This window comes from Nerophis ophidion, linkage group LG15 (genome assembly GCF_033978795.1).
Source record: "Nerophis ophidion isolate RoL-2023_Sa linkage group LG15, RoL_Noph_v1.0, whole genome shotgun sequence".
In the NCBI taxonomy this organism is placed as follows: Eukaryota; Metazoa; Chordata; class Actinopteri; order Syngnathiformes; family Syngnathidae; genus Nerophis; species Nerophis ophidion.
This window is the reverse complement of record NC_084625.1, coordinates 26368835-26440352: the sequence shown is the minus strand read 5'-3', so window position 1 is coordinate 26440352 and position 71518 is coordinate 26368835. Positions and strand designations below refer to the sequence as shown.

General features: G+C 39.7%; 4 protein-coding genes across 18 annotated transcripts; 2 read left to right on the top strand and 2 right to left on the bottom strand.

The window, feature by feature from the left end:
- Positions 1-8086: 8086 nt before the first annotated feature.
- On the bottom strand, positions 8087-18631 carry plcxd2 (phosphatidylinositol-specific phospholipase C, X domain containing 2). 2 transcript variants are annotated; one of them, XM_061921931.1, is made up of 8 exons: positions 18351-18631; positions 18135-18271; positions 17953-18072; positions 15441-15494; positions 15175-15330; positions 12611-12721; positions 9578-9708; positions 8087-9046 (listed from the first exon to the last, which is right to left on the bottom strand). In XM_061921931.1, exons 1-8 carry the CDS (start codon positions 18451-18453, stop codon positions 8884-8886), a joined length of 975 nt encoding a protein of 324 aa, XP_061777915.1. In that variant the 5' UTR covers positions 18454-18631; the 3' UTR covers positions 8087-8883. The 2 variants fall into 2 exon arrangements, with proteins under 2 accessions (XP_061777915.1, XP_061777916.1); XM_061921932.1 differs by having other exon boundaries at positions 8087-9043.
- Positions 18632-23589: 4958 nt separating this feature from the next.
- Positions 23590-57271, top strand: mak (male germ cell-associated kinase). 11 transcript variants are annotated; one of them, XM_061921917.1, is made up of 17 exons: positions 23590-23723; positions 31118-31400; positions 34232-34286; positions 34362-34483; positions 35332-35414; positions 36436-36568; positions 36641-36812; positions 38020-38187; positions 38252-38491; positions 38555-38754; positions 42282-42421; positions 42502-42636; positions 43162-43239; positions 45578-45697; positions 45833-45922; positions 46037-46224; positions 57038-57271. In XM_061921917.1, exons 2-16 carry the CDS (start codon positions 31300-31302, stop codon positions 46201-46203), a joined length of 2004 nt encoding a protein of 667 aa, XP_061777901.1. In that variant the 5' UTR covers positions 23590-23723; positions 31118-31299; the 3' UTR covers positions 46204-46224; positions 57038-57271. The 11 variants fall into 11 exon arrangements, with proteins under 11 accessions (XP_061777901.1, XP_061777903.1, XP_061777899.1 ...); XM_061921919.1 differs by lacking the exon at positions 57038-57271 and having other exon boundaries at positions 38558-38754; positions 46037-51463; XM_061921915.1 differs by lacking the exon at positions 57038-57271 and having other exon boundaries at positions 46037-51463.
- Positions 51467-55242, bottom strand: tmem14ca (transmembrane protein 14Ca). The gene is made up of 5 exons (XM_061921930.1): positions 55134-55242; positions 54707-54790; positions 54398-54499; positions 51719-51806; positions 51467-51646 (listed from the first exon to the last, which is right to left on the bottom strand). The coding sequence occupies exons 2-5, from the start codon at positions 54780-54782 to the stop codon at positions 51586-51588; spliced, it is 327 nt and encodes a 108-aa protein (XP_061777914.1). The 5' UTR covers positions 54783-54790; positions 55134-55242; the 3' UTR covers positions 51467-51585.
- A 588-nt stretch (positions 57272-57859) lies between the features above and the next one.
- tfap2a (transcription factor AP-2 alpha) lies at positions 57860-66683 on the top strand. 4 transcript variants are annotated; one of them, XM_061921927.1, is made up of 8 exons: positions 57860-58104; positions 59282-59308; positions 59492-59911; positions 60295-60346; positions 61016-61238; positions 61542-61660; positions 62558-62699; positions 65201-66683. In XM_061921927.1, the coding sequence occupies exons 1-8, from the start codon at positions 58054-58056 to the stop codon at positions 65484-65486; spliced, it is 1320 nt and encodes a 439-aa protein (XP_061777911.1). In that variant the 5' UTR covers positions 57860-58053; the 3' UTR covers positions 65487-66683. The 4 variants fall into 4 exon arrangements, with proteins under 4 accessions (XP_061777911.1, XP_061777913.1, XP_061777912.1 ...); XM_061921926.1 differs by lacking the exon at positions 57860-58104 and adding an exon at positions 58210-58594; XM_061921929.1 differs by lacking the exon at positions 59282-59308.
- Positions 66684-71518: the final 4835 nt, after the last annotated feature.

The following is a 71518-nucleotide window of genomic DNA, read 5'->3' as shown; positions in this document are numbered from 1 at the left end:
GGTCCGCTGGGCTGTCGGGCGGCTTGCCCACCATCAGCTCAGCCGGGGTCCTGATCTCCCTGCCGAGCATGAGAAGGGCCGGGGAGCAGGAGGTGGAGTCTTGGGCGGCGGACCGGTACGCCATCAACACCAGGGGGACATGAGTGTCCCAGTCACGTTGGTGTTTGGCTGTCACTATGGCCAGCTGCTGCGCCAACGTGCGGTTGAATCTTTCGACCAGTCCGTCGCTCTGCGGGTGGAGGGGTGTAGTGCGTGTCTTGTGGGAGCCCAGTTGTTCACACATGGCCGTAAATACGCGGGACTCGAAGTTCCTTCCCTGGTCTGTGTGGATGACTTCGGGGACCCCAAGTCTGCTAAACATCCCCTCCACCAGCGGATCCACTATGGTTCCTGCCTCTTGGTCCGGCAGGCAGTATGCTTCTGGCCACTTAGTGAAGTAATCCATGGCCGTGAGGATATAACGGTTACCTCTCCCCGAGCGGGGAAACGGTCCGAGAACGTCGATCCCCACTCTCTCCATGGGGCAGCCCGCTGGGAACTGTTGAAGCTGGGCGTGCGATCTGTCGGTGGGGCCTTTACGCGCCGTGCAGCTGTCACAGCGGCGGCAATAGTCCTTCACGTCCCGCCCATGCTGCCCCCAGTAAAACCCCTGACGTAGGCGGCGGAGTGTTTTGCCAACCCCGAAGTGACCAGAGCCGGGAGTTCCGTGCACTGCCTGTAACACTGTTTCGCGTAGGGCCCTGGGTACGACCACCTGCCACAGTGTCTCTCCTGTAGCAGCCTCCCTCCACCCCCTCTGAAGCACCCCGTCACACACACGCAGGTTTGAGAACATATTCCAAAGCCCCTTCGTGGCCCTGGAGTAAAGCCCAACTTCTCCCCATGGGGGTCGACGTTGAGCTGTCGTCCACGTGAGCACCGGTCTGTTGTCATTGTCCTCTTCCTGTTTGAGCCTCCACTCTGCTGTGTCCACAGCTGTTAGTCCCACCGACGCACATTTCACCTCGTCTTGCTGCTGCTCGCTTTCTCGTGTCTCCCTTTTCTCACAGTAGCGGCAGTTGTCGGCGGCGCAGGGTCGGCGGGAAAGTGCGTCCGCATTCCCATGTTGTTTCCCCGGCCTGTAGACCATGGTGAAGTCGCACGACTGTAACAGTTCGATCCAGCGTGCCAGCTGGCCCTCCGGCTCCCTGAAGGACATGAGCCACTGTAAGGCTGCGTGGTCGGTCCTAATTGTGAAGTGGAGGCCCCCGAGTTAATATTTGAAATGTTTGATAGCACTGACCACGGCAAGGAGTTCCCGCCTGGTGACGCAGTAACGACGTTCGTGCTTATTGAATGTCCCACTATAGTACGCAACCACTCTTTCCCCTTCGGGGGTCACCTGGGACAGCACGGCCCCCGTGCCGACGTTGCTGGCGTCCGTGTCAAGCACGAAGGGCAGGGTGGGGTCAGGGGGGACAAGAATCGGGGCCTCCAGGAGGGCCTTCTTAAGTGAGGTGAACGCTGTCTGGCACTCCTCTGTCCAGACAAACTTTTCTTTCGGCCGCTGTAGCCGGAACAGGGGCGCAGCTATGCTGGAGAAACCCCTCACGAACCTCCTGTAGTAGGAGGTCAGCCCTGTGAAGCTCTTCAGTTCGGAGATAGAGCTGGGGGTGGGCCAGTCCTGCACAGTCTGCACTTTCTCTTCCATGGTGCTGACGCCGCCAGCCCCCAGCCTGTGACCCAGGAACCTGACCTCCCGTCTCATAAAGCAGCACTTCTGGGGGTGCAGCCTCAATCCTGCTGCTGCCACTCTCTCCAGCACGCGCCTGAGGCTCCTAAGGCCTGACTCAAACGATACCCCGTGGACCAGGATGTCGTCTAGATAAACGACACACTCCTGGCGGGGGATCCCAGCCAGCACCCTGTCCATTAGTCTCTCGAATGTAGCGGGTGCGTTACAGAGGCCAAATGGAAGGACCTTGAACTGCCACAAGCCCCCGTTGGTGATGAAGGCGGTCTTGGGCCTGGCCGCGGGGGTGAGGGGAACCTGCCAGTATCCGCTGCGCAGATCTAGTGAGGTGAACCAGGAAGACCCAGCCACTGTATCCAGGGCCTCGTCGATTCGTGGGAGGGGGTAAGAGTCTTTTCTTGTTACGTTGTTGAGTGGTCTGAAGTCCACACAAAACCGCCAGTCTTCTTTGGACTTTTTAGGCACCATGACTACTGGGGCGGCCCAAGGGCTGGTGGAGGGTTCGATGAGTCCTGCTCGCTGCATGTCCTGTAATGCTTTGTCTGCTGCCGCCTGTCGAGCCAGGGGAAGGCGTCGGGGCCTCATTCTAATGGGCGGGGCATCCCCTGTGTCAATGTCGTACCGGATTAGATCAGTTTGGCCCACGTCATCCTTCGATAGTGAGAAACAGTCTTTATACTCCAGCAGGAGCTGCCACAGCAACCCCTGTTCGATGTGAGTCAGTCCGTCACAGTTCTTCTGCCACACCTCTCTCACGGCCGCGACTCTCTCTTCACTGTCAGGCGGTGTGGCAGGTGTTGGGCGACCGTGGGGGTGTGCGGTGGGCGGGGTGGAAGGCAGCTCGGGCGGCCTGTAGGGGGGGTTGCAGTCGAGGGCTGGAATTGTGGTGGGTCGATGTGGTTCTGTGGCGGGTGAGGAGGGGGGCGGTGTGGTCGGCTCACAGAGGAAGACAGGGCCTGCAGCCATGCTTGATGTCACCTGTGTCGTCCGCACCGCGACCGCGTGAGCAGTGTTGTAGTTCGGCCGGGATGGTTGTCTTGACATCTGTACGACATGTCCGTCTGGGAATGTAAGCGTTCCCCTCCTGGTGTTAATAACACAGTCCATCAGTTCAAGAACATCCAACCCTAGTATGCAGTCCTCCAGGTCCGCGACCCACACTGGGCAGCGAACCATCTCTCTCCCCACCCCCACAGTCTCCACCGCCTCCCCCACCATGGGGGCCCGGTCCCCGGTGACCGTCTGGAGCTTCACTAAGGTGGGCCAGACTGTGGTTCCTCTTCCCAGCACATCAGGTCTTACCAGGGTGGCTGACGAACCCGTGTCCACCAGTGCAGAGCAGCATGTCTCCCCGAATGTCACTGGGGCGTACCAACAGTTCCCCGTCCCAGTCCGGCCCAGCATCACGACCTGCACCTGTTGGCCCCCTGTATCCTCCAGTGTTGTATCCCCGCCCGTTCGGGGTTGGGACGCTGTCCCGGGGAACCGCACCGTCCCGGCTATGCGTTCCCCGCGTCGTTTCCCTGGTCTTTAGGGGCGTTGGGGCACTGCCGGGCCAGAGGGCCAGGTTTTCCGCACGCCCAGCAGACCCTTGTGCGCCCCCAGGGGCGCTGTTCTCCCCGTAGCGAAGCAGCCCGCACCAGCTGCGTCAGTTCCTCCGCCCAGGCAGGCGCTGTGTCGACCCTTTCAGGTACGCTCGCGGCCCTCACCCTCAGTGCATTGTCCAGCGTGGAGGTGGGGGGGCCAGTACCCAGCATCTCTCTCTCTGAAGCCAGCTCCAAAGCCTCCAGGAGGGACTTGGGGTGAGCCAGCAGCGTTTGAATACGCAGGTCGCCCGGTGACAGCGCCTGCAGGAAATGGTCACGAGCTAATTCGCTCTGTATGGCGGGGGGCATGTGGGCGTAGGTGCGGTGGACCAGCCCTTCAATGTCATTGGCGAGATCTCTTAATGGCTCCCCGGCCCGTCTCTGTCGGCTGCACAGCTCGGAGCGAAGTAAGCTAGCCGCGGAACATTGTCCAAACCTCCTCTTTAATGCTCCCACTAAAGCATCATAGTCACTCCTGTCTTCTGGGCTCAGCAGCAGCAGGCTTGACAGAGCATCCCCGGTGAGGCACATAGCTAGCTGAAGAGCTTTCATTTCTGTGGACCACCTGCCGGCCCGGGCTAACAGTTCGAACTGGGCGTGAAAAGCTTCCCAGTCAGCCTTGCCATTATACCTGGGGGTTTTCACCGAGGGCGGGGCGACATTTTCCGTCCTGACGGCGGCTGGCTCTCCACCTGCGGCACGTCCAGCTCCGAGACGGGCGGAGGAGCTGAACCCGGCATCAGCGGCCATCTGAGCAGTCGTTCTCCTCACCCTCTCTCTCTCAGCCGCATCCCAGCCTCCGACAGCGCCGTATCGCTCCGGCACCCCGGCTCCCTCCTCCCGCTTCACTTTTTTTTTGTACTCCATTTCTCACCGGAGTGTGGACGCTGTGTCCTCCGTCCTTCTGTGTCCACACGTGTGTAACGGTGGTGTGTAGCGTCCCTTTTCTCTTCTCACCGTCTTTTTTTTCTTCTGACACCAGTGTAGCGTTTCCACAGAAACCAGTTGAGAGGCGTAGTACACTTGCTGTCTTTATTGTTAGACACGTAACAGGCTACTGTGGGGCGTAATCACCGCCAAAGGCACATTTATATATCTCTCTAGTATTGCTAAACTTATCTCCCGTGCGTCTATCTCTCCCGCTCTAAAACCTCCGACCTCTTCACTTCCGCATCCCAACATCACAGCACTCTCCCTCCTATTCCCTCACCCAATCACAGGCAACCCCCAGCATGCAACTCTGAACATGTTGCCTTCACTGGCACTCTGTAAACTTCAGTGTCATACAACAGTACATGAAACTAAGTACGTGAAAGTTGACACATTAACATTAACATCTCCCCTTAACTCAACCCGTTACACACTCATTAAACGATTAATCGAAGCAACTGAATACGAATCAAAACTTTTTTATTAATGAAAATGATGCAGCACTAGCTCAACTTCTACAAAGTAGGTGTCACGATCCGCTATTCGGATCGTTTATTGTTTTGCCGTTTATATGTGTTTGTTCATGTTTAGTTCTGGACTCTGCCGATTCGTTGTGTTTGAGCACTTCCCCGTTTAGTCACCATTGCAACGTAGTGTGCTCCTCCTCATGGGCTCCTGTCACACACCTGTTTTTGATTATTATTTGTGTATTTAAGCCCACCTGATTCCTCAGTTCGTCCTCGGCTCATTATTTGCTAACGGCAACAATCACGTATGTATCCTCTGCTTATCTCTGCTTTAGTTGTGCTAAGTTCCGTCTTAGCTTCGTGTGCGTTCGGCACGTCACCGTTTTGGAACCCTTTTTGTATCCTGCTAAGTTTAGTGTTAGCTTCCGTGCGTAGGCACGCGCTTTATTTTTCCACTTTTGTGTCAGTGTTCTTTTGTTTGATTACATTAAAATCAGTTTCTTACCTGCACTCCTGCTGACTGGTCGTTGTGCATCCACGAAGTGGCAACTCCGCGCAACAAGTGCGCGGAATACGTGACAGTAGGTAGGCAATTATTGAAGGCAAACACATCAATACACCATAAATCAGTGCCACACAATAGACCGAATTATTGATATGCATCCAATCCAATCTACTTTATTTATATAGCACATTTAAACAACAATAACGTTTCCAAAGTGCTGCACAGCCATGTTAAAAACAATATAAAAAAATAATAATAAACTATTATGCTCTACCAATGACTGAATAAAAACAAAAAATAAATAAATATAAAACCAATAAAAACAATATAAAAACAAATATGATTAAAAACTATTTTAAAGGATAAAATCAATTAAAACAGTAAAATAGAAATCAAAGTGTATAAAAAACACAGAACAGAGGACCACACAACTCACGTAGTGTTAAAAGCCAAAGAATAAAAGTGGGTCTCAAGACCAGACTTAAAACACTCCACTGTGGAAGCAGTTATAACATGGAGGGGCAGAGTGTTCCAGAGCTTAGGGCCGACCACAGAGAAGGCCCTGTCTCCCCTGGTCTTAAGTCTGGTCTTGGGCACCAGGAGCTGGAACTGGCTCTCGGACCTCAGAGCGCGCGCAGGAGTGTAAATTTGGATGAGGTCCGAGATATATTGAGGTGCCAGTCCATGTAAAGATTTAAAAACAAACAGCGATGTTTTAAAATCAATTCTAAAATGAACAGGGAGCCAGTGCAAACTCTGAAGAATTGGGGTTATATGCTGGCGTTTCCTGGTCCCTGTTACAAGTCGTGCTGCCGCGTTCTGGACTAACTGCAACCGGGAGAGAGCTTTTTGGCTAATGCCAGCATGAAGTGCATTGCAGTAGTCCAGGCGACTTGAAATAAAAGCATGCACAACTTGTTCAAAAAGGTTAAAAGTTAAAAACGGTTTAACCTTTAATAAAAGACAAAGGTGATAAAAACACGATTTTAAACCGGCATTGACTTGTCTAGTTTAAAATCGCTGTCTATAGTGACGCCAATATACATATATTAGTGTTGTCTTGATACCAATATTTTGGTATCAATACCAAAATATATTTAGACACGATTGATACTTTTTTAAATAAAGGGGACCACAAAAAAATTGCATTTTTGGCTTTATTTTTTAACAAAAGTCTTACGGTACATTAAACATATGTTTCTTATTGCAAATTTGTCCTTAAAAAAAATAGTGAACATACAAGACAATTTATCTTTTGTAGTAAGTAAGCAAACAAGGGGCTCCTAAGTTAGCTGCTAATATATGCAGTAACATATTGTTTTTTATCATACCATATTATTTGGTCGAAATTATTAAAGACAAGTGGTAGAAAATGAATTATTAGTCTACCTGTTCATTTACTGTTAATATCTGCTTACTTTCTCTTTTAACATGATATATCTACTCTTCTGTTAAAATGTAATAATCACTTATTCTTCTGGCGTTTGATACATTAGTTTTGGATGATACCACACATTTAGGTATCAAGTTGATACCAAGTTGTTACAGGATCATACATTGGTCATATTCAAAGTCATCATGTGTCTCGGGACATATTACCTGAGATCATAAACATAAAATATATTTTTTTAAAAACGGAAGGAAATTTTGTGATGCTAAAAAAAAACGATGTAATCATAGTAGTATCGATTAGATACGCTCCTGTACTTGGTATCATTACAGTGGATGTTAGGTGTAGATCCACCAAAGGCGTTTGTTTACATTCAGCAACGACGTCATTAGCGGTGATGCCGGTGAGCTACGGTGTGTAGTCAAGCATTCCTTGTCCTGCAGGGATGATACTTGTAAGAAACTTACTTTGTCACCATGGAGACCAGGATTAGTGATTTAGAAGTCGCTACACAACTGCAGACTGCGGTTCATACTTACCAACCCTCCCGGATTTTCCAGGAGACTCCCGAAATTCAGCGCCTCTCCCGAAAACCTCCCAGGACAAATTTTCTCCCGAAATTCAGGCGGAGTTGGAGGCCACGCCCCCTCCAGCTCCATACTGACCCGAGTGACGTGTCGACAGCCTGTTTTCACGTCCGCTTTCCCACAATACAAACAGAGTGCCTGCCCAATGATGTTATAACTGTAAAATGATCGAAGGCGAGATCTTGGTTTCTTATGTGGGTTTATTGTCAGGCAGTCTCATTAACGTCCTCCCAGAGCGCCAACAACACACAACAACAGCAGTCAAGTTTTCCTCTACCGTAAAGCAGTTCGTCTGCCGTAAACAGCAATGTTGTGACACTCTTAAACAGGACAATACTGCCATCTACTGTGGATGCATATGTGACAATAACATCTACGGCTTTTAGAGCAGTGGTTCTCAACCTTTTTTCAGAGATGTACCCCCTGTGAACATTTTTTAATTCAAGCACCTCGTAATCAGAGCAAAGTATTTTTGGTTGAAAAAAAAAAAGATGAAATAAAATACAGCACTATGTCATCAGTTTCTGATTTATTAAATTGTATAACAGTGCAAAATATTGTTCATTTGTGTTGGTCTTTCTTGAACTATTTGGGAAAAAAATAAATAAAAATAACTAAAAACTTGTTGAAAAATAAACAAGTGATTCAATTATAAATAAAGTTTTCTAAACATACTGCGATGAGGTGGCGACTTGTCCAGGGTGTACACCGCCTTCCGCCCGATTGTAGCTGAGATAGGCACCAGCGCCCCCCGTGACCCCAAAGGGAATAAGCGGTAGTAAATGGATGGATGGATAGCTGTAAATATACTCCTCCCCTCTTAACTACGCGCCCAACCCCGCCCACCCCCGCCCCACCCCCAACCCCCGACCACCCCTCTTACCCCCCACCACCCGAAATCGGAGGTCTCAAGGTTGGCAAGTATGCTGCGGGTGGACATTAGCCGCTAGCTAGCTGGCTAGCCATGTCTTATAGCACCTCTTCCTGAGGGCATTTCCGTGTTATAACTTCACCTTTGTTAGTTTTTAAGCCAAAATGCGTCCGTTCTCCCTATTCTGTCTACACACTGTGTCTCCTTGTAAGTAATCTGGGATTGTGCGCTGCCAAACATGCTCGTTTTCTTGTAAACCAGCAATGATATGACGGCAACAGGGGGTCAGTGGGGTGGTTGAACGATTCTTTTTAGAGGCGGTATAGTATCGAATATGATTCGGTTGTATCGCGGTGCTATACTAATGGTGTACTGTATATATATATATATATATATATATATATATATATATATACACACACACGTGTATTTCTGCCCTTGGGAGAGTTTAGTTATCCTGTTCCTTCCTTTTGTAATCGAGCTACTGTGTCTAACACTTCCCTGGTGTATCATTAAAGGTTGTCTAAGTCTACGTTTGGAGCTAAGTCTAAGTCTATTCGGCCCAGCCTATAATGCACTCACTGGCCGCAACATTAGGCACACCTGCACAAAGAAAATGGTGTACAGTGGGGTTTTGGTTACATATATATCTACAGAAGAGTGTAAAAAAAAATGGGAACAGCCACTGAAAACCACCACAAAAATCAATGTCTTTACCACATTTGAAGTCAAAACGTCTCAGGGTAGATACATTCCAATAAAAGTATGGAATGGACACGGTGTGGTTTGCGTCAGCACACCTTGTCCTGTGGTCGTCATCTCGGCTTGGGCTTGTGTTCAGACAACAGCAGGCTGTTGAGTTTGATGACAATGTTGGCAAAGTCCGTGAGTTCCACAAAGTCGGAGGTGATGATGTTGACCCCGCCTGTGCCCGGCTTCTGAGCCTCCACCCAGGACATGATAGCTGGGAGGTTTCTGCTTCGCCCAAAGAAAAAAAAACAGGCTTCACTCCACATTTTGAAATAAAACTTGGAGCTAATCGGTTAACCCATCTTAATAAAATAAGTACACACATATACACAAAAATGTTAAATATTTCTTGTCACTGGCAGAACAAAACCAGGAAGTAAGTGTGTTTATCCAAAGTCGAGAAACAATCCCGCATCCTCAAAGGTGCTGAATTAGTCCACCTCATGTCTCACCAGCATTACTGTCTGCTCCTTTTTAATGTCAACATAAGGCATGTTGTTCCTAAAATGGATTAGGAGCATTGTGAATAATCCCTAATAGAATAAAGTGATCATAGGATATTTTTGAGGTCCTAATCTGTGTATATCTGCTGATAGAGTGCCTTATACCAGTACTGCATGACAAAGACATGATATACAGAATATGGACAAGGATATTATTTTTTACTGACTTACTATGGGCTACAATGGCTAGGTGTCTCTGTCCATGCAAAAGAACTTGCAAACATTTTCTGGTCCACAACAACTCCAAATCTCTTACCTTTCCACCAGGTAATTACGCAGACCCCAAACCAGACCTCTGGCCACAGTGTTGACACGGGGCGTAAGAATGGCCTGGGAGACATGAAAGGATCCCTGCTGAGCTCTTTGCTTCAGTGTGCTTTCCAGGAACTAAACAGAAAAAGTTAGGTGAAAAATCAATTTCTGCAATCCATTATACAAAATCAACTGTTTTCTCAACTTGTATATATTAAGTGTATACATTTCTTATTCCAACAGAAATTCATATGAACTATTAAACCAATTTAATCTAAATTAACTGCTTTGCAAAAAATAGGCAAGTCACTGCACATATTCGTCTGCAGTTTTTAAAGACATACAAAAATGTGAGGCTGACATTTTTTTTAATTGAACTCGCGAGCCACCGGTTGAAAATGATGAAAAAGAGAGGACCTAAAATGGAACCTTGATGAACACCACTAGTATAACTAAACAATTTCAACCATTGAAATGGATGCTAACAGCATCTGAAGTAAACAAGCTTAGTTACAAAAATCCATCCATTTTCTACTGCTTGTCCCCTTTCACACCGAATATCAACCTTAATCAAATAAAGTGAGAGAGAAGTAATTATTAATATCAAACGGCAAGTTTTAGAGTGATTTCCGTCTAAACTTTGCTGCACTGTTTCTAACTGCTTTATGGCACCACTCTTTTTGTGAGGATGGAAACACGTTAGTATAATGTGTTGTTGTTTTTTTTTGAAGATGGTAGCATTTATGATACATAATTACCCCTGGGTATTTGTGTATTCAATGACTAAGTAGCCCAAGGACAACAGAACTGTTAAGCTCTCATGATTGATTTGCTAATCAGTGCGGTACTTCACATAAACAAATTATATTCGATAATGCTATTTTCTTTCAGTGGCATGCCGCACCTCATCCAGGGTTGCACCGATTATACATTTTAATTATACAATTATAATGTGAGTAATAATCATGATCATCAAAATTATTACGCATGGATTCATTTCCACATCAAAAAATGTATACTTTAAAATCATGTATACCTTCATCGGAGATTGAGGTGTGATATTTATTACTGTCAGAAATAACAGTAATCAAATAGTAACATTATAATTACAGTAAAAAAACAATACAAACAAAAAGTACTAATAATAATAATGTATAAATATATTGTTAACACAAGACTAAAAATAACTTCATTAATGCCCCAGTGGAAAATATTACTTAAAGTGTGTAATAAACCCGAGTCTTATTGTCATCAACTGTCAACCACGCCTATTTATTAATGTGGAATAATTTATATGCTGTGTTAATATTCACTCAAATGCACCTAATTAGATCCCATGGTATAGTGTTATTTTACAAGCTTCTGATGTTGTATTATTGTTTTACACTTGCTATAATAATTTACTATGACTATAGTTTTTTCACCACATGCAGGAATATGTGATCTGTAGTTAGATGCTCACTGAGTGAAGCTCTTGACAGGAGTACCTGTTGCTGTTTGTTTACACTGAACTAACCCACTGGTTGGAAGACACTTTTATATTTAACTCTCTACCAACTCAATTCTTCATGAGATTTCTTGCCACTGAGATAATTTAACTTTGGTATTATGTCTTAACTTTACTTTGACAGGTAAAGTTGGGTGGTGATACTGCAAATGCTGCAATGCTGTGACATTTTTAATCAAATCAAATCAAATCAACTCTATCACGGTCAATAGGATACCGTCATTGTTGTGGTTGTCATGCTAATGATTGAGATCTCATATGGAAAAAAGGTGCTACCTCAAAGTCTCAATATACAGTCACTGTTCTCCAAACATATTGCTGGGTATTGTGGTCAAACAGCAAAATTTTTGTTTCATCTTTCCTCCAGAAGGTTTTATCTTTGTCCATGTGATGTCAGATGAAACAAAAATTAAGCTGTTTGGCCACAATACCCAACAATATGTTTGGAGGAGAAAAGGTGAGGCCTTTAATCCCAGGAACACCATGCCAACCGTCAAGCATGGTAGTGATAGGAATATGCTCTGGGTCTGTTTTGCTGCCAATGGACCTGGTGCTTTATAGAGAGTAAATGGGACAATGAAAAAGGAGAATTAAGTTAAAGCTAAAGTATCAATGATTTTCACACACATGAGGTGGGGCAAAAATTTTCTCTGCATTTGACCCATCACCCTTTATCACCCCCTGGCCGGGAATAATTTTTGGTGAATCAACCTCCAATTACAGCCCTTGATGCTGAGTGCCAAGCAGGGAGGTAACGGGTCGCATTTTTATAGTCTTTTGTATAACTCGGCCGGAGTTTGAACTCACAACCTACCGATCTCAGGGCGGACACTCTAACCACTAGGCCACTGAGTACCTCCAAATTCTTCAGGACAACCTAAAATCATCAGCCCGGAGGTTGGGTCTTGGACGCAGTTGGGTGTTCCAACGGGACAATGACCCCAAACACACGTCAAAAGTGGTAAAGAAATGGCTAAATCAGGCTAGAATTAAGGTTTTAGAAAGTCCTGACTTAAACGCGAGGACAATGCTGAAGAAACAAGTCCATGTCAGAAAACCAACAAATTTAGCTGAACTGCACCAATTTTGTCAAGAGGAGTGGTCAAAAATTCAACCAGAAGCAGATGGCTACCAAAAGCGCCTCATTGCAGTGAAACTTGCTGGACATGTAAGCAAATATTAACATTTCTGTATGTATACATTTGACCCAGCAAATTTGGTCACATATTCAGTAGCCCATTAATAAATTCATGAAAGAACCAAACTTCATGAATGTTTTTTGTGACCAACAAGTAAGTGCTCCAATCACTATCACAAAGAAATAAGAGTTGTAGAATCAATTGGAAACTTGAGACAGCCATGACATTATGTTCTTTACAAGCGTATGTCATTTTTTGACCACAACTGTATCAAAAAGAAAGCTAATTTGACCTGTTTGGTTCTTGAAATATGTGTGAATCACTCCCAGTGATTATATCAAACACAAATGTTTGGAATGTGTTTTTGTGTGTACATACAATGCATTATTACCTGAATGAGCTTGTTGGGTTCAGTTGTGTTTGCCCAGGGTGCAGGGATCTTGTTGCCAGGCCACACCACAGGGACGCCCTGAGCTGATGGATGATGGTAGAAAACAATTACCTGCGGGAGGTGAGAGCGTGTTAAAACCTAACTCTGGTTTAAGATATTTCATCAATTCAACTTTGTATTAAATAACATGTCATGTATTTTACTAATCCTTGGACCATTTTAAACTGAACTGTACATGTACAGTATTTGTAGCAAGGCTGCCCTCTGCTGCTGATATTTGTCCAAATCCTTTCTGGCCGAGACCTTGCCAACTAAGTCAGACACAGATTAGGGTCATGAGAATTCAAATCGGAATGACTCACGCACCTGAAATTTGCTTCTAAAAATAGAAATACATGTGAATGATTATTGCCTCTCAGTTTATTAAAATGGACAGAATGAAAAAAATACATACACAATTCTGTATGTGGCAGACATAGCATTTAGCTCTAAGAGAGAAATAAATGATGGTCTTTTACAAATTAAGTAACGAAAAATTATGATGAGGGGATTAATATCCAAGGCAGGTCGGCGGTGCAGTGGTTAGTGCATGTGCCTCACAATATGAAGGTCCTGAGTAGTCCTGGGTTCAATCCCGGCCTTGGGATCTTTCTGTGTGGAGTTTGCATGTTCTTCCCGTGACTGTGTGATGAATGAACACACGTGGAGTTATGTATTTAACAAAAAAAGGTGAAATAACTGACAACATGTTTTATATGGCATTCTCTCGATGAACCAACTCCTTCAAGACTGTTGGAAAACCATTTTAGTTGACTACCTCTTAGAATAGAATAGAAAGTACTTTATTGATCCCTGAGGGAAATTCAGCACCACAGTTCGCCCACAATAAACAATAATAAATAATATGTAACATATATATATATACATACATATACATACATACATACATACATACATACATACATATATATATATACATACATACATACATACATATATATATGTATATATATATATAAGCTCATCGAGAAAATGCCAAGAGTTTGCAAAGCTGTAATCAGAGCAAAGGGTGGCGATTTTGAAAAAACAGGAATACAAAACATCTTTTAAGTTATTTCACCTTTTTTTGTTGAGTACATAACTCCACATTTTAATGCCTCCAGTGACAATCTACAACGTAAATAGTCATAAAATAAAGAAAACGCATTGAATGAGAAGGTGTGTCCAAACTTTTGGCCTGTACTGTATATATATATATATATATATATATATATATATATATAAATATATATATATATATTACCTAGGAGTCTTGTTCACGAGTGAGGGAAGAGTGGATCGTGAGATCGACAGGCGGATCGGTGCGGCGTCTTCAGTAATGCGGACGTTTTACCGATCCGTTGTGGTGAAGAAGGAGCTGAGCCGGAAGGCAAAGCTCTCAATTTACCGGTCGATCTACGTTCCCATCCTCGCCTATGGTCATGAGCTTTGGGTCATGACCGAAAGGATAAGATCACGGGTACAAGCGGCCGAAATGAGTTTCCTCCGCCGTGTGGCGGGGCTCTCCTTTAGAGATAGGGTGAGAAGCTCTGCCATCCGGGAGGAACTCAAAGTAAAGCCGCTGCTCCTCCACATCGAGAGGAGCCAGATGAGGTGGTTCGGGCATCTGGTCAGGATGCCACCCGAACGCCTCCCTAGGGAGGTGTTTAGGGCACGTCCAACCGGTAGGAGGTCACGGGGAAGACCCAGGACACGTTGGGAAGACTATGTCTCCCGGCTGGCCTGGGAACGCCTCGGGATCCCCCGGGAAGAGCTAGACGAAGTGGCTGGGGAAAGGGAAGTCTGGGTTTCCCTGCTTAGGCTGTTGCCCCCGCGACCCGACCTCGGATAAGCGGAAGAAGATGGATGGATGGATAGATAGATATTTATATATATATATATATATATATATATATATATATATATATATATATATATATATATATATATATATATATATATATACATATAGTATGTATATGTATATAAATATCTTCCATGTTACATATGACTGCCAAAGATCATTTTCATTGCATTTCGGCAGTTTAATGGCAGTTTAACACATTTACGCTCATCAAAGCTCTGAGAATTAAGCCCATGTTCTTTTGACGGCATCAAGCCACAATAATTTATTATTTTTATTTTTTTTCAATCTGCACGAATGACATTAATTTGGTTTTCCTGGAAAAAGCATGGTATAATACCAGGAATATAGTCAGTTGAAAAATATGACTTATAATAGGAGACACCGGGGCCAGAAGAGTTCTTATGAGGTGACTATACCTTATGTTCATACCCTATTTTTAAAAAAACTCTGGAATTTTATCAAAAAAATTTAAAAACTTGAAAAAAAAATAACTCCCTGGTGAAATTTTCACTGACAACCTTCAAACTGAACAAGCCCGTTTTGCGCCTCATGCACAGTTGTTATCTTGCCCATGCATGTTGATGCTAAATAATGAGGTTACATAATAAACATTACATTTTTTTCACAGTTTGTAACTCTACTTGTTAAACCGACTGACTTGGTAGTTCCTCTCCCAGAGATAGTCCAGAGTGATGAGCTCCACTTCACAGTTCTTGCAAAGCTTACTGCCAAACACTTCTTGAAGCGTCCTAATCAGATATTCGTGGTGATCCAGACCCATCGCATAGTAATGGTTGAAGTCCAAGAAGATCACCTGTGTTAAAACACCCAACAGTTGACCTATTGAGGTGGCACTGTAATACTATAACTCATCTTTAAAATGTTGCATTGAACGTATATAAAAGTCAAATATCTACCTCTCACCTCTTTCCTGTGCTTGCATAAGAAGGAGTTTATTTCGATGAGGCCATCCCTCACCTAGACATTTAATTCATCATTATGCATCAATAAATAAAGCAATTTCTGGTCACAGCAAAACATATTTACTCTGTAATATCAACTGGAGACTAATGCAATCAAAGTATTACCATTTCATAGTATGTCACAAAAGAGCTCATATTTTAGTCACCATGTTATAACAAGACTAAATTCAGGAAAACAACTTTTGATATACTTTGGAGTAGTCAGTGTACAGCAGGCCTCTCAAACTATATTTTGTGGCCCTCTACTTCCAATGGTGTAATTGGCAGTTAAATATATTATGGCAATCATGAATCCCACTGTGAAGAATAATAACCAAGTAACCGTGCATGCACAAAAATTGCGCAATTTGCGCAATTGGACAGCAAATACGCTATGGGCAACACAAAGACCAACTTCTTATATGCAAGCTACAATGTAAAAAAAAGTCAGAGTTTACCGTAAAAATGTTACAGCCAGAATTTTACAATAAAAATAAAAGTGGTTGCATTTTTATTAACATTAATGTACTGTAAAAACATTGACTGTAGACCTATTACCAGTAATGCATTGCCATGAACGGGTGTAGATTAGTTGCTTAATATTTACGATAAAAAATAAAAGTGGTAAAGCATTTTTCCGATTCCTGTAATACACTGTAAAAACAGTGACTATAAATTTTACCATAAAAAAACGACAACACACATTTGCAGCCCAGTCGCCAGAAATTTACCATACAAGTAGTAGAGTTTTTTCATTTACAGTAAAAGACTATAAAAATAAGGACCAAAGATTTTACTGTAAAAAAAACCCCCCAAAAAACCCTGGTAGTTCAGTCGCCAGAATTGTAAGGTAAAAATACAGGTGGTGACGTTTTTCTATTTGCAGTAATGCACTGTAAAAACACATGGGCAACACTAAGATTAACTTTCTGCACTGCAAAAACTGAAATCTAAGTAAAATTAAATATCTCAAAAGAGGGTGATATTTGCTTATTTTCTGTCTGCTAAGATAAATCTTCTCACTAAGCAGATTTTATGTTAGTGTTCTACTTGTTTTAAGGGTTTGGGTCCTAAATGATCTCAGTAATATATTACAGCTTGTAGCTGAGATTTTATCACCTATATTGAGTAAAACATACCTGAAAAACAGTCATCAACACTCACAAGTATAAAACTACTTTTTTAAAGTAACAATTTATTACTTCAAGCATGAAAAAAAATAAAATCATGATGGCGAACGCATATCAATATGTCAAAATAATGGCACTAGCATTTGTTTTTAATTAAGAATATTTTTCAAGATATTGAGCAAAAAGGTCTCTTTTTTTCTACCAAGAAAAGTGCACTTGTTATTAGTGAGAATATACTTATTATAAGTTATTTTGGGGTTCATTGAGGTTAGCTAATTTTACTTGTTTTGGAAAGTCTTGACAAGCCAAATTTTCTTGTTCTATTGGCAGATAATTTTGCTTAGTTCAAGTAAAATACCCCTCATTTTTGTATTTTTTTTCTTGTTTTTGAACACTGACTTTTTGCATTGTGTAAGGAAGCTACACTGTAAAAAGAGTAATACTTTACTGTAAAAATAAGTGGCACCATTTTTCCAAATACAGTAATGCACTGTAAAATCCACGACTGTATATTTTACAGTACAAAAACAAAACTGGCAGCTCAGTCGCTAGACGTTTATTGTTACAGCAAAGGTCGCACCATTTTTATATTTTAAGTAATGCACTGTAAGAACAGCAACTGTGTATTTTACACGGGCAAAACAAAATCAACTTCCTGTAAGCGAGCTACAGTGTAAAAGAACAATTAAAATCACTGTAAAAAAAATGGCAGGTCAGCCGCCAAAATAAAAGCGGCATTGTTTTTTTCATTTACAGTAAATGATCGTAAAAAGTTTGCCCGTAGATTTTTCCGTAAAAAAAAAAAAACTTGGCAGCTCAGTAGTCACAATTTTACAGTAAAAATAAAAGCAGTACTTTTTTTCCCCCATTATCTACTGTAAAAACAAAATTTGCATATTTTACATGGTTAGTACAGAGAACAACTTCCTGTAAGCAAGCTACTCTGTAATAATAATAATAAAAAAATTTACAATAAAAGTTTTATTTTATTTTATTTTTTTTATGTAAAAGCTACGGATTTAAAAAAAAAAATGTTTTTTACAGTGTGGATTGTTTCTGACCATTACCTGGGGAACTCAACCGTGTTAAAATATCTTTTTTTTTTTTTACATTTAATTTCACATTTAGAGTGACTGGAGGCTTACCATAGGTCAGGGTCACTATGGGTGCCAGTAAAAGTACTTAACACATTTTGTCACATGGTCAAAACCTGGTTTTGTGGTTTTCTTACTTATATTGCCAGATATTTAGTGTGTTGAGTCATTTTTCAGCTGGACACTGACTACATTAAATCATTCAATTGCGATGATGATGTCCCTAAAGGTGGGAATATGATTAGCCCACCTTGTGTCCAAACAGACCATGGATGAAGTAGATGTCATGTCCTGGCTCGCCTGGTTTGGAGGAGACCCTGAGATCGAAATAGCGGATTCCTGCATCCAGTTGCTCCTTAAACGTCAGGTTCTGTGAAAATATTCCATAATTAGTGAAACTGTGAAGGCAGAATAAACAAACGCTCTATGTACCTGCGTCATGGACCACTTCACCATCACCTTCTTGGCTAAAACGCTGAACATGGTGGCCAGGTACTTAACGTAGACCTTCTGATCAGGACCTACAGGTGCGTGCACGTCCACCCAGTAGGTAAACGAGTCATGGGAGCCTGACGGAAAACATAAAAGGGATAAAATGTAAAAGATAATAACATTCTTCTATCCAAGATGCATTGAAAGGGGGCTCACCTGGAACCGCGAGGTGTTTGAGTGGCATGCCGCTGAGCCTGGGGGGCAGTGACCCCATCCAATCGGCGTTGACATTTCCAATCCCAGCTGGTCGAGTCTTCATATCCGCAAAGTCCAAAACCCCTCCAAGACCCTCATGAAACCGCTCTACGGGGCTGATGTGCAAACTTTAACCTGCCCCCTCCTGCCCCAGTGAGTTCTAAACTAACAGAACTCATCTTGGAACGCTATCCAAATTTCTCCCGGTGGAGTTGTGCTTCTGTTGGACCATGCACACCTTCATAGAGAGGCGCATTAACGACATTAGTAATCCTCTTACGGCGAGATTCCACTCATTATCCCCCTGACCCACCCAGCTGCTTCCAATCCCAGTGCATACAAAAGCGAGGTGGACTTTGGGTGCTTTATTTGCAAAGAAAAATGTTGAGCGACGCATTAATGCATAGTGTCATGTAGCATTCTCATACAAACCCCGTTTCCCTATGAGTTGGGGGATTGTGTTAGATGTAAATATAAACGGAATACAATGATTTGCAAATCATTTTCAACCCATATTCAATTGAATGCACTACAAAGACAAGATATTTGATGTTCAAACTCATAAACTTAATTTTTTTTTGCAAATAATAATTAATTTAGAATTTCATGGCTGCAACACGTGCCAAAGTAGTTGGGAAAGGACATGTTCACCACTGCGTTATATCACCTTTTCTTTTAACAACACTCAATAAACGTTTGGGGACTGAGGAAACTAATTGTTGAAGCTTTGAAAGTGGAATTCTTTCCCATTCTTGTTTGATGTAGAGCTTAAGTTGTTCAACAGTCCGGGGTCTCCGCTGTCGTATTTTACGCTTCATAATGCGCCACACGTTTTCGATGGGAGACAGGTCTGGACTGCAGGCGGGCCAGGAAAGTACCCGCACTCTTTTTTCACGAAGCCACGCTGTTGTAACACTTGTCTTGCGGACATAAGCAGGAGCGTCCATGATAACGTTGCTTGGATGACAACATATGTTGCTCCAAAACCTGTATGGACCTTTCAGCATTGATGGTGCCTTCACAGATGTGTAAGTTACCCATGCCTTGGGCACTAATACACCCCCATACCATCACAGATGCTGGCTTTTGAACTTTGAGCCTATAAAAATCCGAATGGTTATTTTCCTCTTTGTTCTGAAGGACACCACGTCCTCTGTTTCCAAATATAATTTGAAATGTGGACTCGTCAGAACACAGAACACCTTTCCACTTTGCATCAGTCCATCTTAGGTGAGCTCGGGCCCAGCCAAGCGGGCGGCGTTTCAGGATATTGTTGATAAATGGGTTTTGCTTTGCATAGTAGAGTTTTAACTTGCACTTACAGATGTAGCGACCAACTGTAGTTACTAACAGTGGTTTTATGAAGGGTTCCTGAGCCCATGTGGTGATATCCTTTACACATTGATGTCTGTTTTTGATGCAGTACCGCCTGAGGGATCAAAAGTCCGTAATATCATCGCTTACGTGTAATGATTTCTCTAGATGCTCTGAACTTTTTGATGATTTTACGGACCGTAGATGGTAAAATCCCTAAATTCCTTGCAATAGCTTGTTGAAAAAATGTTGTTCTAAAACTGTTCGACAATTTGCTTAAAAAGTGGTGACCCTCACCCCATCCTTGTTTGTGAATTACTTAGCATTTCATGGAAGCTGCTTTTATACCCAAGCATGGCACCCAACTGTTCCCAAATAGCCTGCACACCTGTGGGATGTTCCAAATAAGTGTTTGATGAGCATTCCTCAACTTTATCAGTATTTATTGCCACCTTTCCCAACTTCTTTGTCACGTGTTGCTGGCATCAAATTCTAAAGTTAATGATTATTTGCAAAAAAGAAAATATTTATCAGTTTGAACATCAAATATATGTTGTCTTTGTAATATGTTCAACTGAATATGGGTTGAAAATGATTTGCAAATCATTGTATCCCGTTTATATTTACATTTAACACAATTTCCCAACTCATATGAAAATGGGGTTTGTACATTCACTGTGTATTTATGCTCAATGTCAGTAATCAATGCATGGTGGAACAGGGGGTAGGGGTTACTGCATGTGCCCCACAATACAAAGGCCCTGGGTTCGATCCCCGGGCTCGGTGTCTTTCTGTGTGGAGTTTGCATGTTCTCCGTCCGAATGCTTATCTATCTGTGTTGGCCCCGTGATGAGGTGGCGACATGACCAGGGTGTACCCTGAATGCAGCCGGGATAAGCTCCAGCACCCCCTGCGACCTCGAAAGGGACAAGCGGTAGAAAATGGATGGATGGATGAGTGCAAACTCAATTGTTCATTCAGCTAATTTACCTTTAAAGGTACAGTCGTACCTCAATGTATGAGCTTAAGTGGTTCTGGGATGGAGCTCTTAACTCAAAACACTCATATATCAAATCAGTGTCACCCATTGATATGAATTGAATGAATTGCAAATATTCCAAAACAGCATCATGCATGTAACATGCCTTTTAAAAAGAAAAACAAACTCGGATGAGAAGTATTGAAAAAAAAACAATTGAAAGTATGACAAACAACTACAGTCGTTCATGGGGTAATGTAATACTAATGAACAACATTTAACTTGGAGGGTGAAATTCTAATGTATCTACTTCCAGCTGCTTCACTGTCAAACACACCAGCAGCAGCTTTTCCATATTAATCATGGACAAATAATCGACATCGAGTGATTATTTTAACATCCTTGGCTGGCGTTATAGACTAATTTTGCTTCAGTATGGCGGATTCTCTGACTGCTTTGCCAAGTCTGCATGTTATGTTTTTTATTATTTCTTTCTTTAATTCACTGAATATCATCCCCTTCTTTATTTCAGCACTGTCCTTCACTCTCCTCCCTGTGGTTGGAAAAAACAAAAGTATCTCCATCTTTGGCTGTAGTTTAAGCTAATGCTAGCGAGCAAAAACAAATGTTTTGCCCAAAACTTACAGGCTCATTTTGACATTCGCTACGCCAGCTTAAGGCAATTTAAAGCAAAAAGACAGCTCTAAAGTTGGGGCACGCCTAAGTTGGGGCACCACATTGTGAACAGTGTCCTGTCAGATCATTAGTTTAATTTAAAGGCTTCAATTTGATTAGCAAACAAACAAACAAAAAAATCAGATGTTCGTAATATTATTTATTTATATCTTTTTTTACACCTTATTTATACAATTCAAGAAAGATTAATAGCAGCTCCAATGCAATATTGGCATTTGTTGGAAAAAATAAACCCCAATAGTTTTATTAAAATACAATGTACATAAACATTGATAAGCGGTAGAAAATGGATGGATGGATGGATGGATAAACATTGTGTCAAAAAATGAGCAGAAAGAACCCCAACATTTTTTTTATTTATTGAAAATGTTGCATGCAATAGGCTCTAGCACCCACACAACCCCGAGAGGGACAACCGGTAGAAAAAGGATGGATGGATGTTACATGTTAATGAGAAGAATAAGTTTAAAATATTTTTTTTTCTTAAATAATTACATATTTATTTAATATTGACAACCCAATAGTGGTTGTATATCCCTTTACATATGATACAACTCTTCTTTACCTTGAAGGTAAACTTATTTTCCTACCATTTACAAACGTTTGTATATATATATATATATATATATATATATATATATATATATATATATATATATATATATATATATATATATATATATATATATATATATATAAACACTGTATATCTATACTGTGCCCTGTGATGAGGTGGCAACTTATCCAGGGTGTACCCCGCCTACCGCCCGAAGCAGCTGAGATAGGCTGCAGCGACCCCCCGCGACCCCAAAAAGGGACAAGCGGTAGGAAATGGATGGATGGACTTATCTATACTGCTTTTCGTTTATAGCAGTGGTTCTCAAATGTGGGTACGTGTACGCCTGGGGGTACTTGAAGGTATGCCAAGGGGTACGTGAGATTTTTCAAAAAATATTCTAAAAATAGCAACAATTCAAAAATCATTTATAAATATATTTATTGAATAATAGTTCAAGAAAATCTGAATGTAAGTTCATAAACTGTGAAAAGAAATGCAACAATGCAATATTCAGTGTTGGCAGATAAGATTTTTTGTGGACGTGTTCCATAAATATTGATGTTAAAGTTTTCTTTTTTGGTGAAGAAATGTTTAGAATTAAGTTCAGGAATCCAGATGGATCTCTATTACAATCCCCAAAGATGGCACTTTAAGTTGATGATTACTTCTATGTGTAGAAATCTTTATTTATAATTGATTCACTCGTTTATTTTTCAACAAGTTTTTAGTTATTTTTATATCTTTTTTTCCAAATTGTTCAAGAAAGACCACTACAAATGAGCAATATTTTGCACTGTTATACAATTTAACAGATCAGAAACTGATGACATAGTGCTGTATTTTACTTCTTTATCTCTTTTTTTCAACCAAAAATGCTTTGCTCTTGTAGGGGGTACTTGAGATAAAAAAAATGTTGACGGGTGTACATCACTGAAAAAAGGTTGAGAACCACTGGTTTATAGTCAATGTACTGCAATCAGCATTTTGCTTGCTGGACTACACTACCATCTATTGGTATGTTTTAGAAACTGCAGAGGACTTCACAATATGACACCGGATGTTCTGTTTTGACAATGTTTTTTTAAACAATTAATTGTTACTACTACCAATAGTGGGTTATCACTTTTTTCCCTCTCTGCTATAGCAAAATTCTGCTCTACGTTCAAAAAACAAATCCCAATTCAAATTCATAGTTTTGTCTTTCATGGACAATTTTAAATATTGTACTATATTTTGTTTCGATATGTTGTGTATTACATTAATCTGTGTGTAACTTGTCAGTTTATTATATTCTATGGTATTTCCGCTCTTAAATATGCATTTTGTTGAGCCTTCTCAGTTGCCGTCATTTTAAGCAAACGGAAGAAAACAGTACACACGTGTTTTAAAAACGGTTGCAAATTCCGAATACCCCCAGCAAACCAATAATACATTTATAAGCTCAGTATTATGATATAATATGTTTTTTTATTTTTATTTTATTACCAAGATTGTGTATTTCAGCAGCCTGGTAATATGTAGAAATACAAATCCCACAATGCATTGCACGTCACACGGACGGAAGAAAGGAGCGTTGTGTTCGTGTGTTTCCATGGAGAGCACACGCACGCGCACACACGCACGCGCACACACGCACGCGCACACACTACGCGCGCACACAAACACGCGCGCACACACCACGCTCTTATCGTAGGAGCTATAGGTTTAACCCGCTGCATGAATTCTATCTGACGAGTGCCGCTATCAGCAGCTCCAGCAGGACATAAAGACAACAACACCCTTAACGGTAAGTTTGGTGATGTAGATTTGAATATTTGAGTGTGCGAGAGGTGGACTTTTTCTAACGACCACAAGCTGTCACCCACAAATGGTTCATTTATTGTCCTTCAATATGTTTTATATCAGCTTAGAAACGGCATGTATCATACCTTTATTTTGAAATATGTACTTTACCAACGAGGGAACAAGCTGGATAATTTCACCTCAGTTATAATTGACCGCTACCGAATGACGTGGGGACATTTTAATTCCCTTTAAAGCCAGCCTAACAACAGGTTGGAGTGCAGGCCAGCTGTCCTCTGGCAATCCTTCTTACTCATTCAAGTGGCTCGCTGAAGGAGGGGTGGCATTTTTGAAAAATTAACATGTGAAACTCTATAGGGACTTTTTATTATTGAAGCAAATAGGCGTTCCTTTTCTGCTGTGGAGTCAAGGGTCACACTCCATTAGGCTAAACAGCTTGCATTCAAGCTGTTTAGCTGGAATTAGTGAATATAGTGAAGTGAATATATTTATATAGCGCTTTTCTCTATAGCGCTCTACATAGTGAAACTCAATATCTGAGTTACATTTTTAAACCAGTGTGGGTGGCAGTGGGAGCAGGTGGGTAAAGTGTCTTGCCCAAGGACACAACAGCAGTGACTAGGATGACGGAACTCTCAAGTTGCTGGCACAGCCACTCTACCAAACGAGCTATACCGCCCCAAATTAGCATTAGTATTGTTGTATTGTTGATAATAGAGGTAAATTATTGGTATTGTTCATTATCAATAGCGCTATTTCTATTGGTACAAACCCTGTTTCCATATGAGTTGGGAAATTGTGATAGATATAAATATAAACGGAATACAATGATTTGCGAATCATTTTCAACCCATAGTCAGTCGAATATGCTACAAAGACAACATATTTGATGTTCAAAATGATAAACATTTTCTTTTTTGCAAATACTCATTAACTTTAGAATTTGATGCCAGCAACACGTGACAAAGAAGTTGGGAGAGGTGGCAAAAAATACTAATAAAGTTGAGGAATGCTGATGAAGTGAATTATATTTATATAGCGCTTTTCTCAAGTGACTCAAAGCGCTTTACATAGTGAAACCCAATATCTAAGTTACATTTAAACCAGTGTGGGTGGCACTGGGAGCAGGTGGGTAAAGTGTCTTGCCCAAGGACACAACGGCAGTAACTAGGATGGCACAAGCGGGAATCGAACCTACAACCCTCAAGTTGCTGGCACGGCCACTCTACCAACCGAGCTATGCCGCCCCAAACACTTGTTTGGAATATCCCACAGGTGTGCAGGCTAATTGGGAACAGGTGGGTGCCATGATTGGGTATAAAAACAGCTTCCCAAAAAATGCTCAGTCTTTCACAAGAAAGGATGGGGCGAGGTATACATACCCCTTTGTCCACAACTGCGTAAACAAATAGTCCAACAGTTTAAGAACAACGTTTCTCAAAGTTAAATTGCAAGAAATTTAGGGATTTCAACATCTACGGTCCATAATATCATCAAAAGGTTCAGAGAATCTGGAGAAATTACTCCATGTAAGCAGCATTGAATGACTATGACCTTCGATCCCTCAGACAGCACTGTATCAAAAACCGACATCAATCTCTAAAGGATATCACCACATGGGCTCAGGAACACTTCAGAAAAACACTTTCACTAAATACAGTTCGTTGCTACATTTGTAAGTGCAAGTTAAAGCTCTACTATGCAAAGCGAAAGCCATTTATCAACAACATCCAGGAACGCCACCGGCTACTCTGGGCCTGAGATTATCTAAGATGGACTAATGCAAATTGGAAAAGGGTTCTGTGGTCTGACGAGTCCACATTTCAAATTGTTTTTGGAAATATTCGACATAGTGTCATCCGGACCAAAGGGGAAGCGAACCGTCCAGACTATAATCGACGCAAAGTTCAAAAGCCAGTATCTGTGATGGTATGGAGGTGCATTAGTGCTCCAGGCATGGGTAATTTACACATCTGTGAAGGCACCATTAATGCTGAAAGGTACATACAGGTTTTGTAACAACATATGCTGCCATCTATGCGCCGTCTTTTTCATGGACGCCCCTGCTTATTTCAGCAAGACAATGCCAAGCCACATTCAGCACGTGTTACAACAGCGTGGCTTCGTAAAAAAAGAGTGCAGGTACATTCCTGGCCCGCCTGCAGTCCAGACCTGTCTCCCATCGAAAATGTGTGGCGCATTATGAACCGTAAAATACGACAGCGGAGACCCCGGACTGTTGAACGACTGAAGCTCTACATCAAACAACAATGGGAACGAATTCCATTTTCAAAGCTTCAACAATTAGTTTCCTCATTTCCCAAACGTTTATTGAGTGTTGTTAAAAGAAAAGGTGATGTAACACAGTGGTGAACATATCCTCTCCCAACTACTTTGGCACATGTTGCAGCCATGAAATTCTAAGTTAATTATTATTTGCAAAAAAAAAAAAAAGTTTATGATTTTTAACATCAAATATCTTGTCTTTGTAGCATATTCAACTGAATTTGGGTTGAAAAGGATTTGCAAATCATTGTATTCCGTTTATATTTACACCTAACACAATTTCACAACTTATATGGAAACGGGGTTTGTATTTGTAATGCTCCAGTTGTAGTATAAATATGCTCATAGTCATTTCTGTGTTATTATTTATTTCGCTAACTGCTTGTTTGCTATCACTTTAACCATCACATTTGTACATATCCTATGTGCTGATGTTGCTCTATTGTTGTTGTTATTGTTGTGTTTGCTGTTGTTGTTTTTGTCACTGTCTAATCTCCTCTTGTGGCCACAAGTCCCCCCTCTGTCATCCTTTTTTTTCTCTTTCTATCCCCTCCTGCTCTGCCCGGCTGCACCAAATGATAATAGAAATACATTAAATAAAGTCAAATACAAATTAGGCAACAAGGGAAGTATCCCACACTTCTTTTTTGTAAAGTCAATCTGAACAGCCGACATGGGCATCTACATCAACTATATGATTTGCCTGAGAAGCTGGACAGGACAAAAAAAAAAAAAAAAAGGACCGCTTGCATTCAACTTGTTTTTTTTATTCCTGTATGGTAGCAAGTTTAAATACAAACAATACTTTATGAAATTGCAAAAATATATCAACTAAAAAACTGAAGTGGAAATAATCATACTACAAGACTAAAGTCGTCGTATAAAAAGTCTTATTCAAGATTGAAAAAAAAAAAGAATAGAATAAAATTCATTTTATCATCACTATACCAGTGGTGTGCTGTCAGGGCCAGCAATGCCTTCCCTGCTGGCCTAAAATAACCAGAAATCATGATCATAATCAAAGATAAAATTCCATCCATCCATCCATCTTCTTACGCTTATCCGAGGTCGGGTCATGGGGGCAGCAGCCTAAGCAGGGAAAGCCAGCCTTTTCTATCCCCAACCACTTTGTCCAGCTCCTCCCGGGGCATCCCGAGACGTTCCCAGGCCAGCTGGGAGTGATAGTCTTCCTAACGTGTCCTGGGTCTTCCCCGTGGCCTCCTACCGGTCGGACGTGCCCCAAACACCTCCCTAGGGAGGCGTTCGGGTGGCATCCTGACCAGATGCCCGAACTACCTCATCTGGCTCCTCTAAATGTGGAGGAGCAGCGGCTTTACTTTCAGCCCCCCTCCCCCCGGATGACAGAGTTTCTCACCCTATCTCTAAGGGAGAGCCCCGCTACCCTGCGGAGGCAGCTCATTTCGGCAGCTTGTACCCGTGATCTTGTCCTTTTGGTCATAACCCAAAGCTCATGACCATAGGTGAGGATGGGAACGTAGATCGACCGGTAAATTGAGAGCTTTGACTTCCGGCTCAGCTCCTTCTTCACCACAACGGATCGATACAGTGTCCGCATTACTGAAGATGCTGCACCGATCAACCTGTCGATCTCACGATCCACTCTTCCCTCACTCTTGAACAAGACTCCGAGGTACTTGAACTTCTCCACTTGGGGCAAGATCTCCTCCCCAACCCGGGGAGGAGATACAATTATTTTTGTAATTTACTTTCCCTAAATATCTAAAATGATTCATATTCTCTTCATTTCATATTATGCTTGTTTCTATGTTGTTTTAAGTTTTCGTTTGTATCCAATCAGAATTCAGCTAGCTTATGTTGCCATACTGTACCAAATTTGCCCGGGGCCTTCCAAATCAAGTCACAAGTTACATTTAACTATTTACATTGCAAGTTTTTTTCCTACAGAAAAAAAAAGAAACCGAACTGAACAATTTCTAAACAAACATTTAATCACTTTAAAGGGCAACTTCCCTTTTTTTTAATTTATATTTTGCCTATCATTGCCTATATTTCTGCATTTTAACATGTAAAATTTGGCTCGTTCTAGGTAGCTCACAACACAGCTAATAGGGGCGATCAATTGTACCTCTAAATCCCTTAAAACATGCATTTAAAAAATGTCAACAATATTTAATTTACGTTCCGTAATCTGTAAAATAACCAAGCTGTAGCAACATTATTATTGTAAGAGCAAACATTAAGGAACTATTTTTCTATTGTAACACATCGACGTGATTTAGTAATAGCAGTAAAAGCTAACTATGGAAAGAAAAAAGCTAGTTTCTACAACAACACAAAGTGCGTTAGAGTTAGTAAAGCACAACACTGCAATAGGACAACGATCTGTACTGACTGAAATACATGAACAATAATATTACCGTATCTGTGACGTATTTCCCCACTTTTCGTGTTTTGTTTGTACACCGCTAGCCAGACAGCAAATATATTGTAGTTGTAATGACGTGCTGCGTGTATCATGGTCAATGTTAAAGTGTGAATCACTCGATGGACAGTTGTCTCATTGGTCCAGCTGGGTGGCCGGGGACATTTTTTTCTGTTTTTTTTGGGGTAAGCTTGCCATTTATATTGAAATAGCTTGTACACAAATTCCACATTTGCCGACTTCACTCTATCTGCTTCTCGCTGCGCCAATGTTTCATCCTCTTCTTTGTGCTGACCTCTATAAGCAGTAGTTCATCCTCCATTCATTCAGCTTCAAAAAGATAAGGTTGTGAATCTTCATTTGTCCAAAAATAGTTGTCTTCGTTGTCTTTTACCAAGCCTGCCATGATTAGAAGACACAAACGCCTTAGTGTCTGGAAGTAAGAACCTAAAGTTGTTGCCAGAAATCGCAAGTGTGCTGCTATGGAAACGGAAATCAATGCGCCTTGGAATTAGTTCTGGCAATGATTAAAATGACCAAAACACAGTATATATTGAACATATTACATAATGTTATGAACGTGTCTGTTACAACATTATATTTATTATATATCATTATATATCATTTATATATCATTATATATTATACATTATATATCAGGGACGGCGTGGCGCAGTGGGAGAGTGGCCGTGCGCAACCCGAGGGTCCCTGGTTCAAATCCCACCTAGTACCAACCTCGTCACGTCCGTTGTGTAATGAGCAAGACACTTCACCCTTGCTCCTGATGGGTGCTGGTTGGCGCCTTGCATGGCAGCTCCCTCCATCAGTGTGTGAATGTGTGTGTGAATGGGTAAATGTGGAAGTAGTGTCAAAGCGCTTTGAGTACCTTGAAGGTAGACAAGCGCTATACAAGTACAACCCATTTACCATTTATTTAGTTTTGCAGTGTGTATATACAACGTTGATGGAGGGTTTTGTAGTTTTAAAGGGCTTTGAAGGCTACAACGGTGACTCCCCTTAGCGGCATTGTCCAATAATTTTTTCCATCCAATCATTTTTTACTGCTTGTCCCTTACAGCAGTGGTCCCCAACCTTTTTGTAGCTGCGGACCGGTCAATGCTTGATAATTTGTCCCGCGGCCCGGCAGGGGGAGGGGGTTGGGGATGGGGGGTTTGGCATGAAAAAGGGAGGTTTTTGGGGTTGGTGCACTAATTGTATCTTGTGTTTTTTATTTTGATTTAATTAGAAAAAAAATCATCTTTAAAATCTCTCATAATCTCTCACAATGATTGATATATTTTTTTAAAGTGCAGTTCCCCTTTAAAGGCCAACTATATTATAGTTTTTGGGGCCATATTTCCAGAAAGCTAAGGACTGGGTGGCCTAATTTCCCTTCATTATTAATCTAAAAACAGCATCCTCTACACTAGACATTTGATTTTGGTCTATTTTTTGTCAGAGTTACTAGAGTGCTTTGCTGTTTTTAAGGACTTTCTGCATAAAAGCTAGTCAAAGATCATTTCTATGACACAGCACTGTTTTAATAATCTGCTGCAAAAATTTAAGTCTATCCTCTCGGAAGATTTTTTTAACTGAACCCACGGCGTACTAGTTGAATAGCCCCAATGATGAAAAAGAGAGGACCTAAAACCTTCTTTAGTATAACTAAATAAATTAAACAAATGACCACTGACTGCATCTGAAGTAAACACGCTACAGCAACACCTTTGTTACATAAATCACATTGCAAAAAAAAAGTGTTACTGCCAAATATTTAGGACTTAAAGTGCTGCCTTGAAGAATGCCACACTTGTGTAAATCACAAGTTTAGAGTGCTTGGGCCTCACTATAAGATTGATTGATACTTTTATTAGTAGATTGCACAGTTCAGTACATATTCCGTACAATTGACCACTAAATGGTAACGCCCGAATAAGTTTTTCAACTTGTTTAAGTCGGGGTCCACGTTAATCAATTCATGGTAAATGGAGGTCCTGGGTTCAATTCCTGGGGTCGGGGTCTTTCTGTGTGGAGTTTGCATGTTTCCACCGTGACTGCGTGGGTTCACCCGGGTACTCCGGCCTCCTCCCACCTCCAACGACATGCACCTGGGGATAGGTTGATTGGCAACACTAAATTGGCCCTTGTGTGTGAATGTGAGTGTGAATGTTGTCTGTCTATGTAGGTTGGCCCTGCGAGAGGTGGCGACTTGTCCAGGGTGTATACCGCCTTCCGCCTAAATGCAGCTGGGATAAGCTCCAGCCACCCCGCCACCCCGAGAGGGACAAGCGGTTAAAAATGGATGGATGAATGGACTTTCCATTTTTTCTCATCATAATGTCAGATTAATTATTTTTGTAAGTTTTTACTTTTTCGTCATAAATTAATACTAGTGTCAATATTTCAAAAAGAGCGTCTTGATAGTTGTTTGTGTGAACGTTTAACAATGTGATCAGTGTTGTCATTCTAATCCGCTTGCCATAGTGAACAACAGTAAGCATGGCGATGATGTAACATCCTATTTACATCCCTGCTGGCCCAATCTGCTGAGAGCTGACTATGTCATCTCCCTTGGGTGTGCATGTCGGCGTGTCCTGGTGTGACACCGAGCAGGCTGTGTGATTTATCCTGCTTTTTTTTTTTTTTTTTTAAATCAACCTGTTGCTGATTAACACATTTCTTTCCAGCAGGTTCGCTATGGCGGACTGATAACCAGCGATGACCCACTCCAGCCCTTTCAACAGTGACACCTCCTTCCTTGCAAGATGAATTTTTAAGTTTTGCGACAGTAAAAAACAAAACCCTTTCAGATGAGACTTGAAACTATTTTGCCAAGTTGATGAAGCTGAGGAAAGCCTCGTGAGCCGTGATGAACCGCTACACCACGCTGAAGCAGCTGGGTGACGGCACCTACGGCAGCGTGCTGATGGGGAGAAGCAACGAGTCCGGAGAACTGGTGGCCATTAAACGGTGAGGATGTTGATCATTTTATAAGACTGTTAGCATTCGCTCATCATCCAGCAGATGGCACTCTGGTAAAAAAAGCTTTTAGAAATGAATCAAAAGCAAAATGTATGTTTAAACAAGCCTTTTCAGACTGATTGCCTTATTGTATCCAACTTCCTGTTCCTGCCATATCTCCCTGCACTTTCTCTACTGCATGGTTGCCATGGAAACAACTGTAGACCTCTGCCAGTCGGTCCTAACATGTGCGCCAACCATTAAATTAATATTTTGTGTGATGGCTATGCAGCAAAAATTTTAGTTATCATGATAGTTATTTGAAACGGAAACGAAAAATGGAAATACCAAGAAAACCAAGAATTTTGGTGACGAAAAAAAAAAATACATGGTTTGAATGTCGCGGCTTTGAAGAACGCTCTGAGGAAATCGGATGAAAAATGTTTGAGAAGTCGTCAAAAGAAAAAAGGGTGAAAATAGTCTATCCATCCATTTCTACCGCTTATTCCCTTCGGGGTCGCGGGGGGTGCTGGAGCCTATCTCAGCTACAATCGGGTAGAAGGCGGTGTACACCCTGGACAAGTTGCCACCTCATCACAGGGCCAACACAAATAGACAGACAACATTCACACACGGGGTTTATATATATATATATATATATATATATATATATATATATATATATATATATATATATATATATATATATATATATATATATACCGTATATGACTTCAAACCTCGGCCGAGTCATACCAAAGACAATAAAAATGGAGACCCATTGCTTCCCCGTAGCATCAAGGGTTGGAATTGGGGATTAAATCGCCAAATGTTACGTAGCGCGGCCACCGCTGCTGCTCACTGGTCCTCTCACATTCCTGGGGGTGAACAAGGGGATGGGTCAAATGCAGGGGATAATTTCACCACACCTAGTGTGTGTGTGACTATCGTTGGGACTTTAACTTGAACTTTAATAGTGGGAATTCCTGGTAATCAGGGAATGTTCTTAACCAGCAAACATGTTGGCTTGAATGTCCGGAGTGGGTGCAGAGTGTGGATGGTGGAAAGATATGAATCAGATGAGAAATGTTGGAATTGTGTAAATTTGAAAAGTGGCCCAATCATTTAAAAAAAAAATAAATTCCCCTTAAAACCAGGAATTCCTGGTAATCTGGGATATTTGGCAAGAGCAAAATAAAGTTGCTATCGAGTCCTGGTCCAGCCCAAAGTTTTGATGCTTGAACAGTTCCGATTGGATGAGCATATGTAAAAGAATGTAAGAAAACCAAAAACAAAAATAATATGGCATATTAGCTAACTATTTTTATTTAAAACTGAAGTTGATTGAGAGATTTGAGCAATAAAAGTAGAAACAAAAATGAATCCAAATACTTTTAACTCCTATAGACTTTCTTGTCCTGTCAGCACATAACTGCATATGCTCAAGAGGGTTGATTGGAAATACAAAGAAAATGCAAACCAAAAACAAAGAAAAATAAGTATCGATAAATATTGATTAAAAAAAAATAAACCTAAGCTTTGTCAACTTTTAGTTCACAGTGCTTCTGAAAAGTATTTGTAGTGCTACACCCAAACATGCATGTATTCGCAGCTTTTGCTCAATACTCTCAATATTTTTTCTGACATGCACTGCGGGATCCTATGGTCAGGTGTGTGCCTTTCCAAATCATGCCCAATCAACTGAATTTATAACAGATGCTCTAATGAAGCGGTAGAAACGTCTCAAGAATCATCAGCGGAAACTGGATGCACCTGAGCTCAATTTTGAGCTTCATGTCAAAGGTGGTGAATAGTACTATTGCATGTTCTCTCTCTTCTTTTTATTTTTATATATCTAATATATTTTTATACATTCCTCAGAAATTCAAGTACAAGTATGAAATATTTCGGAAGTTTGAAAAAAAAATGGAAACATAAACAAAATACTTAAAACAGCTGATTTAACCGTACCATACATTCTAAGCAAGCCATACTCAACCAAACAATTACAAACAAAGGTAATTTGTGTGTATTTAGTGGGGCGTATTGCTTAATATGCCTAAAACCGGAATATGAAATGCCTACAACACATTGGAACAAACGGTTCTTTTAAGTCTGTTAGAGTCCCCTGGTTGTACCACAGCTTTTTTGTAAATATATTATTCTATAAATATTGTATTATGAATAAATGAAAAGTTATTCACGAGTCGACCGGGCCATACAGTATCAAACACGCCTTCAGAGGATAATAGTTTTGATAGCTTTCCCTCAACTTATTTCACCCCATCGCCAAGGGTAACAAAAATAATAATAAACGGCTTCTATGTCTTTGTTTCAGCGGGGTTCAATATTACATGAGATACCCGATGACATGTCCACTGCTTGCTTGATTGTTTGGTTACCATGTAAGACAATACGTGTGGCGTGGTGAAAGGGAGTGAAAGTAGAAGCGGGGTGTGTCAGGTTGCTTACATCGTGAAAAGGGAGTCCCAAAACTGGCAGAAGGAAAATATATCAACACATTTTTAATACATTCACAATTCCATAAGGAGATATAATATTCCTTTGACTATTGTGTTAAAAGGTGGGATTGTAGTGTAAATGCAGAAGTAGAAAAAAAATATATCTCATGTTTAATATTTGGTTGCACTGTTGGATACCATTTAATATGTGCTTATTATTGTGTGGAGACAGTGAAGTAATGTAAAATATTCAAATCACCTCCTCTGTTCTAACCCTAACCAATGCAAACAACAAAACTACTACTCGGTGCTTTGTTCCAAGATTTATTGCTGACTTTGTCATACAAATTAACGCCAGTATTTCACTTTCTTCCACAGAATGAAAAGGAAATTCTATTCGTGGGAAGAATGCATGAACCTAAGAGAGGTGAAGGTAAGGAAGTTGTTTGAAAGAAAAGAGTAAAAAGCTATCACAAGTTACAATATTTAATTGTTTAATATGTCCCAGTCGCTGAAGAAGCTGAACCACGCAAATGTTGTCAAACTGAAGGAAGTTATCAGAGAAAACGATCACCTGTACTTTGTTTTTGAATACATGAAGGAGAATCTCTATCAGCTCATGAAGGACAGGTAAGAGACAGGCATTTTACCACAGTTGATGACGGTACTATTACCAAATTAAAAAATACCCATGGCCTTTGACACTGTAGCTTGGTTTATGAAAATTCTATGAATTTTATGTTCGCAGAATGAGATTAATCCCTGAGTCAGTGATAAGAAACATAAGCTATCAGATATTACAAGGCCTGTCCTTTATTCACAAACATGGTAGGTGTCCCTTTAAGAGTGGCTTCACACTGCAAGATTTCCTCTCATAATATGAAGCTTCTTGGGTAAATTTCAGAATTCCTCTTGTAATAGGACAATTCTTGGTTAAGTTTGAGGTTTCCTCTCATAATATGAAGCTTCTTGGTTAAATTTGAGATACCCTCAGCTCTCATAATATGAAACTTCTTTGGTAAATGTTATATTTCCTCTCATAAAATGAAACTTTGTAGGTAAATTTGAGGTTTCCTCTCATAAAATGAAGCTTATTGGTTAAATTTGAGAATTCCTCTCATAATACAAAGCTTCTTGGTTAAATTTGAGATTTCCTCTCATAATATGAAGCTGTTTGGTTAAATTTGAGATTTCATCACATAGTATGAACAATATTTGGTTAAATTTGAGATTTCTTCACATAATATGAAGCTTCTTGTTTAAATTTAAGATGGGTTGGTTAAATCTTGTAGGTTGTGAAGCCTCCGCCGCCGCTCTAATTGACCTAACTCTCTTGCCTAGTTATATACAGTAGAGAATAAACTCTTGGTTGGATGCTTATTTGATTGATTTTCACACATCTACTCTACTTTGCATGTGCCTTTTTTTGCTGAATTTCCCCTATTATCCTTCTTTTCTTTTTCTTTCTTTTCTGGTAGAGAGAATAAGATGTTTTCAGAGAACGAAATTAGGAACATCATGTTCCAAGTGATTTCTGCTTTGGCTTTTGTACACAAGCATGGTAAGTAGTCTCATTCAGTCGCCGCTTCCTGTTTCCAAAGTAGCATGTTTTGGCTGTTTTATTCTATAGCATCCCCTTGGGTGGACATTTGTGTTTTGCATAAGAGAGATACGGTCGTACCTTATCTTACGAGCTTAATTGATTCTATGACAGAGTTCTTAACTTTAAACACTTAAGTTTCAAACCAACATTGTCAATTAAAATAAATTCAAATCAATATAAATGGTGGTTGGCCCACCCAAAACAGCACAATTTTAACATGCAACATGCCTTTAAAAACAACAACAACTTTCAGATTATAAACAGTGAATAGAACAATATAATGTACTACTAACAACTACAGTAGAATAATGAAGTAATAATGTACAGTATTTACCTTGGAGAGTGGACTTCCACAGGATGTCCGACCAGCTGCTTCTCGATCAAACACACTATCAGCAGCTTCTCCATATTTTCATTTGATAAATATCCACTGTGTAGCTATTTTAACATCCTTGGTTGGCGTTACTGAATCATTCTGCTTCAGTGTGCAGGTGCAGACCAGCAAAGATATGCTCCAACTGCTTCACCAAGTTTTCTACACTCGCTCTCATGTTTTTGATGATTTCTTTATTTAATTCAATGAATATCATTGATTGTTTCTTCTCAGCACTGTCTTTTACACTCACTTTTTTCTTTCCCATTCTTGGGAAAAACAAAAGTTATGTCAATCTCTACCAATAATCTACTGCTAGCAAGAAAGACCGGATGTTTTGGGCAGATCCTACGGGGTTCACTGTACCATTCGTGACACCAACTAATGGCGATGATGTTTCTACCTAAAATTTTTGCTTGCAACTTAAAGCAAAACAATTAGCTATTATCTAAAAACATTCTTTAATTGGGGCACTCTTAAGTTGAGGTACCACTGCAGTGTTTATATATATATATATATATATATATATATATATATATATATATATATATATATATATATATATATATATACTGTATATCCATCTCACCAAGGTCTCATTTACAGGTTTCTTCCACCGAGACATGAAGCCAGAAAACCTCCTGTGCATGGGCCCAGAGCTGGTCAAAATAGCAGATTTTGGACTGGCCCGGGAGATCCGTTCCAAACCTCCATACACGGACTATGTTTCGACAAGATGGTGATGAACACATCACTGTTTTTGACCAAATGCTTTGTTGTTTATTTTACTAACTACTCTGCCTATTGATAGGTACCGTGCACCTGAAGTTCTGCTCAGGTCGTCCACTTACAGTTCTCCTATAGACCTGTGGGCTGTGGGATGCATCATGGCCGAACTCTACACGCTCAGACCTCTTTTCCCCGGAAACAGTGAAGTGGATGAGATCTTTAAGATCTGCCAAGTCCTAGGCACTGTCAAGAAGGTGAGGAAAATCATATTATATATATTTCACTTAATACAAATACTTAAAAAATATTGAGTTTAGTCAATTGATTCCTCACAAACAATTATTGCACTAGTCACGCAATTTATTTTGACTGTTCCTTTACCTTAACCTTAAAACTGTTATCAAGTTTTGACCAGATAAATTACATACTGTACATTCAAGTAATTAATTTAAAATTTATTCTTGGGTAAAATTCGGACAATAAAACTGCATGACAAATATTGGGGTGTTTTTAAGTCAGTTTTAATCACGCAAGCAGGTGATAACCTGTGATTAATCAACATTAATCTAAATTCAAAAGTGTGATTCATCGGATTTAAAAAAGTAATAATTTGACAGCAATTCTATAATGAATTGTATTGTATATATTCTTATATTTGGTCGATTCGATCTCAAGCAAGTCAGAGTATTTCTTCTTGTCACTCCCACACACCAGCTATAAAAAAGGTGTACCTCAGAGATTAGGCATGTTGACAAACAGAGGAGTTATAATTAGGGATGCTCAAAAAAAGAATAGATTGGCATTAAAATCACAATGATTATTTATTCTGAGGCTAAATCAATTCATAGTTTTCAAAAATAGATTAAAAAAAAAAAACATATATTTTTTTCTAAGAATACATTTTAAAAATGTGATATGTAAGCAGCCAAGAGCAACTTTTGTAACCTGTGTCCTGTTTTGATAAGATATTATTATAATGTTAGTACCAAATATTATTTTGCGAGAATCAATTTGAATGGAGAATCAATTTGAATGGAGAATAATGTTAAATCTAAATTCGAATCTGAACAAAATCGTGACCCCACAAATCGAAATTGAATCGTGAGTCGTTGGAAGATTCCCATCCCTAGTTGTGATGCTAATTTTAATGTAATGGTGATCAATACATCAGAATCATTAAACAACTTTAAAGCAGCTAAAAAATGGAATTTGTACTTTACTGTTTAAAATATTATTTATAGTCATGGCCATCTTATATTATATTAAATACATTATTTTGGTGCTTTCTTAAAAATAAATGTGATAGAAAGCTGGAATATTAGTATTTCATATCATACTTTGTTCACATGCCTTACATTTTAGCTCATTCACTAAGTGCTGCTGGGATAGGCTCCAGTCCATGCCATGACACTGATCAGAGTGTGTGTCGGATTGAAATCATGTTATTGTCATTTTCAATAGCTGGACTGGTCAGAGGGCTACCACCTGGCTTCGGCCATGAACTTTCGCTTCCCTCAGTGTGTGCCGACGCCCCTAAAGACACTCATTCCCAATGCCAGCAGTGAGGCGATTGCTTTAATGAAGGACCTTCTGCAGTGGGACCCCAAAAAAAGACCAACCGCCGTACAAGTAAAGACACTAATCCTTCACTTTTTATCAGTTTTTTCTATGCTCAGTATTCTTTCCTCCATAGGCGCTGCGCTACCCATACTTCCAGGTTGGGCAGATCTTAGGGCCTCGTCCTCACAGCCAAGAGGCTAAGAAGGTCCAGCCCAGACAGCTAATCCAAAAGCAAGTGTCAGAACCTAAGGTGGATCACGCTCCTGATAACAAAGCCTCCAAATCCTCCCCAAGAAGCCTCCAGCAGCCTCAACCTCTTAAGCAGATCACAGTGCCTCAAGCTGAGAGTAAACAAGGAGGCCTCAGCTGTGTTGTGAGTCAAAGTAGATGTGAGATTATTTTGGCAAATGTCATCAGCCTATATTTCTGTTCCCAGAAGGTCACATCAGTGTTAAATGAGAGCGTTGGTGGAACAGGGATGATGAAGGGCAGCAGACGGCGCTGGGGCCAGACGGAGGCGAAGACCTTGGATAGCTGGGATGATTCCGATTTATCAGACACTGCTGCCTCACACTCAAAGAAACCCAGCTTGGCGAAATCCGAGGAGGAGAGGAACTTGAAGGAACTTCGGACACAGTATGTACTTTTAAAACTTAGTTGGAGACTCTGCAAAAGATTATAAATTGCATCTCAAACTCAAGGCCAAATCATTGTACAGTATATGACCTGCGAAAGCCTGGAAATAATGTGCGTCAATAAAATACCATAACCCTTTATCTTTCTTACTAAATGTATTTGTTAATTCCATTTTGACAGAAAAAAATGCATGCAATTGCATATCTTTGAAATAAAATTGAAACAAATTAGGGCTGGGCGATGTGGCCTTTTTTTAATATCGCAATATTTTTAGGCCATATCGTGATATACGATATTTATCTCGATATTTTGCCTTAACCTTGAACTAGCACATGATACATATAATCACAGCAGTATGATGATTCTATGTGTCTACATTAAAACATTCTTCTTCATACTGCATTTATATATGCTCATTTTAAACTTTCATGCAGGAAATCACAACTAAAGAAATCACAATTTTTTTTCATACGGTATTGATCTGGAAATGTTTGCCTCGGCATTTTGATGGTGTGGGCATGTGGTTCTGAATGGAAATGTTGACATCCAGAGTAATCACTCTTCATTGTGTAGCAGGTGACTTTTCAAGTGATGCTACATATTAGCAGTAATGCTACGTTTTATAGCAACGCCGTTTTACCCCACACATGAAAAATTAAAGTTGTCTATTTGACCTTTGATTGATACTTTTATTAGTAGATTGCACAGTTCAGTACATATTCCGTACAATTGACAACTAAATGGTAACACACGAATAAGTTTTTCAACTTGTTTAAGCCGGGGTCCACGTTAATCAATTCATGGTAAAATCACATCACGACATCTTCCCGCTTGAAGCCGAACCACTGCCAGACACTGGACCCCCTGCTTTTTTTCTTGGGAATTAATTCTTCCTTCATTTGTTACCAGATTCGCACATTTTTTCTCTCGTTTTACCACTTGCAAGGCTTCACTAGCATCATGCTACTACCTCTCTGCTCCGCGAGGGCGTATACGTATGTGACATATGACGTGACAGTATGTGACTTTTGTAAGAAGGTGCACTCGCTGTCTGTGAGAAGGACAGACAAGAAAGAGCGAGGAGTGCCTGTAGTCTAATGCCAGCATTACGTGAGAACGTATACTCGAATATCACGATATAGTCATTTTCTATATCGCACAGAGACAAACCCGCGATATATCGATATACTCGATATATCGCGGGTTTGATATATCGTGTATATCAATATATCGCCTAGCCCTAAAATAAATATTATGGTATCATATATTTCAGACATTTAAAATAAAAATTGTTCATTATCTGTTTGACTCATGATTTGAAATTTGAAATTTCCTACTACAGGAAGTGAACTTGGATAAACTTTAGAGTAGACAGTGTACAGCTTGTATCACAGTATTACTGAAAATCACTGAACACACTTTTGTTGTGTCTAGGGATGGGTACCGTTCACATTTGAACCGAAACGGTACCAATTCCCGGTACCTGGGAATCGATACCAGTACTTAACAGTAGTTTTGTCTTATTACACACCAGCTGTTTGTTTGAAAAGTCCATTTTATGTTGTGGTTTTTATTAACAAATTAGTAGGTGTCATGTAAAATCACTAATGCTAGTCAGCAGCATGTCAATAGCAAAGTCAATATATATTAGCATCAAGCTATCACAGATTTTGAAAAGGTGGAGCTTTACTACGTTGATGGTTGGCATTGAAAATTGCAACATTACCTAGGGGTAGTTGGGCTTTATCTGCTCTCAGCGCTGCTGGCGTGATCACCAAGTGTCAAAGTGCGAAGAACCAGCTAAGTTGGCAACCGGGCGTAACGTCACGTGCAACTGGAGTGACCATACGTCCTCTTTTCCCCCGACATGTCCTCTTTTGCGGGGCTATCCGGGCTGTCCGGATGGAGTTTCTTACATACCTCAAATGTCCGGCATTTTGAGTTAGGGTTGCGTGTATTTTCAATGTACGTTCAGGGTTAAGAAGGGGTTAAAAACCAAACAAATTGTTAAGGTGTGCGCACGCAGCAGCATTCATGCGGGAGGAGCAGAGACAGAAAGAGCGAGAGAGTTATGATAAACGCGCATGCGTCGCCAGGTTCTGCTTTTCATCGATAGATTTATCAGATTTAATTTATTATCTATAGCAGGGGTGTCAAAAGTGTGCCTTGGTGGCCATTTGCGGCCCACAGCTAATGTTTTAAAGGCCCACGGCACATTCTAAAAATACTATTAAAATAAACAAAAACATAACAAAAGTGAAATAAAAAAGCTTAAAGATGAAATGTAATTTAGAAAAAGTTGCAAAGTTGACTAATAAATCAAAGCTGTTTTTTTTTCTTTCAAACTGTCATTGCTCAAAACATAACATTGAATCAAAATCAATGTTATTATTAATTATTGACCTATCCAAAGTTCCGATTACTTCATATCCAATAGTCCACTTTGAAAAATATTTTTGGCGGAAGAATTTGCATATATTGTGTGTTTGCCATTAAAAACATAGTTTTGTTTGACAAAAAAGGGCGGAAAACAAACAAAAAACATTACAAAAAAAACCCATTTTGAAATGAGGGATAGATCTGAAGTTGATGAAGACTCCAGAAGATTTAAGCGTTAAATATAAAATGCATGCATGCCCAGGCACACCATTATCATCATTTCATGACCTAAGGAAAACACTTTTTACACTTTTATACTGAAATAAATACACCTACAACTTATTAAATAAAAACATAGAAAAAACTACCAGCGGTGGTAAAGTTTAGATCCATGAAGAAAAGAAGAAAGTGAATGAATGTCTATAACTGAATACATTCACATATGTATCACAATTTTTTTTTTTTTTTTTTTTTTAATGAAATCAGTAATGTTTATGACATTTTTCCAAAACACAGTATATAATGTAAGATATAACAGGACAATACATAAGTTTATCTTTTTTTTTTCAAAACCCCTACAAAAAAGCGGGACGCCTAAAATTTACTGTGGACCCAATTTGGAAAATTCCTAATGCAAACACTGCTGTCAACAGAGGAAAAATAATGCTTTATTTAAATAAATATATTCTTTATAAAGCTAGTTCGAGTATCATTGGAAATTTTTCACCGAGTCCCAGCCTTGGCGTGCTGCCCGCCTTGGCACGCATATATATGTGTCCTCTTTTTGGGATTTTACAATATGGTCAGCCTACATGCAACCCAGGTACCAAAATATGGCACCGTAGGATTTTATGTGAATAGGTGCCCGCTAGGACCGGTGGGATTTGGTTGGTGTAAAATAATACCATATTCAGTACCCATTCCTGGCTAACAGTCAAGCAATGTGCGGTATACTCTTAGGGGTGCATGGATGCTGCTATTATGAGGAGCTGTGGTTCATTGATGGATGATTCCAAAATGTACTGGCACATTATGAAGCAGATCATGAAGTGCTTTTCAAGCTGTACACTGACTACTCTTGAGTTCTATGGTTGACTGTAGGTACAGTAGCAGCAGACTCTTGACAGTTTACTGTTTTCCCCACACAGGGCCATCGAGCAGAAACCTCTTTATTCCTTCAGCGCCATTACCAAACTACCAAAAAATGTCAAGGTGGGCCCAGTAGACCCAAATCTACCAGGATCAGCAGCACGGCAGCATTATCTCAGCCAGTCAAGATATCTGCCTGGTAAGACAGCCATCTTTGCGACCAGAGCTAAAAAAAAAAAATGAAAGCAAATGTTGGACTGCCCGAGTTTGTTTTTCAAGGTTTGATTGGCAAGACTTCTTGTGAAAAGGAGCTGAGTGGCATGACATTACGTGACTTGTGGGAGAACTCCAACGCTGTAAATAAACCCCTTGGTCCCATTGGACCAGGATTGTCTGCCACGAGAGCCAACATAGGTAAGAGTTGTTATCACATGATGTTCGCTGGATTTGTACTGTGCAAGATTTTAGAGGCCTCATTTGCTATACATTAAAAATCCGGCTTCTGTCAGCGCACCCTATTATCCTCTCTGGCACAAAAGAGGCCCTAAATGCTAATGATGCAGCTAATGTCTCCCGAGCAGTACTTACAGGGTCCATTGACAAAGCTGTGTTGTCGCAGCAAGCCTAAGTGTCTGCGACTTTAGAGATCTCCGCAAGATCTCGAGAATTCATTTGTCATTCAGACAGATACACAATATCGCTACCCGCTGTGCTCCCTCCTTACCCGGTCTTCGTGCGCTCATCCTGTCTCTCCATCTCACTTGCTTATTCATGAGATTAAGACTGTGGACTGTGTTCCTTAAATGGCTATTATCTCCACTCCTGCCCCCACTTATACACCTTCAAACACCCGTGTTTGTTTTGCTTCTGCTTACCTGTCAGCAGTGGTTGCATGTTCTTGTTTTTTCATTCAACTTCCTCTTTTCTCTACCTGAGAAGCCTCTAAATCGGTGGAAAGCCCACCAGGGAAACCCGTTTTTAAGGAAAGAATACTGGAGAAAATCGATGCTTCTAAAGGTAATTCATCAATTACGGTTATAGCGTTTAGTGCACACACAGTGGGATGGTTGGAGGGTAAACAGAGATAAACTAACAACCAGCATGGCGGCAGATGCAACAACCTTAATGTAGTCACTCAACGACTTAACATGTGAAAGAGTTGAACTGCTAAAAGCTCCCCAGGTAGCAGGGGGGGTTCAAATACACGGTGACACTGGGGAAAATTAAGAACTCCAGTTGCTAAATAGATGTTAAATAGCACTACAACTGCAATAGCTGGAAAGAGGAACAATGGTGCATTTGACTAATTACGCTGATAACCATCTTCTCTTTTGACTGTCACTTAAATTGTTGAATGACTTCAATCACTTGTTCTTAATTGTCTTTTGGGAAACTTTTAACACTCATTCACTTAATTTATTTGTGCCAATTAGGATGATCGTAGTTTTTTTTTCAGGTGAAACTTTGAATTGCACAGCATGCTACGCCAACATTCCATGATATAATCTCAAAAGCTTTGCAATTTAGCATTGCCTATATGAATATATACTTGGTTGAAATTAGAGAGGGGTCATATGAACCATCTGGCAACCTGGGGGACAAATAAGATGCCATACCAGCCCCAAAGTTAAGTTCAAAACTTGGGAGACAAACATTTTTGCAGCCAATTCCTAAAAACACTACAGTGATCCTGTTGTATAGAGGAATTTGAACCACTGTACACACATTGGCAGATCCTTGCATTGGCATTTTAACCTTGCTAGCAAACATAGAACACATGGGTCCAAACTTGGGATTTACACAACTATTGCATTCCTCAAGGCACCCTTTTAAGTCCTCTCATTTTTGACAGTTACACATATTTTCTCCTAATGTGATTTATGTAACTAAAGTGTTGCCGTGGCTTGTTTACTTCAGATGCAGTCGGTAGTCGTTTGTTCAACTTCTGTCATTTCTCATGGTTCCATCTATTCAACTGGTGGATTGCCAGTTCAGTTAAAAAAAAACTCTGATTTTTGCAGAAGGTCATTAATAACTATATTTATTTATTTTGTCAGATTTACAGGAGCACTTAGTGGTTAGTGTCCGCCTTGAGATCGGTAGGTCGTGAGTTCAAATCGTTAATAGATAGTTGCGTATTTCCGTATTGTGCGGTGGCTGTCTTCTTCGATGGCCATATCGATCGTCTTCTTCTTTGGTTTTGTGTATTTCGTCTTTTCTTCTCCATGACAAGGGTGAGTCCATAATGCGCTAAATGGCTGACTGAATGACTAAAGTTAAATTACCAATCATAGTTACACATACGCTAGGTGTAGCAAAATTATTCTCTGCATTTGATCCATCACCCTAGATCACCCCCTGGGAAGTGAGGGGAGCAGTGGGCTGCAGCATGTTTTTTGGTGATTTAAACCCCAATTCCAACCCAAGCTCGGTTGGTAGAGCGGCCGTGTCAGCAACTTGAGGGTTGCAGGTTCGATTCCCGCTTCCGCCATCCTAGTCACCGCCGTTGTGTCCTTGGGCAAGACACTTTACCCACCTGCTCCCAGTGCCACCCACACTGGTTTAAATGTAACTTAGATATTGGGTTTCACTATGTAAAGCGCTTTGAGTCACTAGAGAAAAGCGCAAAATGAAAAATATAATTTACTTTTTTGATGCTGAGTGCCAAGTAGGGAGGCAATGGGTCCCATTTTTATAGTATTTTGTATGACCCAGCCGGGGTTTAGAACTCACAACCTACCGATCTCAGAGCGGACACTAGGCCACTGAGTAGTTTAGCATTCACACTGATTGTGTGAGTGCTTTTGATTTATTGTGAACATTTTCCTTGGTGCATTGGTACTAGTTTTGGCAACTTCATTGGTCTGATATGATGAGGCTAAATTTATTGGCGGCATGGTATACTTATGAACCTGGAAAAATCCATACATTACCCGCAGCATTGTATAAAGCGCAGGGTTTTAAAGTGTGGGGAGAAAGTCAGTAAATTACAATACCGTTTGTTTTTCATCAATGTCTCTTTTTGGGAGTGCCTTGTCCTAGTTGCCATGTCCAAACTTTGTGATACTGGTTTTGCGGTGCAGGAAGACATCGTTTAACATCTAACATGCAGTAACGACAACTTAAAAATCCTCAAGCTTCACTGCTGTTCTCGACTTATACACCACCATAATAACTTAAGAGCTTTACAATTTAGTCTTGGGTATCCGTCTATAATAACCAGCTCAAGTTTGGAACTGATAAGGAGATTGCCCAAGAGGGAGTTTGCTAAAGACCTGATTGCTAAAACAGGCGTAAATTCCAGCTTCCAAGCCGTCTTTGCTTTTGTTGATTTTGTTGTTTATTTCCTTTTCAGGAAATGTTGTGAGCACCAAGTATAACCTATCTGCTGGCTTCATCCCGTCATTTCAAAAGAAAGAGGTTGGCTCCGTGGCACAGAGGATCCAGTTGGCACCAATAGCTGGCCATCACACAAGTAAAGACTACTTTCTCATGTTAACAGCCACTTATCATACTCACCAAAAATATTCCACCTTTGCTTTTTCTTCTGCTGTTCAAACTCTCTGAGTACAGTACTTACATTCACTATCTCACTCGTCCCTCCTTTCAGTCAATCCTTCCTCTTCTCCTGAAATTAAAAAAGACAAACCAAAAAAGGCAAAGCCCAAGTCCATCTCTTCTTTGAGTGAAACCAATGAAGGTATTGGCTGTTGCAATGGTGGCCGTAGTTGTGAAAATAGATAACGCCACATAACGCAAAAGGCAATATACTAGCAGATGATTTAGGTGTAAAAACACTGAAATGTTCTTCCAGATTACGACGGATGGAAACGGAGGACAGACATCAGAAGTCACGTGGTGAAGGGGAATAGCTACTCAGCCTTGGGAAAGACTTCGGGGAATCTCCTGGCCAGAGGTCCGGCCGTGCAGCCGGTCCACGGCAGGGTGGACTGGGCTTCCAAGTATGGTGGAAATCGGTAGTCGGTGCTTGATTAGAACAAGGTAGAATTACACTTAGACATTTCTTATAAGATTCAAAACTAAATGTGCCCCTCTTATTCCAACAAGCTACAGCAGGGGTGTCCAAACCGAGGGCAGCATACTGAAAAATTAATGCTGGGGGCCACGCTGAAACATTTTGTGCATTAAAACACCAGAACCAATTCAATGTGAATCAATATATGCTAAATCAACGGTGTCAAACTATTTTTTATTGTGGGTCACGTCACAGGGCTGTTTGAAAAAGTGAAACCACATAGTCGCCTCATGGTATTATTACAAACCCCGTTTCCATATGAGTTGGGAAATTGTGTTAGATGTAAATATAAACGAATACAATGATTTGTGTATCCTTTTCAACCCATATTCAATTGAATGCACTACAAAGACAATATATTTGATGTTCAAACTCATAAACTTTTTTTTTTGGCAAAAAATAATTTACTTAGAATTTCATGGCTGCAACACATGCCAAAGTAGTTGGGAAAGGGCATGTTCACCACTGTGTTACATCACCTTTTATTTTAACAACACTCAATAAACGTTTGGGAACGGAGGAAACTAATTGTTGAAGCTTTGAAAGTGGAATTCTTTCCCATTCTTGTTTTATCAATCAATCAATGTTTACTTATAGAGCCCTAAATCACTAGTGTCTCAAAGGGCTGCACAAACCACTACGACATCCTCGGTAGGCCCACATAAGGGCAAGGAAAACTCACACCCAGTGGGACGTCGGTGACAATGATGACTATGAGAACCTTGGAGAGGACGAAAGCGATGGATGTCGAGCGGGTCTAACATGATAGTGTGAAGGTTCAATCCATAGAGGATCCAACATGTAGTGCTTCAATCGTTCAAGAGTCCGGGGTCTCCGCTATCGTATTTTACGCTTCATAACATTTTCGATCGGAGACAGGTCTGGACTGCAGGCAAGCCGGGAAAGTACCCGCACTCTTTTTTTACAAGCCACGCTGTTGTAACACATGCTGAATGTGGCTTGGCATTGTCTTGCTGAAATAAGCAGGGTCGTCCATGAAAAAGACAGCGCTTAGATGGCAGCATATGTTGTTCCAAAACCTGTATGTACAGAATTAATGGTGCCTTTACAGATGTGTAAGTTACCCATGCCTTGGGCACTAATGCACCCCCATACCATCACAGATGCTGGCTTTTGAACTTTGCGTCGATAACAGTCTGGATGGTTCGCTTCCCCTTTGGTCCGAATGACACGATGTCGAATATTTCCAAAAACAATTGGAAATGTGGACTCGTCAGACCACAGAAGACTTTTCCACTTTGCATCAGTCCATCTTAGATGATCTCGGGCCCAGAGAAGCCGGCGGCGTTTCTGGATGTTGTTGATAAATGGCTTTCGCATTGCATAGTAGAGCTTTAACTTGCACTTACAGTTGTAGCGACAAACTGTATTTAGTGACAGTGATTTTCTGAAGTGTTCCTGAGCCCATGTGGTGATATCCTTTAGAGATTGATGTCGGTTTTTGATACGGTGCCATCTGAGGGATCGAAGGTCACGGTCATTCAATGTTGGTTTCCGGCCATGCCGCTTATGTGGAGTGGTTTCTCCAGATTCCCTGAACCTTTTGATGATATTGTGAACCGTAAATGTTGAAATCCTTAAATTTCTTGCAATTGCACTTTGAGAAACGTTGCTCTTAAACTGTTTGACTATTTGCTCATGCAGTTGTGGACAAAGGGGTGTACCTCGCCCCATCCTTTCTTGTGAAAGACTGAGCATTTTTTGGGAAGCTGTTTTTATACCCAATCATGGCACCCACCTGTTCCCAATTAGCCTGCACACCTGTGGGATGTTCCAAATAAGTGTTTGATGAGCATTCCTCAACTTTATCAGTATTTATTGCCACCTTTTCCAACTTCTTTGTCAGCTGTTGCTGGCATAAAATTCTAAAGTTAATGATTATTTGCAAAAAAAAAAAGTTTATCAGTTTGAACATCAAATATGTTGTCTTTGTAGCATATTCAACTGAATATGGGTTGAAAATGATTTGCAAATCATTGTATTCCGTTTATATTTACATCTAACACAATTTCCCAACTCATATGGAAACGGGGTTTGTACACAAATGGCCCTTCATTTGATTATCATTATTTACCAACAAACTGATGCAAAACTAGCTTTTGAATCAGAAGTCAATATGACAAGCTGATTTTAAACTTTTACTCGCAATAACATCTTGCATCAAATATTGAGTAAAGAACTTCAGTTGCATGCAGTATACTTTTTTTCTGTCAAAATTGAAATACATTTTGCAGGAAAAATTAAATGCCTTATGGACGCACGTTATGTCCAGACTTTTGCGAACCCTATTAAATGATGCGGCAAGGCACAATAACATGATACCGCAGGCCACATTGAATTAGGAGGCGGGCCAGGTGTGGCCCCCAAGCGTTGAGTTTGACACCTGTGCAATAAGACTATCACACAACAAAATGTGGAAAACGTGAAACATTAAACTTTCTGGAGGCACTAAATACACTAAAAAAGTATTTGGCCACCTGCATTGACTCACATATGAACTTGAAGTGCCATCCCATTCCTAACCCATAGGGTTCAATATGATGTGGGTCCACCTTTTGCAGTTATTACAGCTTCAACTCTTCTGGGAAGGCTGTCCACAAGGTTGCAAAGTGTGTTTATAGGATTATTCGACCATTCTTCCAAAAGCGCATTGGTGAGGTCACACACTGATGTTGGTCGAGAAGGCCTGGCTCTCAGTCCGTCCATCCATCCATTTTTTACCGCTTATTCCCCTTTGGGGTGGCGGGGGGCGCTGGTGCCTATCTCAGCTACGATCGGGCGGAAGGCGGGATACACCCTGGACAAGTCGCCACCTCATCGCAGGGCCAACACAGATAAACAGACAACATTCACACTCACATTCACACACTAGGGCCAATTTAGTGTTGCCAATCAACCTATCCCCAGGTGTATGTCTTTGGAGGTGGGAGGAAGCCGGAGTACCCGGAGGGAACCCACGCAGTCACGGGGAGGACATGCAAACTCCACACAGAAAGATCCCGAGCCCGGGATTGAACCCTGACTACTCAGGAACTTTGTATTGAGGCAGACGCACTAACCCCTCTGCCACCGTGAAGCCCGGCCTGGCTCTCAGTCTCCATTCTAATTCATCCCAAAGGTGTTCCATCGCGTTCAGGTCAGGACTCTGTGCAGGCCAGTCAAGTTCATCCACACCAGACTGACATCCATGTCTGTATGGACCTTGTTTTATGCACTGGTGCACAGTCATGTTAGAAGAGAAAGGGGCCCGCTCCAAAATGTTCCCACAAGGTTGGGAGGAGCATGAAAGTCTCCAAAATGGTTTGGTATCTTGGAGCATTCAAAGTTCCTGTCACTGAAACTAAGGGGCCAAGCCCAACTCCTGAAAAACAACCCCACCCCATAATTCCTCCTCCACCAAATTTCTGACAATGCAGTCCGAAATGTACCGATCCCCTGGCAATCTCCAAACCCAGACGCATGATTCATCAGTCCAGAGAAGGCGTCTCCACTGCTCTAGAGTCCAGTGGTGACGTGCTTTACACCACTGCATCCGACGCTTTGCATTGGACTTGGTGATGTATGGCTCAGCTGCAGCTGCTGGGCCTTGGGAACCCATTCCATGAAGCTCCCTGTGTACTGTACGTGGGCTAATTGGAAGGTCACATGAAGTTTGGAGCTCTGTAGCAACTGACTGTGCAGAAAGTCGGCAACCTCTTTGTTGACCCCTCTATGTCAGTTTACGTGGCCTACCACTTTGTGGCTGAGTTGCTGTTCTTCCCAAACTCTTCACTTTTTTTTTTATAATAAAGCCGACAGTTGACTTTGGAATATTTAGGAACGAGGAAATTTCATGACTGGATTTGTTGCACAGGTGGCATCCTATGACAGTTCCACGCTGGAAATCACTAAGAGCGGCCCATTCTTTCACAAATGTTTGTAGAAACAGTCTCCATGCCTAAGTGCTAGATTTTATACACCTGTGGCCAGGCCAAGTGATTAGGACACCTGATTCTCATCATTTGGATGGGTGGCCAAATACTTTTGTCAATATAGTGTATAAATATTTCATTTTATATTTAACTCTTAAGATGAGCACAATATAACATTTTTTAAAAATCGTAAATTATATTAAGAAAAAAAAATATATATAATGTAAAATAATACATAATGTATAATCTATTATTATATATGTTGGAATTTGTATTTTATTTGTAAAAAGACCAATACTACTTTTAAAAAAAAATGTAATTCATGAAATGTTATTCATCAGTTGATCGGGCCATACAATAAATGATACGGCAGGCTCCATTGAATGATGCGGTGGGTCAGATGTGGCCCTCAAGCCTTGATTTTGTCACCTGTGCAGCAAGACTATCACATAAAATGTGAACACTGAATACAAAAATTGCATTTCATATATAACTCTTAAGTTGAGGAAAGATTATAACATGATACATGAGATTGATTAAAGCAAAAAAGTAATACTATATATACATGTCTAAAAAAAAATACAAAACTTATCTATTTTTGAATCTGTTAGTCCCTTAGTTGTAATTTGCAAAGCAATGGAAAATAGCAATATTACTTCTTAAATGTATTTTATGTATAAAATGCCAGGTTATTCACCAGTTAGCAGGTCATACAATTACAGATGTGGAAGGTCACTGCAAATAATTTGCAGGCTACGTCAAATGACGTGGCCCCCAAACCTCGAGTTCTGGCACCACTGTGCTATGTGCACACTTTTGGGTTGTATATGACAAAGCAAATAGTGTTTCGAGTGGTGGCTAACATTAATTATAAACTGATTTACTCTTCAGAAAATATCTAAGGCCAATAAAACTAGCTGTAGGCCTCATTTTTGGACACCCCTGAACTACAGGTTGAAACTAAAAAATAAATAAATGGACCAATGAAATACAAGCTGGAGACTAAGAATGGCCCCGAGGCTGGAATTTGAGCACCTTTGAGCTGATGTGACAAATTCCGAGTTTTTTTTCAAGAAGCCACTTAATGGTCGTCTTAAGAGCCAATGTTACTACTTGTATGAGAATTTACATCGTCAGCCATTTAGACTGTAGCTTTATTTAAATTGTTGCAACCACCATAGTTCTTATTCCATTTGTACACTGTATTGTATGTTTTTGTACATGTTTTATACAAAGGGAAATTCAAGTTTATAATAAAAAAACATGGAAATCACTCTTAAGATTCTATATAAACGTTGGTGCTTTATTTACTTCTCTTCATACAAAATTAGCTTAACATACAACAGAAATCTCACATTGATGTTATTAAATGGTGGATTCAGTGCATTCTCAGCATCATCCGGACTGCTGAGGTTTGTTGAGCAGCGCCATGCTCAGCTTCGCCACCATCAAAAGACTTGGAAAAAGAAAATAGGGATGTTGCGTTTTACAGAAACGGGTCAGAAAGTCATCTAAAAGACGTGCTTACCTTGCACCCGCCACGAGTCCAGCAGGCATGAACTTCCTGGATCCGTAGAACCTTTTTCCCATGATGCCTGTCAGCGTACCTGAAGTAGCTGGAAGACCCGATATAAGGTTCCTTTTTAGAGAGTCCCTTCAGGAATTTGCACTAATTCACAAAAATTCAACCTATCCTTCTCAACTTTGTAAAATACCCAACACGTCCCCGCACATTTTGGCTCATCGAATTTCTCTGAGCGGTGCTCAAACACACACGTCAAATGTCTGATCAAAATGTATGTTTGTTTTTTCTCTGGACCAAGCAGGCACAACTACGTGTAACAATATATCAACACTTTATTGTCAAACGTCACAATTGTTGTCCTTCTGCATAGCTCAGACTTACTTCCAGTTTCTGTCGACAGTGCGACGCCTCCTTGGTAATTTTGGCAATACACTGTCTTCCTGGCTCCTAGTTTACATGCATTTACTGTATATATTCATTTAACCTCCAGGTTAAAATAATTAAAAATATATTCTAATTTGCAATGCTGACCTAGCAAAGAGGCAGCATATTTACATGTTACAATTGTTGATGTGTGATGATAATCTCTCATTTATCCACAAAAACAGCATCAAAGACCACTTTCAACAGTTCACAAATGCTCTTAATGTACGGCCGTAAATGTGTTGGAACAGAAATAAATGTTTAAGATAGACAAACAAGTGTAAAATAAACATGGAAGAATGTCTGAAACTTGTGGATGACAGAGAAGAATGCAAACAATAAGGAAGTCTTTGGTGGTGTTTCCTTCGGTCATTATAAATATTACTATAATTAATTATAGTTAATTTGACAAAGAGCCATGAGTATGTGCTTTTTCTACCATTTTTAAGTCTGTAGTAGTGTTGTCCCGATACCAATATTTTGGTACCAGTACCAAAATTATTTCGATACTTTTCGAAATAAAGGGGACCACAAAAAAATGGCATTATTGGCTTTATTTTAACAAAAAAATCTTACGGTACATGAAACATGTTTCTTACTGCAAGTCTGTCCTTAAATGATATAGTGAACATCCAAGACAACTTGTCTTTTATTAGTGAGTAAGCAAACAAAGGCTCCTAATTTAGCTGCTGATGTATACAGTAACATATTGTGTCATTTTCCATTCTATAATTTTTTCAAAATTATTAAGGACAAGTGGTAGAAAATGGCGTCTTCAGTAATGCGGACGTTGTATCGATCTGTTGTGGTGAAGAAGGAGCTGAGCCGGAAGGCAAAGCTCTCAATTTACCGGTCGATCTACGTTCCCATCCTCACCTATGGTCATGAGCTTTGGGTCATGACCGAAAAGATAAGATCACGGGTACAAGCGGCCGAAATGAGTTTCCTCCGCCGTGTGGCGGGGCTCTCCCTTAGAGATAGGGTGAGAAGCTCTGCCATCCGGGAAGAACTCAAAGTAAAGCCGCTGCTCCTTCACATCGAGAGGAGCCAGATGAGGTGGTTCGGGCATCTGGTCAGGATGCCACCCGAACGCCTCCCTAGGGAGGTGTTTAGGGCACGTCCAACCGGTAGGAGGCCACGGGGAAGACCCAGGACACGTTGGGAAGACTATGTCTCCCGGCTGGCCTGGGAACGCCTCGGGATCCCCCGGGAAGAGCTACACGAAGTGGCTGGGGAGAGGGAAGTCTGGGTTTCCCTGCTTAGGCTGTTGCCCCCGCGACCCGACCTCGGATAAGCGGAAGATGATGGATGGATGGATGGTAGAAAATGAACTATAAATCTATTTGTTCATTTACTGTTAATATCAGCTTACTTTCTCTTTTAACATGTTCTATCTATAATTTTGTAAAGTGTAAAAATCGCTTATTCTTCTGTTGTTGGATACTTTACATTAGTTAAGTTAAAGTTAAAGTGCCAATGATTGTCACACACACACACAAGGTGTGGCGAAATTATTCTCTGCATTTGACCCATCACCCTTGATCACCTCCTGGGAGGTGAGGGGAGCAGTGGGCAGCAGCGGTGGGCGCGCCCGGGAATCATTTTGGTGATTTAACCCCCAGTTCCAACCCTTGATGCTGAGTGCCAAGCAGGGAGGTAATGGGTCCCATTGTTATTAACTCCCTGCTTGTTTTGGATGATACTACACATTTTGGTATCAATCCGATACCAAGTCATTAAAGCATCATACATTGGCCATACTCAAAGTCCTCATGTGTCCAGGGACATATTTCCTGAGTATATAAACATACTGTATATATATATATATATATATATATATATATATATATATATATATATATATATAAAAAACGAAAGATGTTGTGATTCCAAAAAATATCGACGTAATCATAGTAGTATCGACTAGATACTCTACTGTACTTGGTACAATTACAGGACCAGTACTTTTCAGAGGTGGTATCGTACCGAATATGATTAATTTGTATCATGCTACTATACTAATACCGGTATACCGTACAAACCTAATCTGTGGTATAAAATAGGTAAAACATCTGTATTTGTATTTGAAATCCTGTGCTATTTAGGTTAGAAACACTTAAAACAGTGATAAGAAATTCATTAAACACAATTTGTGCGATGTAATGCGAGATTAAAAGCTTTAAAATGCCGCAACTTTCGGAAAGTTGCCATGAATTCAGACATTTCAGGTACAATAAATGCTGAAAATTCATGTCTTACCAAGGGACAGCCAAACGTTACGGGGGTCATTGGACACCTGATAGGCACCGACACCTGCGAGGCCACCAAAGAGAAGCCCGGCGGCGAGAGAGGGAACGCTGCCTGGAAGAAGCAAATAAGAAGACATCATTGCCTTCATTCTGGACATTAAGCATGGGTCAAATCCATCCATCCATCCATTTCCTACTGCTACTCTCATTTGGGCTGGAGCCTATCTCAGCTGCATTCGGGCGTAAGGCGGGGTACACCCTGGACAAGTCGCCACCTTGTCGCAGAAGGGTCAAATCTGTCCCGACTCCCCATCATTACCTGCTTTCACATAGCCGATGACTCCTCCTGAAGCCACCAGGGCCGCATATCCATAGCCCACCCAGTCCACAGACATGTTGGCTCCTGCCACAGGATAACAGCATTTAAATATACATCGTAGCTTATAACAAAACAGTAAATACATGCAATTTTGCACACAACAAAGATTCGTTCCTGACTAAACACTACAAACGTCCTAAATAGAAACACTAAATCCATCACATTGCAGTAATTTGAACAAAAGCTAGTTTTATTTGTGTCACTGGTGTGGTTTTGCAGATAAGACCATCTGCGTTGAGCACGGGAACAGCATTGCACACAGACGTTACGTCCATTCACAACTAAAAGCAAACACACGCGTTTTAACTCGAAAAACTGTATAAAAAATAACATTTACGCAATGTCGTAACACAAATGAATACACAACCTTGCTGGTCTGGTTTGTCCTCTGTCGCGAGTGGCTTCCTTCTGTTCCTCGCCGGAGACTAATAATCGTAACACAGCACAGATCCGCGCGAGGTGCACCATGGGGAATGTAGTGCTAATTTGTTTAGCCTTTTTAAAACGTGTTTTGTACAGTGAATCGCGCATTGCTTTAAAATACAACAACGAATTAAATAAAAAAAAAAGAAACAGAAACATTGGGTGATTGTGGTTCATCATAGAAGATTCATAAACAAACAACAGAAACATTTTAAAAAAATGGTAAATAAGTAAAATAGTTTTGTGTCTCAGTGAAAGAAAATAGCATTACTCTTCCAGAATAATACTATCAATTGTATATATATATATATATATATATATATATATATATATATATATATATATATATATATATATATATATACATATATATATATATATATATATATATATATATATATATATATATATATATATATATATATATATATATATACAATTGATTGCGTTTTGTCATTAATTGTGATTATTTGGTCATCATCACGGACTATTCTGTGATATTCTAATAGCAGGAGTATTTTTTCTTATCTTCATTAGACCAGTCCACAAAAAGTGGTGCAAATAAAACTAAAAAAGTGCATGTACAGAAGTCAGTGCCATAGTAATAAGCCAGTAGCCAAAACAAAAGAAACAAAAAAATCTACAAAAAAACAAATACTTTGAAAAAAGAGACAATAAAAAAAAACTAACTACTATCATGAGTATGATATTCCATGGGTTATTCAAATGTATTTATCATTTACTTTGGTTTGTTATGTAAGTACATTGCCAACGTTTCTGCAAAGTATGAATGGATGTACTTTTGTTTTTAGCCACAAGATGGCGTCAAATGATCATATGAAGCTGCGTTCAAGCTATTTTTATGAGTCCCCTCTGTGTCGTTACACTTTTCCTCAGAAGGGGGCGCTTGAATACAATTTATCAAACATAATGTCCACACTGAGAAAACACACATTTCAGTTATGACAAGAAGGGACAAGGATAATTATTTCTGGCAATCAGTAAATTTATTGAGAGATTTTTTTTTTATGTTTGCAACAATTTTATCAAATAAAGCGCTTTAATGGCGATAGTAGCAAAACGATAACATAGCAGTAAATATTAATAAAAAGCATGAATTAATAGTATTGACATCATTTGAATATGAATGGCTGCATGCGCAGGGCGCCGGAGGAGGATTGTTTTACGCTTATTAAAGATAGCTTGCAGGGTTAGGGAGACTTAAAACGTGTCCGACCTGCAGCATGCAAACAGACTGAATATTTTAATATAACTCTTATAAAAAATAAATACAAATAAAGTCAAGTCCGACCTTTATTTTACACTTCTTTTTTAATTTTTTTTTAGCCCTGTTTGAGGTATTTAAATATCTTCACGCTTTATGATTTATACTGTAGAAAGAGGACATAATACAAAATAATTGTTTTCAATTAAGACGGATATTATGACAAAATATATTTGAAAAGCAATGGTCATTTACTGTTTATTAATCACTGGCGTTGTGTCCTTGGGCAAGACACTTTACCCACATGCTCCCAGTGCCACCCACACTGGTTTAAATGTAACTTAAATATTGGGTTTCACTATCTCAAATCGCTTTGAGTCAGTAGAGAAAAGCGCTATATAAATACAATTCACTAATTCACTAATAATTAGTTTTTTTCAAGTTTTTTTTGATAACATCAAAGTAATACATATTATAGGTTTATTTATATTGCCACAATTATTATGATATGATTGATCCATTTAAACTCGTCCCCTCCTCTCGTCCACACCCGCCCCTGTTGCGCATGCGTCACCAGGTATTCCCGTTCATTTGTCCTTTTTCTTCCCCCCCCCCCCCCTTAGGCCAGGTGAGACGATCTAGTTGACGAGGTACACAAAAAGTACTTTGGGACCTGAGGCTGGGGTGCAAACAAAGCAGCCCAAAAAAAAAGAAGAAAGAAGACGAAAGAAAGAAAAAACAGACGACGTAGACAGAAAAGAATGTCAATTATGGGCAAGATGGGTGAATGGCAGGTATGTGCTGCAGCTGCTTTACACTCAAAAGTCCTAAAGACTGGTTGAAAAAAAAAAATCAACATTAAAAGGCTTTTATTTTGCAAGGTCAAAATAGATCTTCTTGCACGAGTCGTTTATTTGTTGCAGTTTTGCACGGTGGCCGAGCAAGTGCGCTGTCATTGTCAAACAGTTTCATGCTTTAGTTTCATTATTAACTTAAAAAAAAAGGAGGGGGATGGAGGGGAGACGTACCTGTCTGAGGTGCATGCATGAGGCGACAGGGCCGAGCCAGGCTCCTTTTAGCCTCATTCAAATGAAACAAGGCCATGTTGTTGTGTTAATTATTAACATCCCCCTCCCCTTGCAAAAAAAAATACCCTCAGATACTCAATGGACCTGTAGAACCGCCACCTTTTTTTTTTTTAACATAACAAGCTCTGCACTCTCAATGGGATTAAAATAACATTATGCATAGTTAATAACATCAAAAAGAGCACCGAGTTATCATTGTTATTTTTTAATAATGCATATAACGTAGCGTGTACGCTGCGTGGACACACTAGTGTGTGAGCGTGTGTTAGAGTGTGTGTGTGTGTGTGTTGATATGCTAATGAGGCCCTGTGCCAGGCGTTATTATACACAGCAGCTTCACTTCCACCATTAGAGGGAGACCTCAGAGCGCAAAGACAGCAGGCTTGAATAAAATTTTGGAGCTGAGCGCGAGGGGCGCACACACACGCACACACACACACACACACACACCAATATATATATATATAATACACACACATTGTGTGTTATATATAAATATCTTGAAAACTGCGGGGATCCCTTTTACACAGAAAAAGGCACATCGACATCCCATGAAAATGCTGTGGAAATTAACTGATAACATTAAATACGAAGACTGCGAGGTAAGGTGCTCCACTTTTTTTTTATTTTTAAATGTTCATATTCATTTAATTTTTATTTACTATTTTTTATTTTATTTTTTTATTGTCGAATTAAATGTGTGTCATAACGAATTTCTCTTTAAAAACATGACTTCTCTTATATGCGCAAGTGTGATTCTTGTTATTGCCACGGCCGCGTTTGTACAAAAGTTATCCAGCAGCGACTTGCGTGGGAGTGGAGGAGCCAGTCGGACGTGTTTTTGTCAGCACACATTTACTTTACTTCCACTTTGCGTGCGTGTGTCTCTGTACACTTTTTACCCGAGAATATACCGTTTGTTAAAAATGCGTAATTACGCACGAACGGGGTGTAAAAGTTGACAGGGGTTTTTTTTGGTGTGGAATATACTTATTGGATTATTTTGGAGCTTTCGTGATGGAGGACGATCAGGACAAGGTGTCAAACAAAGACGGAGGTAGAAACGATGTCGTCCGAGCGTCGTCCTCAGAGGTGCACACACACTTTTTGTCTTTTTTTTTTTTTTTTTCATGCGCTTTAGCAATGGGACTCTTTTAAACCCCCCCTCCCCTTCCTCTCCGTCCTCCCCCTCCCTTCCTCGGCTCTGATTCGTCAAAGGAGACTGAATGTCCCCCTTTTTTGTCTCTCTCTCTTTCCGCCTGCACTCCGCGCACTCTCTCTCCCATCTCTGATGAGATATTCCCATTCCTGCTTTCAATGGACGTCATTTAAGCGCAGACTTTGCGGCCCTGACTTGCGTCCTCCGCTCCACGCGCACCACTTCTTCTTCCATTCTTGCTGGCTTTTTTTTTTTTGCACCCCCCCACCCTTCTTTTTTTTTTTTTTTTGTATTTTGATTCTTATTATTATTCCAATTTGACGTCTTCCTGCCCTGTTGGCGCCATGTCCGCGCTGTGTTAGAAGGAATCGGGGCTGATATGAGCTCACGCATGGGGACTGCAGCACTGTGAAGAAAAAACAAGTTTTTTTTCTTGTTTTTTTTTTTTTTTTTTTTTTAAACTTTATTATGGGGATCTAACCTATTATTTCTAATGGATTATCGCTCTCTTGCTGTGGCACATAGCTGATATTTTTTTTTGCAGGAGTCTTTTTTTTCCACAAAAAAAAAAAAAAAATTGAAAAATTCTTCTCTTGAATTGCTTCTTTTAATCCTTTCAGATGTTAGTGCACAGTTTTTCCGCTATGGTAAGTACTTGCAGGATTTTTTTTTTTGTGCTTGTGTTTTTTATTTTGCATGCACAATTCTTCATATTTGTCACTTTTCAAACAAAATAAATCAGCTATTTGCGTGGGCAAAAACATTTTAAGATATTTGATAAGAAAATGCATTTATTTTATTGTATTTTAATTTATTTTTTTGGCTTCCAGGACCGTCACGACGGCACCAGCAACGGGACAGCCCGGCTACCTCAGCTGGGCGGCGTGGGTCAGAGTCCCTACACGAGCGCCCCTCCGCTCTCCCACACGCCCAACTCAGACTTCCAGCCCCCGTATTTCCCCCCGCCCTACCAGCCCATCTACCCGCAGTCTCAGGACCCTTACTCGCACGTCAACGACCCGTACTCCCTAAACTCCTTGCACGCCCAGCCGCAGCCGCAGCACCCGGGCTGGCCGGGCCAGAGGCAGAGCCAGGACGGCGGCCTGCTGCACCAGCACCGCAGCCTGCCCCACCAGCTGTGCCGGGACTACCGCAGGGAGGTGCTCCTACCGTCCGGTCACGGCCTTGATACGGGACTCTCGGACTCTATACCAATCCATGGAATACCTCACTCTTTAGAAGATGTCCAGGTAATTGTTTTAATTCCAGGAAAAAAAATAAAGGTCTGAACAAATTTAAGTGCAAAAAAAGTTCAATTCCATTCCAAAGGAAAAATCAAAAATCAACATTGTATCTGCTTTTAATATGTATTTTTAAAAAAAAATCAAAATGCGAATTAATTTGCCTTCAAATGGATTTTAACGCCTACACGTACACACCAAAAAATCTAATGATATAATCATCTAACCAATAATCTGGAATTAGGTCAGCATTATTACGGGGCGACTTCCGTTATTTAAGTCTGACATTGTCTTGGAATTTACCAAAGAAAAACGAATACTGGTTGTTCATAATAATAATAATAATATTCTTTATATGCTTTGATGTTGAATTTTGCGCATTTGTGTTGCAGTCTGTTGAGGATCAAGGAATTCACATTCCCGACCAGACTGTAATTAAAAAAGGTAAGCAATTTCCCTCTGCATGTTTCTGCAAGTTTGCGCACACATTTTATACATACACACACATTTTAACTCACACACACATTTATACAACCACCCACCCACCCACACTATTCTGCTCCACAGAACTCCATGCCTGACTGATCCTAATACGCGCTATAGCCTATTTTTCATTACATGCTTTCCAAGTGCATCAAACTGAGCTGCACCTTTCCCCCCCTCAAAACCCCTCCTCTCTTTTCTTCTTCTTCTTCTTCGTGATGGAATTTACTGTCAATGTTCCACATCATGCAAAGATGAGTGCAGCTGCTGTGCTTTTGTAATGACCACCGATAATAGGAATAACGTGCACAATCTTTCATGCTGGGGTTATTTTACTATACATATATCATAGTATTACTGTTGCACAGTTTTTTTAATTTATATTTGATCTCCAACATGATAATTGGCCTCTTAATGCGTAATCTGAAGACTTGCTTTGACTGCCATTGTCTCTATTAGGCTCCCCTGAGCCATTAACGTCACAACTCATCCGTCCAAAAGTCGCACAGGCCTCTCTTTTGTCTCCGGTTGCACGCATGCGCAGCACAAAAAGCACCAGAAAAAGCTTAATTCTATTATTCTATATTCTAATTTGTTTCATTATTATTATTATTATTATTTGCTGCATAGGTCCAGTGTCTTTAACAAAGAACAACATCTCCGGTATCCCCATCAACAAAGACGGACTTTTCGGCGGGGTGGTCAACCCCAACGAGGTGTTCTGCTCGGTACCGGGCCGGCTATCGTTGCTCAGCTCCACATCCAAGTACAAGGTGACGGTGGCGGAGGTGCAGCGACGTCTCTCCCCGCCGGAGTGCCTGAACGCCTCTCTCCTGGGCGGAGTGCTACGGAGGTGAGAGGACACACACGCTCACACACATGAAAAAAAAAAAAAAAAATACACAAAATAATTAAAATCAACCACGCGTGACACGTGCACATACAGGCCTTTATTTATTGAATTTTGCAGCGTTTGCATTTTTTTTTTTTTGTGGAGGCGGGGTGTGGATTTGGGGCAATGTTTACAAAAACAATTAAACAATTAACACCAATGTGCGGGAAACACGCTTTAAAAGTTGTTTTAAAAGGGAGCTAGGTATATTGGACACACGCACATGCGCACAAACACACTATGGTAATATTCATGTTCCTGCAGGGCCAAGTCGAAGAACGGCGGCCGATCCTTGCGGGAGAAGTTGGATAAAATCGGCTTGAATTTACCTGCGGGCAGACGCAAGGCGGCCAACGTCACCTTGCTGACGTCACTAGTAGAAGGTAAGCCGGAAATCACGTGTTCCATCGCGATATTAGGCCCCACGCAAGTCGCAACCCCCCCACGCACACTCCATCGCTCCTCTCTGTGTGTTGGAAATCAGCATATGCGCTCATGCGTGTAATGTGGAGCGACTTTGCCTCGCAAGTAATAAAGCATGAAGGGTGTGTGTGTTTGTGTGTGTGTGTGTGTGTGTTTGTGTAGAAAGACACACATAGAGTGAATGATGCTGGTAATTCTAGTGGCGTTTTTTTTTTGTGTGGCCATGCAGGTCCATGGCCTACTTTTACGCGCGGATGTGGCGCTGCGTTAATTATTGGGCGCTGCTTGTTGTTTAGGTGAAAAGTCGATCGACGCTCCACATTTTTTTTCGGACCACTTTATTTAACCTGATTAAAAAAAAAAAAAAGGTTTTCTGTGGGCAATCACGCTCATGTTAGTCATGAATGCGTCATTTTGTTCTGCGTTGCTGCGCAATGCATTTCGTTAAGTGTCTAAAATTGAATTCGGTATAATCGGCACATGCGCCCTCCTGCAGGTGGAACTATACACACTAAAATTCCTTAAAATGGGAGAATTTTTTTTTCCTGCTTTGGCTTCCTTTGTACTAGTGTGCTGTGGAGTTTTCATTGGTAATCGATGACACGGTGCTAAGCATGACACTCCGTCTATATTCCAAGGCATTACGGTTTCACTTCCATATATAGACCTTCTCACGGTGCCTACGGGAGAGCAGCAAACGCTGCTGTGTTGTGGTTTTCGCTGCCTTTTATTCGGCTTTCATTGTGTTTTGATCATGAAGCTGCTCAGGGGGTCATTTACTGGTTAATCTGAAGGGCTGTCGCCATTTTTTTAATAACGCAAACATCATTTTTTCCCCCCTCCCTCCCTCCTCGCAGGAGAAGCGGTGCATCTTGCCAGGGATTTTGGTTATGTGTGTGAGACCGAGTTTCCCGCCAAGGCAGTAGCTGAATATGTAAACCGTCAACACTCCGACCCAAACGAACAAGTCCAAAGAAAAAACATGCTATTGGCAACCAAGTAAGTGTTAAGCAGGACATGCAGAATATAGCTGCTGTTGTTGTTGAATGGTGCAAAACACTTATAGAAGGGGTGTTTTTTTGCTCGGTGTATTAACAATTTATACGAAGTCATTAAGAACAATGACACTATGGAACACCTACAAATGATTCATTAAGAAAAATAAAGAAGGTGCAAAACATTTCCATGCCTGGTGCATTTTTGCGCACACTGCTAAAATGCATGATTTGGCCCTTTGAAGTACAGCATGTAATGACAGGATGATTTGGAATATTTAAAACGTAATTAAATCATGCAGCAGGTGTAAGGTATTGGTGAGCAAAAACACTTTAAGGTGACTTTTCACCTTCAGCTCATTTTTGTGAAGTGATTATTACCTAAAAAACAGCTGCAGGACGTTTAAAATGAGATGAAAGCTATCACAGAAAATACCACATATGTATCAAAAATGGAGCAGGTTCATGTGTCAAAAATACTACTTTTTTGTGTGCAGAACTGCATGTATTTTATTAGAGCACTTTTGTATATGCCTAGAAAGAACAATGCATCTATCAAAATAAAAATAAAATAAATATAAATTAATTTTGCATTGGAGCATCTTTGGCATGGGTGACATGTAAACATCAATATCTTAATTTTTGATGAGAAAAAAATACATGTATTGCGGCATGATAAGAAGATAGAGGACGTTTAATAAATACTAAAAAAATGAAATACATTCATAGAAATAATGCAAGCAGGGAACATGTATTTTTAGTAGGTGATATTGGGGAAAACCAAATTATTAAGAAGATTTGGCAGTGTTGAAATGAATGCATTCAGCTAGGCCAATAAAAGACAGGGTATTATAAAAAAATATTTAAAAAATAAAATAATGCAAAAAAAAAACAAAGAAGGAAAAAAATGGAATCCGTGTTTGTCTTAGATCGTGACATAGCTTCAAAATTTCGCCGTGTGAAAATGAATGCTTTTAAGTAGGCCAATAAATACAATTCATTTAGAAAAAAAAAGAAATAAAATAAGGCAATGCATTCATTCAGAGAATGCAAAAAAGGAAGATGTGTATTTTTAGTAAGTGATATGGAGGATTTTCATTGTATTATTATTACTTTTTTACATTGTATATAATTCATGTTAGGAAGGCCAATGAGAAACAGGAAATTTGTAAATAAATGAAAATTAAAAAAAAAATGCACTAAAGTCATGAAAATAATGCAAAAATGGAGCATGTTTATGTTTGATTGGTGGCACTGTAAAACCCCACCACAAAGGTATTTTTTGCTTTGACAAATGCACCAGAAAAAATAAAAAGTAGCTTGTAAAAAGGATGAATTAACTAAAATAATGCAATTTTTAAACTTTTTTTTCCTAAATTTACCGGTGACACTGTGAAAAAATCGACTTAATTTGGCTGCAAAAAATACAGGACGTTTAAAAATACATTGAAAAACATAAAATATTGCAAGAATTTCATAAAAATAATGCAGAAATGAAACAGGTGTAATTTTGATAGGTGATATTGAAGATAAACAACTTTTAGTATTTTTGTTCGTAGCTGTGAAAAATAGCTATATTTTTGACAAATTGTAAAATAAAAACAGCACATTTTTGCTGTGAAAAATGCAAACAATTAGTAGGCCACATGACGGTTAGAAATAAAAGAACATGACATAAAACAATGCAATAACTTCGTAAACATATTGCAAACAATAGAACACTTGTATGTGTATGTAGGTGACATCAAAGGAAAAAAAAACATTTACGTTTTTTATGTTTTTCTTCCAGTATAAACCTGGATTCGTTCAGGTATAGGCCAAATAAATACAGGAGGTAAAAATAAAAATAATGCAAAATTGTTTATCTTTGATAGGTTATATTAGAAAAAAAAAAAACCCAAACAAAACACAACACCTATGTTTTGTTGTGAAAAAATCCATGCATTTTGGTAGCCCAACAAATTGCAGGAAGTTTTGGAAAAAAAAAAAAAAAATCAATACAATCATAAAAATAATGTAAAAATGGAGCACTTTTTCATTTTTGAGAAGTGACTTTAGGAAGAAAAACACACAACTTTTTTGCTTTGACAAATACATGAATTACGGTAGGCTAAAATGAAACAAAACAATGCAATGCATTCATAAAAAAATATAATAACAGGTGTATTTTTAGGCTATTGGGGGATTTAAGATGTCTTTTTTTTGCTGTGTAAACATGCATGCATTGAGGCACGTAAATGTATACAAACTACTGGATCTTGAAATGCAAAATAAAGTAAAAATGCCAAATAAATTCATATTCGTTCAAATATAAAGCAAACATGGACCAAGTGTTTCTGCCATAGGAAATGTAAAATAAATAAACATGGATTAAAACATTGTTTAAAATGTGTATTTTGCCAAATCTGGGCCAGTGTAAAAATGCACAATAACGAATGCATTTAACGTTTTTTTTGTGTGTGTGTGTGCATACTAACAAGCCCATTTGTGTGTGTGTGTCCCCAGGCAAGTGTGCAAGGAGTTCACGGACCTGTTGTCCCAGGACCGATCGCCGTTGGGAAACTCCCGGCCGCAGCCCATCCTCGAACCGGGCATCCAGAGCTGCTTGACCCACTTCAGCCTCATCTCGCACGGTTTCGGCACCCCGGCCTTGTGCGCGGCCGTCACGGCCCTGCAGAACTATCTGACGGAGGCCATCAAAGCCATGGACAAAATGTACCTGAACAACAACCCCAACAGTCACTCAGATAACGGCACTAAAGGCGACAAAGACGAGAAGCACAGAAAGTGATACCCCCCTGCAGCCCCCACCCCCTCCTTCATTTCCACATAAAAAAGGGGCCAAACCCTGGGGGCCCTTTTTTTTTTTTCCTGCAGCACCCTGCACTGCACCCTGTTGTCCCGCCTCCTGCAGGGCTCATCCAATATAAATATATAAATAATAAACTTCCATATCCCCCCACGACCCCCCCCCCCCCCCCCCAACACACACAACATTTTCTGGATTCGCTGAGGAAAACCTGCACCACTTCATGATGATTATTATTATGATGGAAAAAAACGAAAAGAAAAAAAACAACAACTACCCTGCAGGGTGTGGAAACTCAAAGACTTCGAACGCTTTATCCCGCCTTTTTTTGTGGACCCATCATCTCAATTTTGTGACAAAAAAAGGAGGATTAATTCTTCTATCAGTATTGTGAATATAATAATAATAAACTTGAAATTCCACCCCGTCATCACTTCTTTCTCCAAGCGACCAACTTGAACTTTTTTTTTTGTTTTGTTCGAATTTCAACACGATTCGCAGTTATATAAGGGAATCAGTGTTCATGTATGTATATATTTATTATTTATGTGTAATTTAACGGGAATTGTAAATATGGTGCGTCTGTTGAAACTTTTTGTTTTGTTTTTGTTTTGTTTAATTTATCTGGTGCCTCCTGTTTTAGTGGGTTTTAATATTCGGTTCTAGTTCTTCATGTGATTTTATGGTTCTTATAGAGAAAAAAAAAGAAAAGAAAGAAAAAAAAAAAGCAGAAGTTTTGGGGTATTTTTTTTATTTCTCTGGGATATTTCAATGCAGCCTTCTTGTAGCATGTCGAGGCCGCATTGAAGCAAGTGAACAAATCGAATAGAAATAAACTTCCAATATTATAGAAATCATCTTTATTCCGTTCACCCCCCCCCCCCTCCATTTCCCAACTGGTTTTTATTTGGTTTCTATTTTTATACGTGTTGTGCCAATCACAAATTATTGTTCTCTTCCTGAAGCGCCATAAAAGCAATAAATGGATTTTTGTGTTTTTTTGGGGAGGGGCGGGGGGGACTACCTTAATAATTAATATCTTGTTCTGTCCGATAATGTCCAAAAATTGGAGGCGATTTTAGCTGTATTGTATAGACACGTGCTGGCAATAGTTCCCATGCCTGTCAATGTATTATATTCCTTTGTTGCCCAGAAAAAAAATAAATATTTGATACGCTTCATCTGCATTTTTATACTTTTATTTATTTATTTACTGAAGTGTACAAAAAAAACAACAACAACAAAAAAAGAGAACTATTTGAAACATTTCCCCTTTTTTTTTGTCTTTAAGGGGTTGATTGTGCGTGCAGTCACGCATGCGCCCATATTCTACATTTGACTGCAGCTTTATTTTTTGCAGCAGGGTGTGAATGAAGAGTGTCTGCTTCGAAGCAGGTGAAGCAGCATCGAGGCATTGTTTTGTGTTTTTGTTGGCCGCCTCGCATTATTGTGTGTGTGGGATCCTGTCCTCAGGCAATACAATAGCTCGCTCACTCATAAAGAGAGAGAGACAGAGAGAGAGAGAGAGAGAGAGAGCGGGAGAGAGAGAGAGGGAGAGACTAGCCGGCTGCTCTTTGCTGTATAATAGTCACTTTAAAAAACAACCAGACCTAAACAAAAACCCGACACATTCGTCATTAAGGTTGTTTAATACATTTATCGTCTGCAGGGTGAGACGATTGCATTAGAAATAATCTGTTTGCATTGTTTTTATTTGAATTGTATTAGTCAGAGATTATTTAATATTATCATGCATTAAATGTGTTTTGGGCTGAGAGCATAAAAAAAGTCCCATTTTTACCTTTAGATTTGTTTTAATGTTAAAATGCAAGCCACAATTGCTTGCTCACCTAAATTCATTACAAGAATGAAGTATTATTTTACATTTTCCTGAAGGAATTCTCCTGAAGGAATCAATAAAGTACTATCTATCTATCTATTAATTATTATATAATAAGACAACTATAGAAACATGATTCAGTTTGGAGTTAGTGTTTATCCAAAAAACTTTTAAAATAATAATTATCTTTGTGAAGTAATTTAATTAAACTAATCCAGAATGTGAATCGTTACAAATAAATACATAGCAAACTGAGAAGTATATATACAAAATAAATTGGATTTATGGAAAAATCCGAAAAAACTAACTTTTTTAGTAAATATTTTTCAATTCACAACAAATAACAGCTGCGAACCTAATAAACAAAATGAAAAATATTCTAAATATTCATATGATTCTGCAAAACAAAGTAAATAATAAGCACATTAAAATAGGTTGAATTTTTAGGTCTGGTTTCATTCGTCACTTATATAATATTGACGGTTGATTAGTGAAAATGTTTGAGTCATTTATAATAAATACACCAAAAAGTATTCACATGAGTGAATTATATTTTCCGCAAAAAAACATTTTATTTTGAGAAATTAACATAACACCGCTAATACAAATGATAAAATTGAGAAAAAAAAAAAGATTATTAAATTAAACTTAACATAACATTGATAAAAAGTGAAATGATGCAACTATTTGAAAAAGAATAAAATACTAAAATAAAAAACAAAGAAAGAAATGATTGTCTGGATGTCCGCAGGTGGACTTATTAGCCCTGCAGTGAGTGGGCAGCACTTGTGTTTATATTGGAATGAAAGCTGCAGGTGTGCCAGAACTGGAAGAGGGCGGGGTCTTATTTTGTTTTACGAGGCACACCTGCAGAAGGGGCTGATAAAATATGATGATTATTTATTGTTTTTAAATGGCATCAAAAATAAATATAATTAGCGTTATACACCTCCACTTAATATACTATTTTGCCTCCATTTGTGCTCCGATTTGATAAAGAAGCAGACTCTTTTTTTTTTTTTGTTGCTCCTAAATGGACATTTGATACGCTCATTTGCTGCAATCGAATTATGGCACTTGAAAGTTTCGCAATGAAGCGCAAAATGGCTAATTGTCTTCAACTCTGACATCAGCAGTCATTTGGGGGTCTTTGTGTTGGGTGTGACCCCCTCCTCTCCCTCCTTCTGAGGGGCCCCTCAGAAGCCAAGAGAGGTCAACGACTTCTGGATTACTTGAGACATTAAGTCATCGATTAGAAGTGACTTTGAATAAACACATTGACAGTAAAGCTTCGTCCACTATTGTTACTGATTGTATTATTTTGCTGCTTTCCCCCCCCAGTCGCTGCTGAAACAGACACATAGGAAGACCCAGCAAAAGCAGCTTAAAATGGTGACTCCTTCTCCCTCCATCCCTCGGTCCCTGTCTGCAGTCAGCCAGGGGGAGAGTGTCGCCCCGGGCCAAACATATGCTTCTTTCCATTGCACTAATCCAAATGCAGCGTGGAGGAATAATTGCTCCAGTGGCCGTGGCTTCACTGGCTCTTTGTCCCTCACTGGCTCCCGTCAGCCAGGCACACGCCATTTCAATCAACCCCCCCACCCACACCAAGACACTTTTATTATATATGTATATATATATATATATATATATATATATATATATATATATGTATGTATATATATATATATATATATATATATATATATATATATATATATATATATATATATATATACATATATATCATCTATCGTTAAAAAAGCCAACAGAGAATGTTAAAGTTGCATTGGAAGTTTCAACACATGCACTCAACTTAAATAATCAATTATGAGCAATTAAATATATTTCAAACATTATTTACACGTAAAGGAATGGTACTTTTTTTTTTTTTTTTAAAAAGGAGCATTATTACTATTAAAAACGAATATATGTGTAAAAATCAAAATACAAAATCATAATGAATACACTGTGTGAAACATTTTAGCAGCCTATTATTATTAATATAATTATTATTACTATTACTATTGTTACCAATATTATTACTATCATTATATTACCTAGATAATAATTATATTAATAATAATAATACTTATTATTGGTATTATCACTGTAGTATATCAATAATATAGATAATAATGATGATAATAATAATAATAATAATAATAATTATTCTTCTTCTTCTTGGTATTATCAATATTATTACTATTATTATTATTATTCATTCCATTTAAGGATGTTCACACCAGCACTAGACCATTAATGAAAAACAAAACAAAAAAACGTTGAACAACTATCTACTATTACAACTAAAATTAAAACTTGTATAGTTACGAAAAAATAATACAGTAACAATCCTGATTTTACCATCATACTCAATATATAATTATTTTTAGGAGTTTTTGGCTATATATGATAATGATAATTATTATTATACATGCCATTTGGGGACTTTCACTTCAGCACTAAACCATTAATAAAAAAAGAAGAAGTGAAAAATACAATCTAATATTAAAACAAAAAGCAAAACTAGTTTTACGACAAAAAACAGTAATAATTCCAATAACAATGATATACTAAAACAAAGTGATTTTCAAAATGTTTGGCTTATTCTTATCATCATCATTGGTATTATTATTATTATTATACATGCTATTTGGGGTCTTTCACAGCAGCAGTAAATCATTATTAATAATAAAACAATAATACCAAAATTAAAAGTAAAACTTAAAATGTTACAAAAATATTATAACACTAATAATTATGAAAATAATAAAATAAATAATAACAATAAAGTGCTTTTAAAAGTTTTTGGATATTATTATTATTATTATAATGATTATTATTATACATGCTATTTGAGGACTCTCACAGGACCACTAAATTATTGATAACAAAACTTGAAAAAAATAATAATCTAATTATAGAATATCAATTAAAACGTATACAAGATATAATAGAAAACATAATAAATGTGATAATAATAATAATATACTAAATATCATCAATAAAGTAAAGTGATGTTAAAGTTAATAAAGTTTTTTTGGCTGTGCAACAGTATGAGTTTATTATTGTTATTATTATTATTAGTATTATTATTAATAATAATATTATCATCATCATCATTCTCATTATTGTACATGCATTTTGGGGCTTTCACATGCAGCACTAAACCTTTAATAATAAAACTTAAAAAAGACAATCTTATAATAGAATTAAACATAAAACTTTGTGTTACAAAAAATAATCTAACAGTAATATACAAAATATTAACATATGTTAAGATTTTTTTTGCGGTGCATTATTATTATTTTTATTGCTTAAATGACTGTAATTATTACCAAACAAAATGGTTTGACAAACCTTTTCCCTCTCAAAGTCTGCTAAAGTTGACAGAAAGTCTGGTCTGAGGCCTACCAGCACACTTTATTGTCTGGGAATCAACGTTGACAAACGACTTTATAGTAAATGCAGTGTTTGGCAGGAAATGACGCACCTATTTCCACGCCTATGTGGAAGCACCAGACACAGCATGGAGTTGGCGTGTCAGTGATGGTTTATGAATGTCTGACTGAATTGATAGACGTGATAATTTCACACAATTTCATAGTGAGCTATCTGTTCCATCACAGCTAAATAAAAAGGGTCAGTGCGCAGCTGAGGCAAAGCCCAAGCAGCTATTATGAAGTTTGATGATATAGACCCCCACCCCCACCCCACCACCATCACCATCATCATCATCATCGCCATCATCACCCTCCTCTCCCTCCTGCCTCTTTTTTCTCTCCTCTGTGGTACTTTGCTCCAGGCCTCATAGCTGCAGGCCACAGTGCCTGCTCATGATAAAGGACTTATACTCTCTCTCTCTCTCTCTCTGCAACCTAATCAACTCACTGTTAAATATTACTAGACACTCATCTTCTTCTGCTTACTGCACCTTTGCTGTAACATGCATTTGATTTATCCTTACACACAATGATTAATTATTCAAATAAATGCGTCTGCACTTTTTTTTTTTTGAAGACAAAGTATTGCACATCATAAAAAAGGTAAAAGTCTCGGACCGTCATTTTGTGTGCCTGCAGGTTAGTCGTATAAAATTTAAAAAAACAACACTTAATGCACCGACTGCAATATTTGTTTTCACAGCTCAAAGGAAAACTGGGGGGTTTTG

Excerpts from the sequence above, each read along its gene's own strand:
- plcxd2 (XM_061921931.1), bottom strand. The coding sequence starts at position 18,453 with ATGAAGACTCGACCAGCTGGGATTGGAAATGTCAACGCCGATTGGATG. Across the intron at positions 15,331-15,440 it reads TATGCAAGCACAGGAAAGAG|GTGATCTTCTTGGACTTCAA; the intron begins GTGAGAGGTAGA and ends GTTTTAACACAG. Across the intron at positions 12,722-15,174 it reads TCTGGGAGAGGAACTACCAA|GTAATTGTTTTCTACCATCA; the intron begins GTCAGTCGGTTT and ends CACCTCCCGCAG.
- tmem14ca (XM_061921930.1), bottom strand. The coding sequence starts at position 54,782 with ATGTCTGTGGACTGGGTGGGCTATGGATATGCGGCCCTGGTGGCTTCA. Across the intron at positions 54,500-54,706 it reads CATCGGCTATGTGAAAGCAG|GCAGCGTTCCCTCTCTCGCC; the intron begins GTAATGATGGGG and ends TGCTTCTTCCAG. Across the intron at positions 51,647-51,718 it reads GGACTCGTGGCGGGTGCAAG|TCTTTTGATGGTGGCGAAGC; the intron begins GTAAGCACGTCT and ends TCTTTTTCCAAG.
- mak (XM_061921917.1), top strand. The coding sequence starts at position 31,300 with ATGAACCGCTACACCACGCTGAAGCAGCTGGGTGACGGCACCTACGGC. Across the intron at positions 36,569-36,640 it reads GACTATGTTTCGACAAGATG|GTACCGTGCACCTGAAGTTC; the intron begins GTGATGAACACA and ends GCCTATTGATAG. Across the intron at positions 43,240-45,577 it reads GAAAATCGATGCTTCTAAAG|GAAATGTTGTGAGCACCAAG; the intron begins GTAATTCATCAA and ends TTTCCTTTTCAG.
- tfap2a (XM_061921926.1), top strand. The coding sequence starts at position 58,520 with ATGGAGGACGATCAGGACAAGGTGTCAAACAAAGACGGAGGTAGAAAC. Across the intron at positions 59,309-59,491 it reads TGCACAGTTTTTCCGCTATG|GACCGTCACGACGGCACCAG; the intron begins GTAAGTACTTGC and ends TTTGGCTTCCAG. Across the intron at positions 62,700-65,200 it reads AACATGCTATTGGCAACCAA|GCAAGTGTGCAAGGAGTTCA; the intron begins GTAAGTGTTAAG and ends GTGTGTCCCCAG.